The sequence below is a fragment of the Melozone crissalis genome, unplaced genomic scaffold, assembly GCF_028551555.1.
Source record: "Melozone crissalis strain CALT ecotype California unplaced genomic scaffold, PUWL_Pcris_2 ptg000088l_1, whole genome shotgun sequence".
Taxonomy (NCBI): Eukaryota; Metazoa; Chordata; class Aves; order Passeriformes; family Passerellidae; genus Melozone; species Melozone crissalis.
The window spans coordinates 1,821,410-1,882,357 of NW_026535865.1; the positions used below are offsets into that span (position 1 = coordinate 1,821,410).

The 60,948-nt window shown below is 55.0% G+C and overlaps 1 protein-coding gene across 1 annotated transcript; it reads left to right on the plus strand.

Annotated features, from left to right (window-relative positions):
* The first annotated feature begins 30,457 nt into the window (after nt 1-30,457).
* On the plus strand, nt 30,458-60,171 carry ONECUT3 (one cut homeobox 3). The gene is made up of 2 exons (XM_054290928.1): nt 30,458-31,487; nt 59,879-60,171. The coding sequence occupies exons 1-2, from the start codon at nt 30,458-30,460 to the stop codon at nt 60,169-60,171; spliced, it is 1,323 nt and encodes a 440-aa protein (XP_054146903.1).
* Nucleotides 60,172-60,948: the final 777 nt, after the last annotated feature.

A 60,948-nucleotide genomic window follows, 5' to 3' on the forward strand; every position in this document is an offset into this window, starting at 1 on the left:
GAGCTCTGGGCAGCTCAGCCGGAGGCTGAGACCTGGTGAGACCTGGGAGGTGATGGGGAGAGAGGCTGGAGCTGGGATGGATGGATGGATGGATGGATGGATGGATGGATGGATGGATGGATGGAGCTGAGGGAAGGATGGAGCTGAGGGATGGATTGAGCTCTGGGCTGGATGCAGCTCTGGGCTGGACAGTGTCTCAGCAGATGGGAATGGAAGAAGAGGTTGAGGAAAGGCTCCAGAGCAGCTCCTGTGCTTGGGGTTTTCCAGCCCTGCCCAAATCCCAGGGGCTGTCCCAGCTCCAGCCCAGCTGTTGCCCAGTGAGTGCCTGACTCTCTCCCATCTCCCCCTGAGTGCTCTGCTCCAGCTCCAGCCGAGCTTCCAGCTCCTGCAAGAGCTCTGCAGGGCTGCAGAAAGTGTGCAGTTTCCTCAGCAGAGCTCAGCTCTTCCCTGGGTTTTCCTTGGCATCTGCAGCTCCCTGTCAGGGCAGGGACATCCTGGCTTGGCAGACAATGCTCCCAGCATGACAATCCCCCTGGCAGCTCCCATGGGAAATGCCACTCTCCAGCAGAGAACTTTCCCAGGGACGTTGCAGAGCCAGCCCAGCCTGTCCAGGTGGCTCTGGGTCACATTTTGGGGCCAGGGAGATGGGAAATGGCAGGGAAAGGGATCAGCAGGGAGCAGGGAGGTCATGGGAGCAGGGTGAGAGCCTCGGGGGCTGAGTCCCTTTTATCATGCACCTTTTCTTCTCAGGGTCCTTCAGGAACCCACCAGCTCTGCCTGGGAGGTGCCACATCTCACTCTGAGTTTCAGGGCTATTCCTTCTGGGATGGAGAGTGGCTCAGCAGATGAAAATTGGAGAGGAGGTTGAGGAAAGGCTCCAGAAAAGCTCATGTACTCTGGGTTTTTGTTTGTTTGGGGTTTTTTTGTTTGTTTTCTTTTTTTAATTATTTTTGTTGGTGTTGGGATTGAAGGTACTTGAGATGATAATTTGTGTTTAAACTTAGGTGTTTGTTGTTTTTTATTAGTGTTACAGTTCTGTACTTGTGAGTCTTGTAATCTTTTATTAGTAAGGTACAAAAGAGTTAACTATCTATAAGGTCTTTTAAGGCTAAAGTATCTAATTAAGAAATGATACTTAAATTATTTTCTCTTTTAACTCAATAACTGATCACTTGAAGCTCACAATGTGGACTTTTTTTTTGGCCTAATTACAAAATACTACTTAAACTCACAAAGGAGAAGGAAGAAGAAGGTAAAGAAGAACAATTTGTCTCTGCTTTAAAACCTTTATCTTGTTTCATATTTATTACTGTATTTTAAAACTCCAAACTCTAAGTTTTCTACCTTCTGATATTATTCACTTCTAATAACTACACACTCATAATCTCAGTGCTATTAATCAATTTTGGAAATCTTCTCCACAGCTTCAGGTCAAATGTATTGCTCTCTTGTGAGTCTGTGCCCCTTAGCACAGAAAGCCCAAAATTCTCAGCACCCAGGGTTCCAACACTTCCCAAAGGCTCTGTGTGAGCAGAGATGGAGTTTGTGTCACCACCTCACCCTGAGAGCTGCCTCAGGCCTAATGTCAGCACCTCCCAATGAAAAGTTTTCCCCAAATCCTTCTAAATAAGGGGTGCAAATAGGAATTGCCTTTGTGGAGCTCTGGGCAGCATCTCTGGGTCCTGCCCAGAGGAAAGGGAGCAGCAGCCCCCACTGCTCACTCCTGCCAGGGGCACTCAGGCACACCTTGTACTTCCAAGTGTGTAATCGTTATTTAAAGTGAAAATTACCACTGAGATCTATTAGACTTTAAAATAAAAATGAGAGGTTTTTAGAATGGATTTTCCCTAACGAGGAGCGGGACGGATGGGCCCTTTGGAGAGCGTGTGAGCCAAGTGCTGCAGGGTGAAATGAAATGGCATCAGTGGCATCCCCCCCTGCTCCCCTCCCTCAAAAATCCATAGCAGCCCCATCCTGCCAGAGTGGCACTGGGACAGGGGCCAGACACGTCCTTCCCTCCAGTTAAAGTGAGCAAAGACATTTCCTTCCTCTCCAGAGACAGACATTTCCCTTCCTCCTAAATCAAAGACAGCCAATGGCCCATCTCTTTCCCCCCCAAATGCATTTGCAGCCTGGAATTTCTCCCATTCCCTTCGACATTCACTCCAAAACGCCCTCAATTTGGGAGCAGAATTCAGCTTAGATGGCAAATTTCTATCACAAATTTATCAGGTTTGAAATGTGGGGGTTTTTTTCTCCCCTAGGTGACCAAAAGCTGAACCCCTCAGCTGTGTGAGAATGAAAATGGTCAAATCTGGGGGTGTGGGACAAGGTTTTGTGTTTGGTTCCTGCTGCTTTTCTGGCTCAAAGCTCATTTTGCAGATGTGGAGCTTTCATATCTGTTCCAAAGCCGAAGCGTTTTCACAGGGAACATGGAAATGAGGTCTCTGCAATTCCAACCAAACACAATTGATGTTTTCCCAGCTTCATTAAATGTGCTATTTTTACCTCACAAGGTGTAATGTCCCTCCGTGCTCGGTAGCAAAGGGGCTGGGACAGCTTTAAAGCAGCAGCTCTTCACATGAAGTTCTGTTCAATTTCTGTGTTATCTTTCCCAGCACCTTATCAGCCTCTCGGGGCTATCTGCCTTCCCCATCCCTCCCCTCGTGGCTGTCAGCGAGCTGGGGATGCTCAATGTGAAAATCCTTTTCCATCAGAGCCTGGGGGGCTGCGGGCAGACCTGAGCCAGGAGCGCATCCCGTGGGCTCCTCCTGGGAGCTGCAGCCCAGGAAAACCAGCCAGGGTCCAGAAGGTCCTTCAGAGGCTTCTCCTGCCTGGCCATGGAGCAGGGGGTGTGTCTGTGATCATCCCACATTTTCCATCCAAGCACTGCTGGGAGGTTTGAGCTGTTGGAGGGGTCCCCCCTCTCACCTGGGTTCAGCCCGAAGCTGTGGATGGTTCTTGGAGAATCCCAGGAGGGTTCGGGGCATAAGGGACCTCAAAGCCCATCCAGTGCCACCCCTGCCATGGCAGGGACACCTCCCACTGTCCCAGGCTGCTCCCAGCCCTGCCCAGCCTGGCCTTGGGCACTGCCAGGGATCCAGGGGCAGCCACAGCTGCTCTGGAAAATCCATTCCAGGGATGGATTCCACAATTCCTGATTCCCAATCTCCCACCCAGCCCTGCCCTGTGGCAGTGGGAGCCATTCCCTGTGTCCTGTCCCTGCAGGCCTTGTCCCCAGTCCCTCTGCAGCTCTCCTGGAGCCCCTTCAGGCCCCAAAAGGGGCTCTGAGGTGTCCCTGGAGCCTTCTCCTGTCCAGGTGAGCAGGCCCAGCTGTGCCAGGCTGGCTCCAGAGCAGAGGGGCTCCAGCCCTGGCAGCATCTCCGTGGCTCCTCTGGCCTGGCTGCAGCAGCCCCACGTCCTCCTGCTGCTGTTGCCCAGGGCTGGGGCAGCTCTGCAGGTGGGGTCTGACCTGAGCCCAGGGGCAGAGGGGCAGAATCTCCTTTCTCATGCTCTGGTCAAGGTCAGCCTTCGGTGGTTCTTCTCTTCTTCCCACCATCAGAACGACCCCAGCTCCTCCATCCCCATTCCTGGGAATCTCACAGCTTGGATGCCCCTGTCTCAGCGTGCCTGAGCCCCATGAATAAGGTGATCCCCAAGACCCTGCCATGAAGCCATTGTTCAGAAATGTCCCTGGGAGCTGCTCACTGTCCCCTCTCCTCCAGCTCCAAGTGCCACCAGCACCTCGAGCCTGCAAGGTCTCAGCTTCCTCCTGGGAGCTGTCCCCAACGGGACAGGAGCTGGCAGAGGGTGGCCCAGCCAGGCCTGGGGTGGCAGTGCCAGGGGAGGAGAGGCAGCTCGGGGCTCTGGTTAGCCCTGAATCCGCAAAACTCAGCGTCCCCTGAGCAGTGCTCAATACTCCTATTGATCAGTGCTGTGCCTTGATCAGTTTGCTGTGCTGCTGCCGCAGTGCTGCTCTGGGCAGGGAGGGAGGGAGGGATGGAGGGAGGGATGGAGGGAGGGAGGGAGCGGCCCTGGAGGGGGCAGGGAGCCCAGAACGCGCCTGCGCCGCCGGTGCTCCAACTTCCCAAGGCCAACTTTGCCTGGTCCTGCTGGGCTCGGGGCCTGCCCGCCCTTCTGAGGTAGCCAGGCTGGGCTCTGGCCTGGGGACTTGGCTCAGGGGGTGGTTTTGAGGCAGGAGGGTGGAGGAGAAGTCCAGAAATCCAAAAATCTCCTCGCTCCTGCCCAGCTGCCTTCTTGCAAAAGCCTCCTCAGACACCTACAGCTGGATGTCCAAGAGCAGAAGCCAAGAGCCAAAGGAGGGAGAGGGAGATGGGATCTGTCCTTGCTGGGAGCACCCAAAGGAGGGTGGGAAGCTGTGGGGGATGCTAACCTGCTGTGTTTCTCTGCAGGGGAGTGGCTGTGTCAGAGCAGAGGTGGGCTTGGGGTGTCCCAAGGGCCTGTGCACAGCCAGGGTGGCCAAGAAGGCCAATGACACCTGGCTTGTACCAAAACCAGCAGGGACACAGGGATTGTCCCTCAAAACCAGCAGGGACACAGGGATTGTCCCTCTGTTCTGGGCACTGCTGAGGACAAACCTGGAGCAAGTGTCCAGTACTGACTCCTCACTGCAGGACAGACACCAAGGCTGGAGCGTGTCCAGAGCAGGGAACAGAGCTGGGGGAAGGTCTGGAGCACCAGGAGAGGCTGAGGGAGCTGGGAAGGGGCTCAGCCTGGAGAAAAGGAAGCTCAGGGAGGACCTTGTGGCTCTGCACAGCTCCTGACAGGAGGGGACAGGCCAGGGATCAGGCTGTGCTCCAGGGAACAGGGACAGGAGGAGATGGAACGGCCTCAGGCTGGGCCAGGGAAAGTTCAAGTTGAACATCAGCAGGAATTTCTCCATAGAAAGGATGGTCAGGCCTTGGAGCTGCCCAGGGAGGTTTGGAGGCCCCCATCCCTGGAGGTGCCCAAGGAATTCCTGGATGTGGCTCTCTGTGCTCTGGGCTGGGGACAGGGTGGGGATGGTACACAGGATGGACTCAATGACCTCAGAGAGCTTTTCCAAGCAGGTGACTCTGTGGTTCTGTGTGAGCAGAGGCCCTGAGGAAGGTGTGGTGGGATGGACCAGAGCAGGACAGGTGGATCCATAATCTTGACCTGGTTTGGGCTCAGGCTGGCAGTGCATGAGGTGGGTGTGAACACCAGGATGACTCTGGATGTCCCCATAGCCTTGGCTGGCTGTGTCCTGCACTGTCCCCATTATCTCAACACCCTCAGCAGCTTTGCGGACATCAGCCAGGGGCTTGCTCATGGGAGCAGCCCCATTTCTGCTGAGAGAGCTGGGAACATGTGCTGGGCTCAGGAGTGGAGGGAGGCAGGGAGCCCAAACCCCACCCCCAAAGGTCACAGAGTTAATTCCAGCTCGTGCTCCCCTCTCACACCTCACTGATTAATAATTGAAGAAAATGTATTTCTTTTTCAGCTTGGCATAAATCAAAAACAAACACAGCATCCATATTCTGCCCCAGGGAGGAGCAGGAGCGTGGGCTGGGAGCTGCCTTGGAGCAGGGGGAGGCTGGGATGGCAGCAGGGGCTCTTTGGCAGAGGCTGATGTTGGCTTCGAGCTTCTCCCATTGAAACCAGCACTAAAAGGCTCCTTGAGAGACCTGAAAGGAGCTGGGGGAGCTGGGCTGTCAATCTGCTGCCACCAGGAGAGCCTGAAGGGATTTTGGGCATTTCCCAGTGCCCAGGTCCTCCATTCTTCCTCATCTCAGGTTCTCAATTTCTCCTGCTCCCAGGTCCCCCATCCATCCTGCTCCTTGGTTTTCCTTTCACCCTTCTTGCTCTCAAGTCCTGCATCTCCTCCTGCTCCCAGCCATGGCTCACCTGAGCTGCTGGCAGCCTCTGGAGACACAGTTTTGGATTGCTGGAATGCTGTTGGAGGAATTCACCAGCCTGGCACCCACACAGTTCAGGGAAGCCTGGAAAAGGAGGAGGAATGGCAAGGACATGTCCATGCCTCACCCAGGGGCGGGTCTGGAGCACCAACCATCCCTCTGTGCCACTGGCTGGGGAACCCAGAACATCCCTCCAGCTGTCCAGGATGGCCAGGACCCTGCCAGGGGGCTCAGAGACCCTGGCACAGAGCCCAAAACATCCGTGGGTTTGATTATGACCCATGGAACAAGTTACCAACCTTATATGAAGATCATCAAGCCACAACAGTTTAGGTAGAACAATAGTGAAGTTATTACAGAGTGGAAAAGTAGATTTTAGGGGTTTTGGTATGGGGGTTCAGGGGGCAAGATGGAGGGAACTGGGCATGTCCAACCTTTCTCCTTCTCCTTCTTGGCCTCCATCTTCTGCTGTGATGTTGGCACAAGTTGGGAATGGCAAATATCAATAATGGCCAGAGCAACAAGCTCCAGTGATGTCAGAATTCAGGACATCCCTCTGGCTGTCCTGGACTGCCCAAACCCCTGCCAGGGGGCTCAGAGACCCTGGCACAGAGCCCAAAACACCTGTGGGTTTGATTATGACCCATGGAGCAAATTACCAACCTTACATAAGATCTGCAAACCACAACAGTTTAGGTAGAATAATAGTGAAGTTATCACAGGGTGGAAAAGTAGATTTTGGGGTTTTTGGTATGGGGGTTCAGGAGGCAAGATGGAGGGAACTGGGCATGTCCAACCTTTCTCTTTCTTCTTCTTCTTGGCCTCCATCTTCTGCTGTGATAGTGGCACTTACAGATTGGTTTAGAGTAGAAGCTCAGTGTCTAACATAGGTGATAGGTATTGGAAAGTTATGGTAAATATTGTACATGTAGTTTTTAGTATAAAGACATAACACTGCCCCAGGGACAGGCAGAGTGCCTGGAACTGTCCTGTTGGACGGACCTCAGCAGGGCAGGAGAAAATTTTTTATAGATAAGATACAATAAACAACTCTGAGACCGAGAAATTAAGAGCTCCGACTCATTCTTCAAGTGCTCAGGCTGGGAAAAGAGACTTCTAACATTCTTGGGGTCAAAGCAACCCAAAAGACCCCGAGAACTGGCTCCTTCTCCCACCTCTCAGGATCCTCATCCAGGAGGGTTTGCCCATCCTGTCCTCTCCCTCCTGGCTCCCAGGGGTGACCCCATGCTCAGCTGCTCCTCTCCTGCTCTGTCTCGCTGCTTCCAGCCCCCCAGGCAGCCGGCAGGAGCTGAATCCAGCGCTCCTGCCATCGATTTGCATTGATGGATCCTCCAGGAACGCCCATGGAAGGCGCAGGCATCCCTAACTGGGCCCGGCTCCTCCATATTCATCTCGCAGCTGTCGGGGCTGTGCGTGTCGTCTGTAACCTCACACCTGGCCCCTGGTGTGAATAACTCCCTCACGAGTTATTCTGCAGGTCCAAGGAATTCCTGGATGTGGCTCTCAGTGCTCTGGGCTGGGGACAAGGTGGGGATGGGGCACAGTTTGACCTTGATGGCCTCAGAGGGCTTTTCCAAGGAGGTGCCTCTGTGATTCTGTGTGAGCAGAGGCACTGAGGAAGGTGTGGTGGGATGGAGCAGAGCAGGACAGGTGGATCCTGCCAAGGTGGAGCTGCATTTTGCCCCTCTGGCCGCTGCTGGAGCCCTTTGTTGGGGACATGGAGCTGGACAGGTACAGCCAGGAAGGGCTGGGAGAGACCTGGAGGTGGCAGGTGCTGCTACCAACACCTCTCCTCAGGGCTGTGGGGGCACCCACATCCCACAAAACACCCAGAGAACTTCTGGGAGCTTGGAGGGATCCAGCAGACCCCAGGCTGCTCCCATTTCTGGCAGCTGCCTGCTCCTCCCTCCCCTCTCGGTTAAATAAAGCTTTGGGCTGTGATGAAGCCCATTAAAGTCAGAGGCGAAGGTGTGGGATTGAAATGTAGGACAGCAGCCGCTGCAGAATGTGGTTGCATGGGATCAATGGGAAATCGATACCCGGCTCTGCTCCGCGGGCTCCCGCCGGGCCCTGCTGCTGCTGCTGCGCTCCCCGGGCGCTTCCCAACTTCTGCACCCTCTGGAAGGCCCTGGACAAACCCCAAAAGTCGGAAAGGAGGAATTTTGGCATGCAGACAAAGGTCTGCAGCTGTGGAGGGCTCGGGGTTTTGCAGAGGGCTCAGATGAGGCTGGATCCCCGTGGGGTGGGAGGGATGGAGCTGAGCCTCGGGCGCTGCACCTCTCCAGCTGCTTGTGGATGGTGCTGGGGAAGCAGTCACGACCCACACGGGGTCAGAATTGGAGGCAGTACCACTCCTGATCCCTGCAGAGGGAGCATCCTTCGGGAAGTGGGGCTGCTCCGGGTGGGGATCACCAAGCAGCAGAGCCCCGGAGCGGGGAGCAGAACACCAGCGGGGCATCCCTGTGCTCCCCCTGTGCCTCTGCACCTCTGCAGGAAAACACAGGTGATGCCTGGGGCTCATCCAGCCCGAGCTCCCAACCTGAGAGGGGCTCTTCATCCCTCCATGCCACGACCAGGACAGGGGAGCATCCCCACGGCCACTGCCACCACGGCCAGTGTCACCACAGCCCAGGGCGGCACAAAGGGATCTCTCAGGAACCATGGTTTAACCGGGCCAAGGTGAGCACGGCACTGTTTAACCCCCTCTGAGCATTGATGGATTGATCCAAGCCTGTTACTCTGGGTTTGTGCCAGCAAATGGGGCTGGGCAGGGCCCGGCAGGGCTGGGAGCTGTTCTGGGGGTGCCGAGCTGGGCAAGGAGCTCCCCACACCTCCCTGTGTGCCTGTGGCACCCTGGTGACTCCTCTGGCAGTGGTGCCCTCCGCTGGGGCAGTGTGCCCAGCCCAGCCAGGCCCAGCTCAGCTAGGCCCAGCTCAGCCCGGCCTGGCCTGGCCCAGGAGTGTGCTCAGCCCAGCCCAGCTCAGCCAAACCCAGCCCAGCCCCTCTGGGCTGCCCTCTTTCTGAGTGTCTCTTTGGGTCCCTTGGTGTCCCCTCAGTCCCTCTTGCCGGGGAGGGGACACCCTGGGGCCTGGGAAGGGGAAGGGATGTGCAAAGGCACCATTAAACAGTCGGGTTTATCATCCCGGCTCACGTGAGCACGGCGGAACCATGACACGATCCATCAGGGATGAACATTAATTATGATTGCACCTTGGGATCTTGATTGCCATCGATTTATCGATTCCTCGGCCCCTGGCAGCGGCCCGGCTCTGCAGGAATTGCACGGCAGGGAGGCGCCTGGGCCGGCCCTGGCTGGGATTTGGGGCTGGGGTCTCCAGGGATGCTTGAGAGAAGAGAGGATGATGCTTTGTGGGGGAAGAGAAAAGAGAGATAACGCTGCAGCACCGTGCCACCTCCTCCATGGCACAGAGGGGACGTGGCAGCAGCTGGGGACACAGAGGAGAGGCTGGGAGCAGATCCTGGAGCAGATCCCACAGAGCTACGGGCTGGGAACAGATCCCACAGAGCCACGGGCTGAGGGAGCTTCAGAGCAGATCCCACAGAGGCACAGGCTGAGGGAGCCTAGGGGCAGATCCCACAGAGCCATGGGCTGAGAGAGCAGATCCCACAGGCTGAGGGAGGCCTGGAGCAGATCCCACAGTGCCACAGGCCGAGGGAGCTGGTCCCAAAGCAGATCCCACAGAGCCACAGGCTGAGAGAACAGATCCCAGAGCAGATCCCACAGAGCCAGGGGCTGAGGGAGGAGATCCCACAGAGCCATGGGCTGGGAGCAGCAGCAGATCCCACAGAGCCACAGGAGCCTCTTTGAGGCGGGGTCTGTCCCCCCCCCCCCCGAGCCTCCCCGCTGCTGATCCCATCGAGCGGCGATCGGATCAATGCTGGCCGTACCAAGCCCCTCTCGGGCGGGGAGGAGGGACGGGCTGCAGCTCTTCCGAGGGGGTTTTCCACCCTCAAGCTCCTGGAGAAGGCGCCTCTGGGCTGCTCGGGCTTGGTACATCCAGCAGCGAGGGTGGGAGAACAAAGCCCGTGATGCCCCGATGTGTCCAGGCTGGGAATGCCGAGGTGCAGGACCTTATTCCCGAGGTTTTGTTTGCAGGGATGTGTCCAAGCTGGGAATTCTGGGGTGCAGGACCTCCTTCCAGTGGTTTTATTTGCAGGGATATGTCCAGGCTGGGAATGCTTGGGTGCAGGACCTTATTCCAGGGGTTTGGTTTGCAGGGATGGGAATGCCGAGGTGCAGGACCTCTCTCCAGTGGTTTTGTTTGCAGAGATGTGTCCAAGCTGGGAATGCTGGGCTGCAGCACTTCACTCCAGTGGTTTTGTTTGCAGGGATGGGAATGCCGGGGTGCAGGACCTCTCTCCAGCTGTGCTGGCTGCAGGGTTGGGGTCCAGCGTCCTCCTCAGCTTTAGAGGCATCCTCCCCTCTCAGCATCTCATCAAACCACCCAAACGAGCTGTTCACCATCAAAGCTGCTCCAGGCTGGCGCTCAGCAGGCTCCAGGCTGCTCCCAAAGCTGGAGCAGCCCTGGATAACCATGGACAGAGGCAGGAGCAGCAGGAATGCTTGCTGAGTGACCCAGCTGCCCTCACTGACCCCTTCCATCAAACCCAGCCGTGCCCATGGAGGTGCCAACCACAGAGCCGAGCCCATCACATCTCAAGCAGGGAGAAAATAAATTATTTCGAATAATTTGCCTGTAACAGGATATTGATAACCAGACCAGGGCAGCATCGAGGGGAAACAACCCAGGAAAAACCTTCCTGGTGTATCTCCAGGGAAAATTTTTTGCAAAGGTTAAAAAGAAAGAAAAAGAACGTCAAAAAAAAAAGCCCTGCTGTACAATTAATTCCTTCTGATGGTCATTTCTCTGGCTGCCATTTAAGGCAGGCACTTGGGAAGTGCTGGGATATCGATGGAGAGGAGGAGGAGGAGGTGGCAGGACCTCATCCCCTGCCCCTCTGCACAGGCTGTAAGTGCAGGGCCTGTGATTTATTCAGTATCCATGAATACTGAGTGAAATCAGAATAATGGGGCACTTAGCCAAGTTACTGAGAAATCGCTATTGTGATGCAATTTACTTCAATTAATTAAGGCTTTTTTGTTACCATTATTCCTTGTTTTACATTTTGTTTTAAATTTCAAACGAATGGGTGCATTGTGGTGGGAAGCTGATAGCGCTGGTTGGAGCCTGCACTCAGAGCCATAAATACCCCATAAATACCCCGGGCTGCTCGTGCCAGCCCCTCCCAGCCCCTGGGCCTGCTGCCTTCCCCAAAACTCAGTGAAGACCACAGAGCTCCCCTGCAGCTCCCCTGCAGCATCCAGTTTGGTGCTCAGAGGGATTTAATGTGGTTTTTAATACAGCTCCTGAGGATGCTCGAAATTTGACCTGTGAAGGGAAAGCCTGAGCTGCGAGTGCAATGAGTGGAAAGGAGGGTTTTTCTCACTGTGTGGAAAAGGAAATAAACTCAAAGAACCACAGAACTGGGTTGGAAAAGAGCTTGAAGCTCATCCAGTGCCAGCCCTGCCATGGCAGGGACACCTTCCACCATCCCAGGCTGCTCCAAGCCCTGTCCATCCTGGCCTTGGGCACTGCCAGGGATCCTCTGGGCACCCTGTGCCAGGGCCTGCCCACCCTCACAGGGAACAATTCCTGCCCAAGATACCACCCAGCCCTGCATGGGGAGATGCTCCGCCCAGGGGAGGAGCCAAGCATTCCTACCTGGGCACAATCTGAGCCTGGCACAGCACAGCAGCCTCTGCCCCCTGCATTGCCAGAGGAGCAGCTTTCTGCTGCCCTGCATTGCCAGAGGGAGCCCAGGCCCATCTGCAGCAGCCCTGGAGCTGCAGAGGAAAACTCCCCCCTTGTGCAGGATCCCTGCTGCAGCAGAGCCACAGCTGGCACTGCAGGAGGGCTGAGCCCCCGTGGGATGGGGCTGGGACACCACCCTGGCACACAGGGGGCAGGGCATGGTCTCACTCTGGCAGTGGTTTGTTTCCTTTTTTGTACTATTGCATTTGTATTTTTAATTTTCCTAGTAAAGAACTGTTATTCCTACTCCCATATCTTTGCCTGAGAGCCTTTTTATTTCAAAATTATAATAATTCATGGGGGGCATAATAATTCATTTTCCATTTCAGGGAGGCTCCTGCCTTCCTCAGCACACACCTGTCTGTTCAAACCCAGAAACCAGGTCCCAGGGCTGCAGAGCACAGGTGCACACACAGGGCGTCAGGTCTATTCTGACTCTCTCAGTAGGTTGTTTTGTTTGTACTATTGCATTTGTATTTTCAGTTTTCCTAGTAAAGAACTGTTATTCCTTCTCCCATATCTTTGCCTGAGAGCCCCTTAATTTCAAAAATATAATAATTCAGAGGCAGGGGCTTTACATTTTCCATTTCAGGGAGGCTTCTGCCTTCCTTAGCACACACCTGTCTGGTCAAACCCAGACACCAGGTCACTGTTCCAACTCCTGCAGTGGCACATGAGGGGTTCCTGTGTGGGGCTGGGGTCACCCCTTTAATGGAGGGGAGAGAAAATATTGGTGCCTTGGACCCCCAGGGAATAAATTCATACTGCAGGATTGATTCGATCTTTTCCCTCCTTCTGCCTGATTCCTGGAGCCTCCTGGGTAACAAAGATTAAGCTTCAAGCCCTTCTGATATTACTTTGAAATGCAGAAACCTTCAGAAAAAGACACTAAATCTTGCCTCATCCTGGAAAATAGCAAATATCTCTGGGGATGGGCGAGTGCTTGGCTATTTGCTCCTTCTCCCATGCTGGAGTGAGGGAGCCCCAGGGCTCACAAACCCCCCAGGGGCACCACACACCCCTGTCCCTGCCCAGAGCTCCCCTTGCTCCCTCTCAGAGCTCAGAATTCAGTCTCACTCCTTTAGCTGTGGCCGGGAGCACGGGCAGCAGCCACCTTCATATCAGATCAATTAATTATCAGCCCTGTTAGGATGAAGCTGCTGAAATGTGGGCTGGAGAGCTCAGGAGTGCAAGCACAGAGCTCTCATTTCCCCAGTCCCATAATGGCTGGAGACAGCCCTGCCTGTGATCCCAGTATGCAGTGGTTTTGGTTTGTTAATTTGAGATTTTGTTGATTTTGAGATTTTTTTTAAGCTAATGTATTAAAGAGTGTGGTTTGGTGTTGGTTAATTACTAATGTATTTGCTTTTTGTTGTGAGATAGGATTAGGAGGAAGGTAAAGTAGTGGGGGTACAGAATAAGAGAAAAATGCTCTTAATTAACTCAATGGAATAATAAAACAACAATGAAAATAACATAATATTTTCATTTACAATGAAAATAGCAACATGATAATTTTACTGTAGAAACTAAAAAGGGTGTAAAAAGCACATCATGGTTTTTTGGGGGGTAGAGGATTTTACATTAAAACCATGACACAATTACACCAGGAGAAAGCTGGAGCAGCTCCAGGTGTTTAATTGGTGTTACCTGGGCATGGGCAGGTGGAGCAGCATCCATCCCTTGGGGTGGGATCCTGGTCCTCCCTGAGGCAGCAGGGGCTGGAGGCTTCACTGTGCATGGAGATGGAGCTGGAAATTTAGGATATTTAAGGAAATTTAGGAGAAAACTGCTAAAGCTGATGCACAGGGAGCAGGAGATGGAGAGTCCTGGGGGCTCCTCACTGCAGGGAGGGGAAGGAAAAGGGGATGGAGATGCTGCAGGAGGAGGCACAGTGTTGGAATAAATCCATTTTTGATTTAGAGATGGGGTAACTGAGAGGTGTTTTAAAAACTTTTATTCTATTTTCAGTCTCATGAGAAGGGTGAGACAATGTTCACATTATTATCTGTATTATCTGTGATAATTCACACCATCACAATCAGAAGATAATTGTGATAGAAGATTGTGTCTAATCTCTCCCCTGCTCAAGAGAGAGAGGGAAATGTAGGAAATGGATTTGTAGGGAATTCTCAGAGCCTGACAGAAAGCTCACACAGTGTGCATCTGTATGAAAACTTCCTATCAAACTTTAAAAATTCTCTACAAATCCATTTCCTACAGCACGGGAGCAATGGAGTGGAGAGGAGACAAGGACAGGGACAAGGACAGGGCAGGGACAAATACAGGGACAGGGCAGCAGGTTTGATGTGCCCATGGGTTGTTTGTTCCCCAGGCTCTTGGGCTGCAAAGGGCTGGGCACTGCAGCCCCTGAGTAGAGATCAGCTGGAAAAGCCCAAGCAATTGAGGGGTTTTGTGAAATTGAGACACTTTTCCCGGTGTCTGGGAGCTGCCAAGTCAAGTTTTTGTCACTTGAGTTATTTTGGGTTTTTCCTTGGTCTCAGCCACACATTTCCTTTACAGTCAGGTCCTTCAAGCTCTGTGATGTCCCTCAAAATTCCCCACTCCATCCTGGGCTCCTTTCTTTGACCTCAGAGTCCTCAACCAGCCCAGACTGGCTCCACTCCCAGACTGGGCATCTCCCTTCAGCAAACAAAGCCTCTCACAGCCAAGGCCAACTTTGCTGCTTCCTTTTCCTGAGTATCCCACAGCTCTGGGATCCTTCCAGCTCTTTGCCAGCTGTGCTGCCTGCCCTGCCATCTCCCAAGGGGTCATTTCCCTGCTCCCAGCCCCTTCCCCAAGGCTGGCCTGGGTTACATCTCCCTGCCGGGTTTAACCTCCCCTTTCCTCCCCTGGAGATCTGCAGGAGATTCCACCTGAAGTCCAAACTCCTGGATGTGCTCACTGCCTCAAATGGGAAGCTCTGCACATGAGGCTGTCCCTGGAAAAACTCCAAGTTTTCCATCATGACTTCCATGCCCCATCCCTGGAAATGTCCAAGGCCAGGCTGGATGGGGCCTGGAGCCCCCTGGTCTAGTGGAAGGTGTCCATGGCACAGGGATGGAACTGGATGAGCTCTGGTGTCCCTCCCAACCCAAACCAGCCTGAGATTCCATAAAAATTCCCTTTGAAAGACTTTGCCATTGACTTTTGGCCATGCCCAGGGAAGCCCAGGGGAGCTGGGAGCCACATTCACCATGTGTGTCCACAGGTCACTGCTCTCCAAAGCCAACCTGGAATTTCAAGGCAGGGACTTTTTCCCCCTCCAAACCCTCCCAGGCTGAGAAGGAAGTGATATTCTGACTCTATTTTTCTATCAATAAAGTTTATTGTCCTTTTCTCGCAAACCCTTCAGCAATTAAAAAAAAAAAAAAAAAGAAGAAGAGGAGGAAGAAGAAGACAAAGGGAGTTGATGTTTGACTGCTGGGCTATCACTTAAGTCCTTGTTCCTGTTTACTCAGGACTTATTAGAGCTCATTCAATGCCTATAGCATGGCTGGATCAATACCTGCTGGGAGCAAGAGAGATTCCGCTTGGCCACTGTAGCCCATGTTGCAGAATTGATCTGCTTGGCTGCTGCAATCTGAAAATCCATCTTTTTGCGCTCCCTGCCTCTCTCTGCCGCGGGTTGCTAAGCAACAGGGGCTCCTTGGGATGGCCATTGGCCAGCACCGTGGTCCTCCCTGGTCACTTGGCCACTTTGGGCTGCGAGTCCTCCTCCAAGGCTGGCTCTGGGTGCTGGGGAGGTGGGGAAAGGGCAGGGAGGAAGGGAAGGGGCTGGGGGGTGGCGAGAGGAGGGACGAGGAGAAAAGGGAAATCGATATCACCTCACATTTAACCTTTCTTTAAAAAAAAAAATCTTTGAGAAAACTCTATTGACCCATTCCTTATCACTTCTCGCCACCGCAGCCTCTGCACCAGCTCTGCCGCCTCTTTTTGGGGCTCAGCACACTCCTGTCCTCCTTTCTCCCCGTGTCCCTCACCTTGGCTGGACACAAAGTTGTGCCAGGTTAGCTAAAGGTGTCTTTTTAAACTGATTTCATTAAACTGGGGCAAAACCTTTGTGCGGATGTACTGGGATCAATGTAAACCCCATTTGCATCGATTTCGCTTCGCTTTGGTAAAGGAATCGAATTATACAAACCAATACCAACCTGCTTTAAAATGATTTAAGAGTGTCTACACAAGACCAATTTTGGCTTGCAATTTTGTGTGTAGACAAGGTCCATCCCTCCTCCCAAAGAGCCCTTCATTAGGCAAATCCTAATGGCCACGGGAGGCTCGGAGCTCTGGCTCCCATGGCCTCCCCAACAGCCAAGCCTTTGCAGCTCATCCTCAAAGCTGTGCCCAGCTTTGCTGCTCCTCCATCAGATGCAGATCAGGGCTGGGGAGGTGCTTTCCCAGGTGCTGCAGAATGTTTGCTGTGCAGGTATTGATGCTGCTCTGGCTCCACCTGCTCTGGATGGAGGCACCTCCTGTGTGTCTGGTACTGCAGTCCCTGCAAGAAATCACATTTAGAGCCCAAACTGCTCCTACCAGGGCTTACAACCCTTGTTTTGTGGTTATCTCACGTGGACAGAGGACAGAGGGGTCAGTACTGGACCACAGGTGTTCCCAAATGGATGTTTCCCCTTGGGAGGCACCCATGGGAAGTGGCTTCATTTCCACCAGTGCAGGTGGGCTCCCACAAGAGCTGGGAAAAGCCACATTTCTGTGGGCTTATCCAACCCAACCCTTTGCTCAGCTCCCACAGGAGGTAACTCACACCCATGGATGCTCCCCAGCTGGAAAATGAGCTCAGAGCTGGCTTGGGGGGTTCTGACCCCAACCCTCAGCCTTGGCACAACTCCAGTAAAGCCCAGGGTCCCCCAGTGGCACACCCACACTGTCACTGGGCCAGCTGCTCCCTGGGTCACCCCTTTGATTAATTTTGGGGCTCCATACTCAACTCTGGGGCTCTGCATCACAACAGTTCCTGGTCAAACTGCGGGAAGAAGCTTTTTCCTTTTTCCACAATGGCCTGCCTCGCATCTGGGTGGGCTCTGGCTCTCAATGGAAACAAGAAACCCACCTGAGGGGCTTTGATCTGAACCCCTCAACACTGTGGGCAGCTCTATGGACCCTCCTCTGACCTTCAGCCCAGAGAAGAAGCAGCAGAGGACATGAGTGTTATTATCCCATCTTAAAGATAGATTATTCTCCTATTTTAAAGATATATTGTTGTACTGAAAGATAAATTATTTTCTTAATGTAATTAAAAATTCCAGCAGTTTTTCATCCTGAAGAGCTGAGCATAACTCAGGCCAAGGCAGTTACTCAGATTTTACACCCAGGCATCCAGGGAGGGTTGAATTCCCCACTCTGGGTGGCCAAAGGAAGCAAATCCTTTGTTGTGAGGAGTCCTCCTGACTCTGCTGCTGCAATTTTCTCCTCCTCTGCAGTTCCCTTTTGGAATTTTCTTGTCCTACACTAATTTTTTCACACAGAGGAAGGGCAGGACATAAGCCTTGGAGGACAAGTTGAGAGCCCTATTGATGCAGAGCTGTGTCCCTGGGTGCCTCTGAAGCCTTTCCACACCAAGCAGAGGTCAGGGATACTCCAAAAGTTTGGAAAATCAGAAAAAATGTCACTTTATCAAAAGAAATCCTTCTTCCAAAAGAGCCGCTGCTTTCTGAAATCTCCCTTTTCAAACATTTCATTTTGAAAGGAGTCATCAGATTATTCCACTTGAGCGTTTCCAAAGGAATCATTCTCCTCTTCCAGCCCTGTGTGATTTTATTTTTGTTTTAAAATCATGATTAATTTACACTAAAAGGAAATTTGAAAAACCGCCCAAACTTAAATTTAGCTGCTACTCTAAAGCCTGTCAGAACTCCCTGCCTTGATTGACAGTGTCTGTTACAGCTGAGATTTCTTTATTCCATTTCTTGGGGTTTTTTCTGATTGACAAAGTCTGTAATGGCTGGGATTTCTTTATTCCATTTCTTGGGGCTTTTCCTACGTGAGGACATTCAAATTCCCATAAATCCTCACAGAAGAAGGATCTGACAGATCCCAAACCCCTTCTCCAAATTCCCAGGGGGCTGAAGCAGGTACTTAGAGGCTCTCATGAATAGCAGCCCTTCCTCCAATGTGAGCAGTGATTTCCCTCTTCCCACTGGGATTTTTGGGATATTTTGTTTTATACACACGGTAATGGCTGCTGAATGATCACTGGGAAAAATGCATATTTTATGGTTCACAAATATCAAAATGAATACTAAATGTGTTGTGTTAGAAAGTGATGCTGTATTAATTCTCTTAAGTAGAGGGTTAAATATAGTTTTAGGTTATAACAAAATGTTAAAATAGAAACGATGCCATGTAAGACACCTTTTTTTTAAAGAGAGGACTTGCAGCGAGATAGCAGCCACAGGACAGTTAAATCTTTCAGAGAAAGAGAATTTATTGTTCCATTGTCAGAAGAAACGAACTTCTTCCTGCCTTGCTCAGCCCTGAAGACACTGTTAGGATTCAGAGGAAGAAGTTGACACTGACCAGACAGAATCCTGTGCTTGAATGGAATTTATGCATAATGTATGAGGTGTATGAATATGCAACAGGTTAGTGTTTTAAGGGTTAATCGTTTGTTAACTGTGTCCTTTTCCGGGCTCGTGCTGCCCAGAAAAAGCTACCTGGACTGTCCATAATTCTTTGTTTGTATTGTCTCATATTGTCCTTATCCAAATTGTTCAAAATCATTATTACTCTAATTAAATTACTGTTTTTATAACCATTTTATTACTATTAAACTTCTAAAATTTTAAAAACAAGCAGTTGGCATTTTTCACACTTCCCTCTTGCACTTCTCCCTTCCCTTCCTTTCCCTTCCCTTCCCTTCCCTTCCCTTCCCTTCCCTTCCCTTCCCTTCCCTTCCCTTCCCTTCCCTTCCCTCATTGAGATTTTGGTTCCTCAGCCCAGGGAGCAGCTCTCATGCAGCTGAGCTGGATCCTGCATTTGTTTTGCACTGTATATTTTTCTATATGTACTTTTCTTACAGGTTAGAAATTTGTTATTGATCCTAGCAGGTGATCTTTAGGTTTTAAAATGGTACCAAAGGCAGCCAGGCTGATCCCCTGCAGCAGAGGAGATGCTGGAACAATGGCAGAAGATAAAGGAGCCAACTCTTAGCAGGAGTTAATCCAAAATTTATTTCAGGAGCTCCAGGGAGCCCCACAAACCTCAGGGGGCTCCTGCTGAGAGGTGCCAGGGTTACATGGAAAGGGAGGTGGAAACCCAAAGTAGAAAACATTTACTGACCAATAAGTGACCCTAAGGGATGGAGACTGGGGATGGACATTTAGGACAGGATATGGGATCACTTGGGGGGTGACCCCTGGCCTCTGGCTGATCACCTGGATGGAAAGTTCTGGATGGAGGGGATGGGATGGTGAGTGAGTGACAGAGAGCCAGGGTGGGGATTTGGGGATGATCTCAGCAAAGGAAAGGGATTGCAAAGGTAGAGGGAGGGGACACAATCAGAGGAAAATAAGGGGATACAAAGACAAAACCATTATAAAGCATAAAAACTCACTACAACACACTTCACTAATCAGCCCCTTCACAAATCACCCGCCCTGGGCTCTGTGAGGACTCCCCATGCCCAGAGCAGGGCTGGACAAGACCATTAACTGATTTTTGCTTTCACTTAGAGCTGCAGCATTGACGGCCCTGCTCGATATCTGACAGGCTCTGAGCTGGCCCCGAGAGCTGAGCAGCATCTCAGGAAAACATTCCTGGTCCTCCCTGCCACTGAAACCCCCAGGGCTGCTCCTCAGAATCCTCCAGGCAGGGTGGGTGCTGCCCTGGGCTCCCAACCAGCTTCTCCCAGATCTCTGGGTCTGAACAGCCCCAGCAGTTGCTGGATTCAGGTGGATCCAGGGGTCTGGGGCTGGGTTTGGTTCCTGCCTCGAGCCCCTTGTGGTGTTCCCACTGCGGCCATCCCTGCCCCAGCCTCCCCCTGCTTGCCATGGGCACCAGGCCTGGTTTCATCAAGGGGTGGTGAAGGTGTCCATGGGCTCAGGAATTGCTGCTGGGTTTGAGCTTGGGATGTGGATTTTGTAGGAATAGAGAGAGGGAGATGACATCTGGGGATAGAATTTTCCCAGTCCCCTCCAGTGAGACCAACCAAGGGCTTGGCTTAACAACTGGGGGTGCTCACCTGGACAGGAGAAGGCTCCAGGGACACCTCAGAGCCCCTTTTGGGGCCTGAAGGGGCTCCAGGAGAGCTGCAGAGGGACTGGGGACAAGGCCTGCAGGGACAGGACACAGGGAATGGCTCCCACTGCCACAGGGCAGGGCTGGATGGGAGATTGGGAATCAGGAATTGTTCCCTGTGAGGGTGGGCAGACCCTGGCACAGGGTGCCCAGAGCAGCTGTGGCTGCCCCTGGATCCCTGGAAGTGCCCAAGGCCAGGCTGGGCAGGGCTGGGAGCAGCCTGGGACAGTGGGAGGTGTCCCTGCCATAGCGGGGGTGGCACTGGATGGGCTTTAACATCCCCTCCAACCCAAACCATTCTGTGATTCTCTGAGGACATCAAGGAGAGGGAGGATGATGAGAACTGCAAGTGGGAAGGAGGGAGAGACCCTTGACTATGTGAGATTATTGGTTTTGCAGAAAAGAAAATAATTTTGCATTTTTAGGAGCAACATTGAAGATTTTATTCTTCAGGCCCTGTTTTACAAGTTCCTATTACCTTGCAAAGCTCTTGAACATCTGAGAGGCTCCTTTCAAGTTCACTTGGAAGGTTAGGGGAGGAAACAGAAGCTTCACCTTCCCAAGGAGATGATTTTGTTGTGGATTAACATGAGACAAGTGCTGGGAAGCTGAGCCCACAGGCAGAGATCCCCCTGGCAGGGTGGGCAGTGATGGATGCAGGGAGTGGCACTGCTGGCCCTTCATGGGCTCAGTTCAGCTGGAAAAGCTCCCCAAGATCTTCAAGTCCAACCATTCACCAGGCTCAGCTCTAAACCATGGCCCTGAGCACATCTGATCAGGGTTTTGGAGCACTTTCAGAGATGGTGGCTCCACCATTTCCCTGGGCTCCCCACATCACAGCTGAGCCACCTGATGCCTCAGGATTGAGCTTTTCTATTTTTCAGATTCTGTGCTGCTTTAGTGTGTGGGTCTGGATTTTGTATAATGGGATGGTGAGCTCTGTCACAGAGCAGGGAAACAGAACAATTCCTGCCCAGACCCACCCACTAAAGCAGCACAGAATCTGAAAATATAAAAGCTCAATCCTGAGGCATCAGTGGAGGATGTCCCTGTGCCTACTGTGTGTCCCACCTGGGGCTGAGGGCTTGCCTGGGGGGTGTCCACAGCCCGTGTGGGAGCAGAGGTTGACACTGTGCTCCAGAGCTCCATGAGCTTTGCAGATCTCCAGGAGAATCCCCACATCCCTCATCCCCAGGGAAGATCAGGTCATTGCAGAGCTGGGAGCCAAGCCATGCCCTGGTGGAGGTGCCCCTATGCTCCCTTTGGTGCCTCAGGTTTGAGCTTTTCTATTTTTCAGGTTCTGCGCTGCTTTAGGGTATGGGTCTGAGCTTCACATGAGGGGATGGTGAGCTCTGTGCACAGAGCAGGGAGACAAAACAATTCCTGCTCCAGCTGGGCACCAAGGACAAATGATCCAAATCTCAGCCCAAGAGCACAAACACCGTGGGCTGGAGAGAGAAAAACAAGCAGGATGGGACTGCATGGGCTGGAGCTGGAATTGGACAATTAACTCCAATGTGCAAATAGAGCAGAGCTGATCAAAGTGACAGAACCCATGCATTTTGTGACCATTTTGGTTCATCTTGGGTGCAGCCCTGGCTGGGCTCTTGTGCTGCCCAAGGTGGATCCATTGAGGCCTTTTAATAAATCCCTGCTTTATTCTTTAGCTCTGTCTGGTCTCTGTTCTAGCTCAGCCCTCACAAAGCATCACACCCACATGGGGATCAAGGGACCCTGTGACAGCATCTCCTCAGCAGCTGCCTCTGCCCCAGTGGGTCAAACCTCCAGTGCTGGGGGCTCTGGGGGCTCTGAGGGGTTCCACAGAAGATCTCCAGGATGGCTGGAGCTGGAACTTTTCTCTCTCAGCTCAGCTCCCTGTGAATATCAGAGCTCTTCCTCCAGGTCTGTGGTGCTGTTCCAGCTTGTCTTTCCTCTCCATTCTCCTGCAGGTTTTTCGCAGCCCTCCCCACATGATTTAACTCCCATCCCCGGGGGGTTTTCAGCCAGCACCGCCCTTTGCACTGCCCCCGAGCCCTCCCTGAGGTGCCCCATGCAGGGTGCAGTGCCCAGGGGGAGGCAGAGCTGTGGCACAGCCCGGACAGCCGGGTGGCCCCGGCTCTGTTTGCACTGGATTATTCAGCCAGGAGCCTCCGTGTCCAGAGCACACGTGTGAGCACAGCCCTTTACAAATGAAGAGCAGGAAACAAAAACTTCATCCATTAACATAATGACAGGTATTTCCCTGTTCTTAAGCCAGGCCTGGCCGAGCAAAACACTTAAGTACATGATTAATTTGAAGTCTAAGAGACTTAAGCACATGCTTAAGTGTTCTGCAGCCCCGGACCTAACGACAGAGGTTTCCACAGAGCAATCCGTGCTCCCGACTTGTTCCAGTGGTGCTCAGATGTATGGATTAAGGGTGCCATAAACAGTTGAGATATTCTGTTTAAACAATCATTTGTTGACAAGACTATTCTAAGCCCATCGAATCCCTAAGTGATAGATGTATGTTGTCTCTCTGAGTCTCATGCTGTATCAGCCATTGATTTTTTCCTGCCTGGATGCTAAGGTAACCTTTACCTGAGAGCTTAGGCAGAAAGCCCTGGGTGTGTGCTCACCACGCCGGCTGTTTGCACGCCTGGGCTCAGCTTTGCGCTTAGGCTCGGCTTTGAGCCCGTGCTGGTGGCACAAAGTGCCCTGGGGGATGGAGGAGCAGCCCTGGTGCTGCACCGAGCCTGGGAATGGCTCTGAGATGTTCCCCTCTCTCCCAAAGCTTTTTCCAGGCTCTCCCTCCAGCCCAAATCATGGCTCGGGGTGGTTCCTCATCCTCCAGGGAGCTGTGATCTTGTCCTACCATCCATGACCTCTCTCAGCAGCCACTTCTGGAGATGTTTCCCTCCAGAGCTCGCAGGTGCCTCGCTGGTTCCATCCCCGTGCGCCGGGACACCCTTCTTGGAGATCTGTTTTAATCACATTTATACACTTTAACCAAGGGAAGGAATCTATTGACAGTCTGTCTTCACATTTCTGTCAATTCTTCCGGAGACATCATTAAATCCAAGAGTGGATCTTAATTTAACGTGTTAGCTAACGGGTTATTTAATTAGTTTTCAATAACCCCCAAAAAAGTGGGGGGTGGGGAAACGGGCTAAGTATTAAGGGGAGGAAAAAAAAACCAGCAAAGCAGAGAGCAGGATGATGAACACATCCAGGTTTCCCGGATCTGCAGAGAAATTGTCTCCTCAGCCCCTTCGCCCCTTCTCTCTCTCAAGAAAGAGCCATGTTGCGTTTTCCCCCTCTCCCCACTGTGTTCAATAATAAATGAAAATGGTAAAAAGCAATTCATACACAGGCTAAGCGTCTGGATTTATTATCAAGACAATTACACCGAGGAGAATTCCCGGAAAATTACTCTTCGAAGTCTTTCTCTGGCACCCCCTCCCAGTTTGGATAAATACAGCAGCAATTATTGCTGCGGGGGAGAGCAGCTCAGGGCCGAGGGGTGCCAGCTCCGAGTGCCCCAGCCTGGCTGGCTCTTGGGTGGCACCTGCCCCCGGGGGTGGCTTTGTCACCGGGGGGGTGGCAGGGCTCGGTGGGATGGGGTGGGTTTGGGGCATTTCCCTGGGGCGGGTCCGTGCCTGGGGTCGGCTCTGGCTGCTCCGGGTGTGGGGTGTGAGCACTGGGGACTGTTCTGGTGACCAGCGATGGCAAGCCCGGGTGGGCGAGGGGCATCCCAACCTGCAGGGACCCCCTGTCTGTCCCCCGGGGCAGCTGCTTGCTCTGCCTGGGGGTGGCAGCTCCCCGCCTTGTCCCTGCTGATTGCTGCTTTCCCTCATCCCCATCCCTGCCTTGTCATCCCCCTGCATCATTTCCCGTTTTCCTTATCCCGTCCCTGCCGTGTCCCCTTTCATCCTCGCCTTATCCCTTCCCTGTCTCCTTTTCCATTTTCCCTCAGCAGTGCCCGTCTCTGTCCCTGCCTGTCCATCCCGGCTTCACTTCCCATTTTCCCTCATCAGTGCCTGGCTCTGTCCCTGCCTGTCCACCCCAGCTTCGTTTCCCATTTTCCTTATCCTGTCCCCTTCCATCCTTGCCTTGTCCCTTCCTTGTCTCCTTTCCCATTTTCCCTCACTCTCACCGGTGCCTGGCTCTGTCCCTGCCTATCTATCCCAGCTTCATTTCCCATTTTCCTTATCCCGTCCCCTTCCATCCTTGCCTTGTCCCTTCCCTGTCTCCTTTCCCATTTTCCCTCACTCTCATCAGAGCCTTTCTCTGTCCCTGCCTGTCCATCCCGGCTTCATTTCCCATTTTCCCCCAGCCCAGCCCTTCCTGCCCCCAGCGCTGCCTCCCTCGGCTCCTCCCGCAGGCCGGGCCGGTCCCCGCAGCCCGGGGAGGGGTTCCCCGGTACCCCCGTACCCCCGTTCCCCGGTACCCGGTACCTGTTGCGGGGCTGAGCCCCCGGACCGGACCGGGGCTCGCCCAAGGCCCTCCCTGCCTTCCCTCTGCCCCCGGCAGCGGGGAGAGAAGAGTCCAAAGCCGAGGTCTTGGCGAAAAAGCAGAGACGGCTTCTCCCGAGGCAGGTGAAGAGACAGGAAAATATCTGCCGAAAACACAGAAGCACAAGGGGAAATTAAAAAAAATATTGTATGTACTTTAAAAAAATCGCATTTATATAAAATAAATCCTCTCGCTTTCTATGTATATTTTGTATAGGATATAGATTGTCTGTATTGTGAATAAAATTACTGCATCAGGCTCGCGTGCTGGCGGTGCACGGGGGATGCAGCACGGCGGAAAACTCCCGGTTCCTCCCGTTCCCTCAATGTTTCACCGGCCCCGGTTTCTGCCTCCGACTCCCCGAGCCCCCGAGAGCTTTTGGGGCGCTCAGAGACGCGGGTTTGAAGGGCTCCAAAATGCAGAAGGAGCAAAAAGCGGCAGAAGGCAGAGTAGAGGGAACAAGGAGATCCCGGAGCTCTGGGGGACACCCGCGGTCCCGTCCCGTAGATCACGGGCGAGCTCGTTCCGTGTCCCCCCTTTGGGGACACAGGCACCCCAACCCGGCCCGGGAACAGCCGGGCCTGAGCGGGGAAAGGCAGAGCGACAACGGGAGGGAGGGCAAAAATTAAGGAAAAAAAAATAAAATAAAAATTCGATTTTATAATTATTATACCTCGCAGCTGGGCGAAATCCCAGAGATTTTTCCACGCTTTCCCCCCGAAAGCTCCGAAAGGGTCGAGCCCTCTCCGTGCCGCTCCAGGGTGTAAAGTTCCGCGGTGCCCTGCGGGGAATTTTAGAAAACAAATCGCGGCTCAAAGAGGCTCCCGGAGACTCCGGGGGGTGTTGGAGGTGCGGGGGCAGCGGGGGGGACCCGGACCCCGCTCCCCGGCCCGGGTGGGAGCGGAGCCCCGGGGGCGCCCGGCCCGGCCCAGGATGCGCGGCAGCTCCGCGGGGCCGCTCCGTCCTGGGAAATCCTGCGGGGCTCACATCGAAAAGTGACACGGCCCGTCCTCAAACTGCCCCCCCGGCCCGAAATCGAACGGGAACCCCTCCGTCCCCGCTCCCCGCCGCCACCGCCGCCCCACCGCTGCTTCCCGCGGAGTTTCGAGGCCGCCCAAAGTTTCTGGCTAAACGAGAAAAGTCTCCGGAAAAGCCGTGGAGGGGTCGGGTCGCCCCCCAGCTCTCCCTCCCGATCCCCCCGCCTCGCTGCCCCCCGGTGCTGCCGCTTTCCCCGCTCCCAGCCCGACCCACCGGCACCGGGGCCCGGCGGGCGGCGGAGCCGGGCGGGGCACGGGGCAGGTCCCGGCCGGACCCCGCTCCGCTCCTGGCCCTAAAAACCCCCCGGGCCGGATCTGTAGAGAGAATGAAAAATTTCACCCTGGTAGAGCATTAAAAAATTCTATTCTATCCCGCCAAAGGGAAAGGGAAAGGAAAAGAAGTTGGGAGGGGTGGGGAAAGGGCCTGATCTTGCAGCTAAAACTGCCTTAAAAATTAAAAATAAAATTTTAAAAAAAGCCTGCGAGGGCGCAGATCTCGATGACTGGCCGAGGGGGGCCGGGATTTTAAGCAGAGGAAGCGCTCGGTGGGGAAAGGGCCGGAGTTTTTTCTCGGCTGGATTCCTTCCCGGGGCGCAGCAAACCACAGTGCAACGCGCCTGGGCGCCGCCGACAGCGTGGGGAAGGGAAAATCGCACCCGAACGGGCGGGACGGGGAGGGAAAGGAGCAGAAATCGCGGGGCTGGGCCGGCCCGGGGGGAGCTGAGCCCGCGGAGGGGGCGCGGAGGGGACAGCGGGGTCTGGGGGTGCGGTCCCCCCGCTGCCACCCCGAGCGGCTTCCTCCATATCCCGCTGTAATGACCCCAAATCCAGGCGGAACTTTTCCGGCGTGGCTGGTTTTTTTCCTGCTTTGTTTTGTTTTGGAAGCGAAAGCGTTTGAATCCCCTTCAAGAACCGGTATCAAAGAGTCTTTTTTTAAAAGCTATTGATTGCAAAAGTCTTATTTAAACCAACACATTTTAGTTTCTCACATTTTAAAACATCATCTGGGGCCCATTGTATGGAAAATCGATTAGCAGGAATTGCCACGCTCTTTGCCTCCCGCTTGATTGTTGGAAAATCGAGACATCCATAGGCAAAGGCTGGGCTGGGGAAGGTTTGGAACCGAAATGAAAGGGTTTGCGAGGGATCTATAGGCACTAAATAATTCACCTGCCAGGCGATGGTGCTGTTATTTTGAAGCCTTAAAGAACTTTAGGGAACTTTTTGACTCCCGGCGGGGCGCGTGGAGCCGCTTTCCGGCTCCTTTTCTTCCCTTGCCCGGTAATACCGGAGGTTTGGCCGGTGCCCGGTGCCTGCTCGGCGGCAGCACCGCCCGAGGTGCGGCCCCTCCGCTGGGGCTGGTCCTGGCCGGGGCGTTTGTGCCTTCGCCCTGCTCCTAAGTGCAATGAGAAAAAAAAAAAAAAAAAAGAAAAACAAACCAGATTTGAGCTCAAACCAGCCCTGGAGCGGCGGGCACGGTGCAGGCAGGGCACCGACAGCAAAGCTCGATACCTCCCCAAGAGCCCGCACGGCCCGGGGGCAGCGGGGCAGGGACGGGGACACCGAGAGCAGCTCTGGAAGCTGAGGGGGTTGGGGAAGGCGCTGCGGGGTCGCTGCGGGGATGTGGCGGGGCTGGGGAGGGTGTGGGGGCTGCCCCGACCCCCGCGCCCCCTCCCCGCACTCACCGCTCCGCGCCCCCCGTGCCCGCAGTGCCCGCGGTGCCCGCGGTGCCCGCAGTGCCAGCGGTGCCCGGCCCCGCTCGGAGCGCTGCGGACGAGCAGAGGGAAGGGAATTAAATAGGGAGAGGGAGCTCGGCAAGAAAGAGGTGGCGAGGGAAGGGATCAATAGCATCCAGCTGGCGAATGGAGCCGGGTCTCTCCCCCGCGCCGCGTCCCGGCCCACGGCCGGAGCCTCTGGGCGCTCCCGGGGCTTCCCCCGGTTCGGAGCCGCGGCTCGGGCAGCGAACCCCGCGGAGCCCGGGCCGGACCCCGCTCGGCAGCCCGGGCAGCTCCCGCCGCCTCCCCGCGGCCCGGCCCCCGTGTCTCGGTGCCTCTCGCCCTAATGATATTGCATCGATCGGGGAAGGGCCGGGGGGGGGCGGGAGGAGGGCGCGGGGCTACCGCATTACTCAATTATGTCGCACTAATTACTAAAAAGTCTCTCTCTTTTTTGCCGTTTGCTCGGTGCGGGGCTCGGCGGAGGGCAGAGTCCGGCGCCCGTCCCGGGGGGCTCCCGGTGCTGCGGGCCCGGCGGGGCCGGGGCTGGAGGGGGCGTGGGGAGCCCGGCCCGAGGCCGCGGTGCGGGACGGCAGCTGCAGGGATAGATCTATCGATGGGCGGTCGATGCGCTATCGCCATTATTACACTCAATGAAACCCTTCCAGACGCGGATGCTTCATCCCTGGTTTGTTCCCCACCTCCTCCTCCTCGCCGCTCACCTCGACACCTCGGCACTGCCCGGCTCCAGGTCCCCTGCCCATCCCTGCACAGCTCCGAGCCTTCCCTTGCGCAGCTCCGAGCCTCCCCTTGCCCATCCCTGCACAGCTCCGAGCTTTCCTCTGCCCAGCTCGGAGCCCTCCCTTCCCACCCCTGCCCAGCTCCGAGCCTCCCCTTGCCCATCCTTGCACAGCTCCGAGCTTTCCTCTGCCCAGCTCCGAGCCTTTTTCTGTTCACCCCCTGCCCAGCTCCGAGCCTTCTCTGCCCAGCTCTGAGCCTCTCCTACCCATCCCTTGCCCAGCTCCGAGATTTCCCTTGCCCATCCTTGCCCAGCTCCGAGCCTTCCCCTGTCCAGCTCCGAGCTTTCCTCTGCCCAGCTCGGAGCCCTCCCTTCCCATCCCTGCCCAGCTCCGAGCCTTCCCCTGCCCATTCCTACCCGGTTCCAGGCTCCCCTGCCCATCTCTGCCCCCCTGTCCAATTCCTGCCCATCCCTGTCCGGCTCTGGGGCTCCCTGCCCACCCCTGGCACCTCAACTTCGCCTCTCCCCCCAATCTCTGCTGCACTCCAGACCGCCCTGCCCCTCCCTGCCCGGCTCCGGTCCCGTTACCTGCCCGTAATCCCCCCCTGCCCTGCTGGTTCCCTCTCGGGGGTCCTGCTCACAGCCCCCGGCCCTCCAGGCAGGCACAAACCGAGGGAGAGGCCGAGGGGGGCCCGGAGCCCTTCCACACCCCGGCTCCGGGGCTGCATCGTGGTGTGAGGGGCAGAAAAGGGGCAGAGGGAAAGACCTCCCCTCCCCTCCGATCATCGCCTACCCTCGCTCTCACGTCCCGGGAATTTGCGGGGCTTTATTTTAATGAACTGGGCGCTTAATTGACTTCCCGGTGAAGGTGCCAGATGGGATAGAAAACTATGGGATGGATGGGATGTGATGCGATGGATGGAACGGATGGGTTGAGATGGGGTGAGGAGGCTTGAGATGGTTTGTGTTAAAAGCACTGGATTTGGACGGGATTTGGCTGAGTTACTCCCTGAGCTGGGGAGTGCGGGGTGGGTCACCACGAACACCCCCAGAGGGGGCGGGCCCTGCTGTCCCGCCGCTCCCAGCTCCTCCAGGCCGCCCCCGGGCTGTGGAAGCGCCTGGAGCCCGGCGGGGCCGGGAGCGGAGCAGCCCGAGCGGGGCTGGAGGGCCCCACCCGCAGGAGGCGATGGATTTTGTTTTTATTTTTTTCGGGCTGTTCAATAAAGCTTGGGAAAGCGGCATGTGCCGGCCTGGGGGAGCGGGAAAGGCCAGGATAGCCCCGGGAGCCCAGCTCGGGATAACGGGGCCGGGGCCAGCTCAAAACCGTTCTAGAAGCACAGCGAGCACCAGCCCCTCCGGTGGCCTCAAACCGGCTCACGTTAGCCCTTCATCCAGTCTTCCTCACCGCCTTTCCTTTACCTTCCCATTTCCCTTTCTCTTTCAATTTTCTCTTTCCATTCTCCATTTTCCCACTTCATTTTCCATTTTCCCTTCGCGTTTTCCATTTTCCATTTCGATTCATTCTTTCCCTTTCCCTTTCCTTCCTTCTTTATTCTTTCCTCCTCCAGCACCGCTGCTCGGGGCCCTGCAGCAGCACCGTGTGTCTCTCCAAGCGTGTCCCTGTCACCTCCCCTCGCCGTGCCAAGGCCACCGAGGCAGCGCCCGCAGAGGGACAGGGGACATGTGTGGGGACGGGGGGACACGCGTGGGGAACCCCGGCGGTGCGGGACAGGATATTTGGGGTAGAAAGGGACAGCCAGGCCCTTGGGAGGGGCACGGGGCAGGCAGCGGGGGATAGGAGGGTGCTGGGCACGCTGGGACGGGCGCATCCAGGGGTGGCTGGCACAGCCAGATGTGTGCACAGGGAGCGGCCTGGGGCCAGCCAGATGTGCGGGGGCGCAGGTGGGCGCTCGGCACCTGCTGGGCACGGGGTGCGGCGGCGCGGGGAGGGTCGGGCCGGTGGCGGCGGGGTCACGGCGGGTTGGCTGTGTCGCCGCGGGCCGGGCCGGGGCGGGGGAAGGTGACCCCGGCGGCTCCGGGTGCGGGCGCTCCCCGCGGCACCGGGAGAGGGGCGGGGGGGCGGCTCGGTGCGCCGGGGGGGCGGGGCGGGGCGGCGCTGACGTCACGCCGCGGGCCAGAGCGAGGCTGCCGGGAGCCGGCGGCCGAGGCTCCGCAGCCGCCCCGCACCGAGCCCCGCGCCCCGCGCACTGCCCGCGCCGAGCCCCGCGCCCCCAGCCCCGCGCACGGCAGGGCGGGCGGCGGGCGCACCATGCCGGCCTGACCGCGGGGCGCGGACATCGATCCCCGGGCGCGGAGTCTGAATTAATCCGGGCAGCCGGCGCGGGGAGGGGGGGCGGCGGTGGAGGAGGAGGAGGAGGAGGAGGCGGCGGCGGCGGCGGCGGGGGGGTGGGGGAGGAAGGCAGCGAGCGAGCGGGCGAGGCAGCGGCAGAGCCCGGCGGCCACCATGGAACTGGCGATGGAGAACCTGGGCAGCCTGCACGGAGTCCCGCACTCGCAGCCCGCCGAGCTGCTGAGCCCCGCGCACGGGCGGCAGAGCTCGCACCGCAACCTGGTGCCGCACGGCCGGCCCGCCATGGTCTCGGGCATGGCCTCCATCCTGGAGGGGGGCGACTACCGCGGCGAGCACAGCCTGGGAGCCCCGCTGCACCCCGCCATGAGCATGTCCTGCGAGTCGCCCTCCGGCATGAGCCTGAGCAGCACCTACACCACGCTGACTCCCCTGCAGCACCTGCCGCCCATCTCCACCGTGTCGGAGAAGTTCCACCACCCTCACCATCACCACCACCACCACCACCCGCACCAGCGCCTGGCCGGCAACGTCAGCGGCAGCTTCACCCTCATGCGCGACGAGCGGAGCTTGGCCTCCATGGGCAACCTCTACAGCCACTACCCCAAGGACATGCCGGCCATGGGGCAGCCCCTGTCCCCTCTACCCAACGGGCTGGGCAGCCTCCACAACGCCCAGCAGCCGCTGGCTCCCTACGGCCCCGCCGGCCACTTGCCCAACGAGAAGATGCTCTCGCCCAACGGCTTCGACTCGCACGCCGCGATGCTGTCCCGGGGCGAGGAGCACCTGGCGCGGGGGCTGGCGGCGCCCAGCTCGGCCATGATGCCGCCGCTCAACGGGATGCACCCGCACGGGCACCCGCACGGGCAGCCCGGAGCGTCGCTGCTGGGCGAGCGGGAGCGCCCCGCGCCCGGCCCCGGCTCCCAGCCCGGCGGCTCCGGCCAGGTGGAGGAGATCAACACCAAGGAGGTGGCCCAGAGGATCACGGCCGAGCTGAAGCGGTACAGCATCCCGCAGGCCATCTTCGCGCAGAGGATCTTGTGCCGCTCCCAGGGGACCCTGTCGGACCTGCTGCGGAACCCCAAGCCCTGGAGTAAGCTCAAGTCCGGCCGGGAGACTTTCCGCAGGATGTGGAAATGGTTGCAGGAGCCGGAATTTCAGAGGATGTCGGCGCTCAGACTGGCAGGTAGGACACGGCACGGCTCAGCACGGCTCGGCTCGGCTCCTCCGGCCGGGTGGGTCAGGGGGTGCTGCGAACACGAGTGGGAACCCTCGAGGGTTCCGGGGTTGCCATCACGAAATGGGGCCGGGCCCGGGCGGTGTTACCGACCCGGTTTGTGACCGTAAGACCAAAGGGAATGAATTGATGTTTAAGGTGAGTTATACCTAAGGCGACCTCCCGCTCCCCGGGCCTGCCGCTGCCCGCGAGAGATGCGGGATCGCGGCTGGAGGGAGCCCAGAGCTGCCCCTTGGCCGCCGCCCGTTCTCCTGCCGCGGGGATTTCCTTCTCGGTGCCGCCGAACCGGCCCCGTGGCCGTGGCAAACCCTGGAACTGCTCCGCGCCGCTTCGGCCGCCGCCTCTCGGTGCCGGGGCCGCGCTCGGGGGAATCTCCGGGCCGGGGCTGCCCCCGGCAGAAGCGCCGAGCCCCGTGTCTCAATCCCGGCTGATCGAGGTCTCTCAGCGCCGTTCCCGCGGTCCCGGGCCGGCTCTGGGCCGAGGCTGTGCTGGAGGAACGCGCGATCTGAGCCGGGGGTGGTGGGGAAGGGACAGGAGGGTGCGACAGAGGGGACAGCGGGGCTGTGCCCGGTGCTCCCCGCCAGCCCCGGCCCAGCGCCGCTCCCCCGGAAACACAACCGGAGCTCTTGGCTCCGCGGGGCCGAGCCGTGGCGGACAAAACACACGTTAGTGATTTTTTAATTTATTTTTTAAGAAATCCGAGCTCCCCGTGGGGACGGGCAAAGGCAGCGACGAGGACCCGCCGTTATTTATGGGGAAGAGCAGCGTTCATATGTATTTAGTGTAATTCAGTTGCTCTTTAATTAGGGCAGGGTAGTGGCATCTTTTAGTTCCAGTCGATGCCCTATTGAAAAGCAGTTAATAGAATGCAAATTGTTCCTGGCTTTACAAGGTTCTGGTAAATAAAGATTTAAACACTGCCGCGATCGGCCGTTTAATGCCCCCGTTGTTGGGGCTAATTGAGCAGCGGGCTCGGGCTTCTGCCTCGCCAGAATTGGAAATAATAATGAATAATTCAAAAATAATAGGAGTAATAATAATTTAACATATCCGTGATGGTGATGATGAAAAGGCGGCCGCAGCTGGGGGAAGCTCGGGGGGAACCCTTTTCTCGGCCCGCCTGGAATGCTCCTTGTCCCTGGCCCGGGTCAGGGATCCCTGTCCCCAACCGGCTCGTAGGGTCCCTGTCCCTGCTGTCACCTCTTTGCGCTGCCGTGGGAGGTTTATTCTCCCCAAAATTAATTTTCTTCCCTAGCGCCGTTTCCCCCGCCGCCAGAGCCGCCATGTCCCCATTATTTACAGCAATCAACCCCCCAGATTTCCGGGGAACGGGGTTTGTTCATTTGCTGTCCGTGAAAACAGGAAAAAACCCACCAAGCACCAGCCCAACCTCCCGTCCTGAACCTGCCCGTGCCGCTCCGAGCTCCCCACGCGGGACCGGGTCCGCTCCTGGAGGGGCTCTGCCGAGCCGCCCCCCCGGTTCTGCCGCTTTGTTCCGGCCCCGGGCCCCGCTCGGTCCCGCTTTCGTTTCGCTCTTTCCACCCTCTCGCCCGCCCGGGCCCGGCCCTGGTTCCGCCCCAGCCCCGAGCGGCGGCTCCGGGGGAAGGGGCAGCGCTGGGGGGGCCGAGCCCGAGCCCCCCGATCGGTGCCGGTGAATCCCCAGCCCGAGGCCTTGGGGTGAGCGCGCCCGTCCTTTCCCGTTCCTTTCCAGGCTGGGGGCCTGGAGGGCTCCCGATGGTTGCCACTTTCGGCAAGCAGGGATGGGACCTGGGCGGCGAGAGGAATTTTTCCTTCCCGGTATAAGGCAAAAAACAAAAAAAAAAGTGTTTGACTTTTGTGCTCGTGTGGCACGGCCGGGACACGGACTGGTACTGGTTCTGATCCTATTCCTGGTTCTATCCCTATTTCTCTTTCTGGTCCTATTCCTCATTCTGCTCCTGGTTCTATTCCTGTTCCAATTCCTATTCCTCGTTCTGCTCCTGGTTCTATTCCTATTCCAATTCCTATTCCTCGTCCTACTCCTGGTTCTATTCCTATTTAAATTCCTATTCCTATTCCTCGTGCTGCTCCTGGTTCTATTCCTATTCCTGGTCCTGGTCCTGGTCCTGTTCCTGTTCCTGGACCCGATCCTATTCTTATTCCTCTTCTCTCTTTTTTTTTTTTTTTTTTTTGTTCCTATTTTTGATCCCAGCCCTGGTCCCGGTCCCGGTCCGGGCCCGCAGGAGTCCATCTGATGGATTAGTCCGAGTCACTGAGCCGCGGATCGATGACCACGCCGGGCCCTTAGAAATGGCACCCGCCGCTTTTCTCCTCTTTCCAGCCCAGTTCCCCCCGTCCCGCCGCCCCTCCGCAGATGAACCATTAATTAATTATTCAGCCGGGAGATGAGGGGGCCGCAGCTCCTGCCGCCCCCCGCTCCCTCCGGCCCCGCTGGCCCCAAGGGGCTCCGCACAAGAGGAGGGGTCCCACGGAGAAACATCTGGGCAGCAGCTGGCCGTGCCCAGCCCGTCCCCTCGGGCCGTTCATCTCCCGCTCCGCATTAATCCCCACCAGCTCCGCCAGGGCCCGTGGGGGACGCGGAGCTCCCACGGTGCCACTTTTGGGGGTCCCTGCAGAGATGTGACCCGCACCCGCTAAACCCCGGTGCTCTGGGGGCGGAAAGGCCCCGGCCCCGTCCCCGAGGGGCGATGGGGGAGCTGGGAGCGTTCCTGCGCCCCCATCCCCGCGTGTCCTCCCCACCCTGCGCGTCCCTCGCGTGGCTCTGGGTGCGCCCCCATCGCTGCCCCCTCCGTTGGGAGCCCCCTCCCCGATTTATTCCGACGCTCAGCACCAGGAAATTCGCTCGTGGTTATTTCTTGGGAGGGCGGCGAGGCCGTGGTGCCCCTTTGGGGCGCTCGGGGATCTCTCCTGTCGGGTTTTCCCCGGCTGTGCGTGGAATTCACCCCACGCGTGGGGTGCGGCTGGTCCCGAGGGGCCCGGCAGCTCCTGCTGCTTTTACATTCGCTTCTCCTTTCCCTCTCCAACCTTTCGTTTTGTTTTTCCATTAACACTTCAACCTCCCACTCCCGTTTTTTCGTTCTTCATTTTAATTTTTTTTTGTTTGTTTTAACTTGTTTTTGTTCGTTTTCTTTCTTTCTTTCTTTCTTTCTTTCTTTCTTTCTTTCTTTCTTTCTTTCTTCCTTTCTTCCTTCTTTCTTTCTCTCTTTCTCTCTCTCTTGCCTTCTTGCCTTCTGACCTTCTTTCTTGCCTTCCTTCTTTCTTTCATTTTTCTTCCTTTCTTCCTTTTTTCCCCATTCTTTCCCATTCTTTTCCTTTCTTTTCCTTTCTTTCCCTTTCTTTTCCATTCTTTTTCTTCCTTTCCATTTCTTTCTTTTCCTTTCTTTTTTAATTCTCCCTTTCCCATGAATCCCTTCCCCGAACACGTCTCCACCGCAGCACAAAGCGTCGTTTTTCAACACAAACCCCAAAACCACCCCGGAACTGCGAGCACAACCGCGGGGCTGGGCCGAGGCAAATGCCCGAGAGTTTTGCCAACACCAATAATTAATATCACTAATTAATACCGCGAATTAATACACAGACGGGCTAGAAAAAACGACAAGATGGCGCTGAATAAAACCTCGGGAAATATATATTTTTTTAAATTTTTTTTTCACGAGTTTTGTTTTAATTTCAGCCTCTTTCAAACGACTTTGGCCCAACGACGGCTCCTCCCGGCCCGCGGTCCCCGAGCACCGGGCGGCCCCGGTCCTGGCCCGGTCCTGGCCCGGGAGAGCGGCAGAAAACCGCGCACGGTTTCGATGCTTTCGATCCGCGCATGGCCGCAGGCGACGGGAAAAAGGCGCCGCAGCCGTGGAGAGCTTTGGAGGACCGGGAGCGAATGGGTTTTGTCGCCGTAAAATAGGCGAAAACGAGATTTTGGGGCTCCTGGTTCGCAGCGGCTCCTCCCGGCCCGGGAGAGCTGCCCAGGCTGGAAATCGGAGAAAGATTCGGGAAAGGAAGGAGGGAAAGCTTTGTCCCAGCTGGGAAACAAAAACCACCAAACCAAACCTTTAAAAGTGTGGGTTTTTTTTGTTTTGGTTTGGATTATATATATATATATATTTTAAACTTGAATTTCTTAATTTTTTTTCTTAAATTCTTATTTTATTTTGCTAAATTTTTTTTAGCTCGTAAATACAGTTGGAACGAGATGAGCTTTAAAGCCCCTTTTGAAGCAAGTTTTGGGATTTCGTGAATTAGAGGCGACTTTCTCCGCCGATCTGGAGCCGCTCGCTCGGAGCAGCCACCGCCGGCGTCCCCGGCTGCGCGGGTGCGGCCGCTGCGCGCTGCGCTGCTCGCCCTGCGCCGTGTCCCGCAGCTCCTGATGGTCCTCACTGCCTGAACCCCGTGTCCCCCAGCTCCTGATATCCCTCATTCCTGAACCCCGCACTCCTGATGGTCCTCATTGCCTGAATCCCGCAGCTCCTCGTGTCCCTCATTGCCCGAATCCCGCAGCTCCTCGTGTCCCTCATTCCTGCACCCCGCAGCTCCCGGTGTCCCTCATTCCCGCACCCCGTGTCCCGCAGCTCCTGGTGTCTTTTATTCCTGAACCCCGCAGCTCTCGGTGTCCCTCATTGCCTGAATCCCGCAGCTCCTGGTGTCCCCCCCTGCCCGGCCCCGTAGCTCCTGGTGTCCCTCATTGCTGAACCCCTCAGCTCCTTGTGTCCCTCATTTCCTGTGTCCCGCAGCTCCTGGTGTCCCTCACTCTTGAACTCCGCAGCTCCCGATGTCCCTCATTTCCCGTGTCCCTCAGGTCCTGGTGTCCCTTATTCCCAAATCCCACATCCCGCAGCTCCTGGTGTCCCTCACTGCCTGCACCCCGTGTCCCGCAGCTCCTGATATCCCTCATTCCTGAACCCCGCAGCTCCTGGTGGTCCTCATTGTCTGAACACCGTGTCCCGCAGTTCCTGGTGTCCCCCATTTCCCGTGTCCCGCAGCTCCTGGTGTCCCTCATTGCCGAACCGCAGTTCCTGGTGTCCCCCATTTCCCGTGTCCCTCAGATCCTGGTGTCCCCTCATTCCCGAACCCCGTGTCCCGCAGTTCCTGGTGTCCCTCATTTCTGAACCCCGCAGCTCCTGGCGTCTCTCATTGCCCACATCCCGATGCTCCTGGTGTCCCTCATTCCCGAACCGCAGTTCCTGGTGTCTCCCATTGCCCGTGTCCCGCAGCTCCTGGTGTCCCTCACTGCCCGAACCCCGCAGCTCCCGATGTCCCTCATTGCCCGTGTCCAGCAGCTCCTGGTGTCCCTCATTCCTGAATCCCGCAGCTCCTCGTGTCCCTCATTGCCTGAATCCCGTGTCCCTCAGCTCTTGGTGTCCCTCATTCCCGAACCGCAGTTCCTGGCGTCCCTCACTGCCCGTGTCCCGCAGCTCCTGGTGTCCCTCATTCCTGAACCCCATTTCCCACAGCTCTCGGTGTCCCTCATTCCTGCACCCCGTGTCCCGCAGCTCCTGGTGTCCCTCATTCCCGCACCCCGTGTCCCACCGCTCTCGGTGTCCCTCATTCCCGAACCCCGCAGCTCCTGGTGTCCCTTATTTCCCGTGTCCCTCAGGTCCTGGTGTCCCCCATTTCCCGTGTCCCGCAGCTCCTGATGTCCCTCATTGCCTGAACCCCATTTCCCACAGCTCCCGGTGTCCCTCATTCCCGAACCCCGCAGTTCCTGCTGTCCCTCATTCCTGCACCCCGTGTCCCGCAGTTCCTGGTGTCCCCCATTTCCCGTGTCCCGCAGCTCCCGGTGTCCCCCATTTCCCGTGTCCCTCAGTTCCCGGTGTCCCCCATTTCCTGTGTCCCGCATCTCCCGGTGTCCCCCATTTCCCGTGTCCTGCAGCTCCCGGTGTCCCCCATTTCCCGTGTCCCTCAGTTCCCGGTGTCCCCCATTTCCTGTGTCCCGCATCTCCCGGTGTCCCCCATTTCCCGTGTCCTGCAGCTCCCGGTGTCCCCCATTTCCCGTGTCCCTCAGTTCCCGGTGTCCCCCATTTCCCGTGTCCCGCAGCTCCCCGCACCCTCCGCGCCTCCTCCTTATCAGCGCGGCGGGGCCGCCTCGCTCCGCCCGCGGCTGTTTTTCTGTTTGCTCCTAATCTGCGCCTCGGAAGGGGCCAATAAACCTCGCGCAGGTTAAACATTAAATGGGGTTCCTTCCCCACACCCCCAGGAAACGCGCTCCCCTCTGCCCCCCACCCGCGCCCGCGGGGCTCTGCTCCCCCAAACGCTGCTCCCCAAATCCCCCGCGGGCTCTGAGCATCGTCCCAGCCCCGGGGGCCACGCCTGGAGCTTTTCTTACCGCCTCCTTTTAATTTGGGTTCGCGTTTTGGGTGGGTTTTTGTCGGGTTTATCTTTTTCTGGGTGTACAACACGGGGGTGATAATTTTTTTTCCTTGTCCTGTCAATCGCCACTGAAACCATAAGGGAGAGATAACAGAGAAGAGAAAACTCTCGGAGTGACCTTTGAATCAATTTGAAAAACCTCATTTAACTGATAAGTCTTGAAAGGCCCAGAACTAATTTGAAAATACATCTATTAAAATCTCATTGCCGCTGCCTGGGAGCTGCTGGGAAGGGTGTGCGAGGCGACTTGCCGGGGTCGGGGGAGCCGGGAGAGCAGGTTTGAGCCCTGGTCAACAAAGAGATTGCAGAGCTGACTGCAAAATGATGGGGCTTAGACCAGGAGAAAAATAAGAATATTAAAAGAAAATGGGTTTTTCTCTCCCAGCTGGTGGGGAAAGGGGAGATTTACAGCGTTTTCCTGCCATAACCAGGCACGGAGTCTGGGATCGCAGACAGAATATTGGATTTTATTTTTTTTTATTTTTTTTTATTTTTTTTCCCCTTCACGAAACAAATCCAATATTTTCTCATTCTGCTCAGAGGCAGCTGCAGGGCTGGGGAGCCTGTGGTTCTTTGGGGGCAGCTGTGCCCCTCTGAGGGGTGAGGAGGAAGCTCTGTGCTCCCATCTCTGCGTTTTCTGCCCGGCTCCCTTGGTGCCAAAAAAGCAGAGGAAGAGGAGGGATGGTGAAGGAGGAAAAGAGCAGAGGCAGGGCCCAGGCTCGTGTTTTCTTGCCTCGGCAATGTCCTGCCTTGCCCTGGGCATCACCTGGGTGTAAAGGAAACAAAAATCCCTGCAGGAAGCTCCTGGCACAGAGAGCTCATGGTGTGAGGCTGTTGTGGCTTGGGAGCAGGGCGCTGATGGCTGACTGGAAACACAAAAATAAGATTTGAAATGAAATAAACTCCATCAGAGGCTGGTTTGAAGGAACTGAGCCATGGCAGCTCGGTCAGGGTGTGGAAATGCTCCTCCTGCTCCGGACCTTGGGTGCAATTTGGGGTGCTGGGAGAGAATCCCAGCAGGACAGGCCGTGTTCCCTGTGGGAATTGCTGCTTCCCTGGCTGGGACAGAACTGGAGCAGTCACCTTCCCCAGGACAGGAGCAGTCTCGGAGGTTCCCTGAGGTTTTTGGAGTCTCCTGAGGTTCCCTGAGGTTTTTGGAAAGGTTCCAGCAGAGGGAGGCCAGGCCTAAGCAGGAGTGGAGGCGTTGGGCAGCTTTGATCTGCCCTCACCCCATATCCACCTTCACGGCTTCTTCTTTGGATTTGAGCTGAGATGCCCAAATTCCTGGAGTTTGGCAAGAAGTTGAGGCTTAAAGGAGCACAGGATGAGTCCCATGAACCCAGGACAGTCCCATTAACCCAGGACAGGTCCCATGAACCCAGGACAGCCCCATTAACCCAGGATGAGTCCCATGAACCTAGGACAGGTCCCAGCAGGGCCCTGCTCCTGCACAGCCCCAAGCGCAGCACAGAGAGGTCGGGGCAGCCCCTGGTGTTGGAAACGGGCCCAAAAGGGAAGGTGGAGTCCAAAATGTTCCCCTCCATCCTCATCCAGAAGCCATGCAGGGAGATGCCGGCCAGCAGCAGCTTTTGGCAGTGTTTGGAATGTGTTTAATCCTGGCTCCATGCAGGACTGAGGCCGCTGAGCGGCAAAATTTGCTGATTTAATGGAAATTCAAAAATCTCGTTAATACCTCAGATGATACAGGGAGATCTCTGTATCCAGCAAGATGTAAAGCAAGTCTGGCTGGGATGGGAGAAATGGATTTTTAAAACCATTTGGTGCTGTTAAAAAATAGCAAAGCAAAGAGGCAACGTGGATTCTCTGGTGCTGGAAAGAGGGACCAGAGTATTTAAAAAATAAGGACCCAATATTAAAATTGAAAGATGTTTGTATGGACATGGGTAGGATTTTAAGAATGACCCTAATAACTTAGAAAATTTATTTTTTCATATACATACATACATACATATATATATATATACACATATATATATTATATATATATGTGTGTATATATTTGCTAAGTTGTTTTTATACATATATATATAAATTTGCTAAGTTATTGCTTATGCTATTTATTATAAATATATAATATATATTTATATTATTTAAATATTACATTCATAATTATTTTATTTAAATTTTTATTAATTATAAATATAAAATTATATATAATTTTGTTACGTTATTAGGATCATTCATGGATTATATAGAATTATATAGATTGGATTATATAGAATTCCAAGAATTATATATATTCTTGGAATATATATAATGGAATATTTATTTATATATATATGTATATATTCTATCAGGGATCTGCATCAATGCTCTAAACACTGGTGGCTTTTGCAGTGCAAGGAGAGGAGGTTCAGAAATTATTTTAAAGCCATTTCACGGGTGTTTTATGGCTGGAGGAATTGGGTTTAAGACGTTTCACAGGTGCTGAAGTCAAGCCTTGCCCACATGGGGGGGATGCAGGGATGCTGGGCTGAGATGGGCAGGGTCGTTCGTATTGCTTGGATTCACTTTGGGATTTGGGAAACCTCGTCAGCCCTGGCAGGCTGAGGGTGGCTCAGCTCTGCCCAGCCTGGGAGAGGGAAATGGAAAATCTCTTTATGGAGCAGGAGGGGAAAGCAGGGAAGGCTGGGACTGGCTGTATCCTCCGTGCTTGCAGAGGAGGGAGGAAAATCCCAATGTCTTGACCAAAAAAAAACCCCAAAGCAACAACAAACAAACAAACAAACAAAAAAAAAAAAAAAAACAAAACCAAAAAAACCTCCCAAAAAAGAAAAGAAAAAATAAAAAGGAAGAGCAAATTGCAGCTTTTCCTGCTGCTGCCAACCCCCCTCTGCTGAGCTCAGGTTCAGCAGGAGGAGGCACCAAGGGGAGCTGCAGGTCTCCCATCCCATCAGGCTGGAGGAGAGCTGAGCTCCTGCTGCAGGAATGACTCCAGAGATCCCTGAATATTCTGGCCTGGGGGTTTGGGTGCGCCGAGGGGGGTCGGTGTGTGGCACAGCGCTGAGGGCTCTGTGAGAACCCAAAGTGTCAGGTTTGGCTGTTGGAGACCCTACAGAACCCCCAAAAGGACCAAGAGCAGGGCAAACACCTCGGGCCCCAAGGAGTCCCCACAGTGAGAGCAGGGCACGGTCTGGGGCAGCCAAGGGCCATGGCAAGGGTGGCTTTGACCCCTGGGAAACGTCCCAAAGCCACCATTGGAGAGACACGAGCCATGACATGGCCATGGATGAGCTCCCCCCTCATGCCTCAGTTTCCCTGGGCGGCAGAGAGGATGAGCAGCACAGGGCAGAGCTCTGGCAGCACCAGGTTATGAAATCTGAGGAAGGGAGGCATTGGAAAATGACCGAGAAAATATGGAACCAACTATCTGAAAGAGATCTCAAGTCCTTGATTCATATCCTGACTCATTCCAGGATCAACTATCGTCTTTCATAAACATTTATCTAACCTACTGCTACAGAAATGTCTCCTGATAGTGAACTGAAACTTCCCTGAACTCTGTTATCAGTTTCTTTTTAGCATTTACCCCAAATCTGTAATTTCAGGCTTGGTAGATTTTCAGAGAATATCCTAGGGAGGGGTCAGTCCATCTTATTTCCCTTCATAGAGTCTTTCCCAAGCAGTTTCTATGGCCTAGTGGTAAATGCAGAAGGAATGGTAAAGTTGGTAAAAGACGGTAAAGAATTTGGTAAAGATGGTAAAGAATTTTTACGTGGACCTTTGGACCAAGTAACAATTCTCGGGTGCCCGGAGCCTTTCGAGGTCCCTTTGTGGCCGATAAGGAGCCGGTAACGAGCGAAGCTTCTCCACGAGGGATAAAATTGCAAATGCAGCGGGATGTGCTGACGGGCGATAGCATCAGGGGCTGACAGAGATCTCAGCGCTCCGGGATCTGCTCCCACCGCTGCCATTTTCACACTGATCTGACCCTATTCCGTGTTTTCCCCCCATTTTCTGAGGGTCTCTTGTTTGTCCCGGCGCGGAACCCCCCGATAATCCCAGCCCGGGGTGGGGGCGGATCTCGCTGCGGTTCCTGTGGGGATGGAGCCGCAGCTGGGCTGGGATGGGATGCTCGGTGCTCGATGCCAAAGGGGTTTGGGCTCCCAGAGCCTCCCCAAAATGGGGGGACCCTTCCCCATCCGCCCCCCAACTCCAGGGAACGGGGGCAAATAGGACAGGGAATGGGGATTGGGAATGGGGGGAAATGGGGCAGGAAATAGGGGAAGGGAATGGGAGAAGCGAATAGGGCAGGAAATAGGGGCAAATAGGACAGGGAATGGGGCAGGGAATGGAACAGGGAATAGAGGAAGGGAATAGGGGCAGGGAATGGGGGAAGGATTAAGGCATGGAATGGGGCAAGGAATGGGGACAGGGAATAGGGGCAAATGGGGGCAGGGAATAGAGGAAGGGAATAGGGGCAGGAAATGTGACGGAATAGAGACAGGGAATGGGGGCAAATAGGGCTGGGAATGGGGCAGGGATTAGGGCAGGGAATATGGGCAGGGAATAGGGGCAGAGGATGGGGACAGGGAATGAGGGCAAATGGGACAGGGAATAGGGGAAGGGAATGGGGGCAAATGGGGCAGGGAATGGGGGAAGGGAATAGGGGAAGGGAATAAGGCAGGGAATGGAGGCAAATAGGGCTGGGAATGGGGCAGGGAATAGAGGAAGGGAATAGGGGCAAATAGGACAAGGAATGAGGCAGGGAATAGAACAGGGAATAGAGGCAGGGAATGGGGCAGGGAATGGGACAGGGATTAAGGCAAGGAATGGGGCAGGGAATGGGGATAGGGAATGGGGGCAGATAGGGCAGGGAATAGAGGAAGGGAATGGAGCAGGAAATAGGTGAAGGGAATAGGGCAGGGAATGGGGCAGGGAATAGGGGAAGGGAATAGGGGAAGGGAATGGGTGCAAATAGGGATGGGAATGGGGCAGGGAATGGGGCTGGGAATAGGAGCAAATAGGGCAGGGAATAGGGCTGGGAATGGGGCAGGAAAAAGGGGAAAATAGGACATGGAATGGGGCAGAGAATAGAGCAGGGAATGGAGTAGGGAATAGGACATGGAATGGGGCAGGGAATAGAGCAGGGAATGGAGTAGGGAATAGGACATGGAATGGGGCAGGGAATAGGGCAGGGAATGGGGTAGGGTATGGGGCAGGGAGAGGGTGGGATGGTGACACTGCCCTGCCAGGCTTCAGAGTCCCCCCAAGGCCTCTGGAAATGGATGCTTGGATCAATGCCTGATGTTAATCCTCTTTTTGGGGCCAAGCTGTGGGATTTTGGTGACATTTCTCAAGTGCAATCAGGGAATCCCTGTCCTGGTGTTTCCCTGGGAACTCCTCTGCTGGACTGCCCAAAGCCACTGGCTCACTGGCCTGCACACACAGGCAGCCAGAAAACAGAAATTGAGAACAAATCATCAAAATCAGGGCATTTATTCGAGGAAAGATGATTCCAAACTAGCTGGCTTTTCCTGGAAAAATTCTAAAAGCATCTCCTCAATACCCCAACAGCCTTTTTCACCCCAAAATACTGATTCCTTTACCTTCACCACCCCCAAGAAAAAAAACCCCAGATGATTTCTTTGCTCTGGTTTCTGTCACCATGGTGAGGTGGTGGTGGCCCTGCTGTTGTTACCTGGGGGTGAGCCAGGTTCTTCATCCTTGGGAAAAGGGACCCTGGGGGACATTTAGGGCACTGGGGCAAGCCAGGTTCTTCACCTGGTAGCATCCTGGTAGTGTCAGTGTCCCCTGGCAGTGCCCCCCAGCAGTGTCACTGTCACCTGGCAGTGCCTGGCAGTGTCTCCTGCTTTGCAAGAACAGGAGAAAAGAGGCAGGAATGGAAAGGGGAAACAAAGGGGCTGCTGGGCATTTCCCTGGGCACAACTGTGCCACCCAAGGGTCCCCTCGTTCCCTCCTATCCCCCCTTTGCTCTTCCTCCTCTTTGTTTTCTTTCCCCTTTTTCTTTTCTTCTTTTACGTTTTCTTTTTCTCCTTTTTTCCTCCCTTAATTTGTTTTTCTTTTTTTTTTCCTTTTTCTCTCCCCTTTTCTTTCCCCCTTTTCCTAATTTTTTCTTTTCCTTTTATTTCTCTTTTTCTTTTATCTTTTTTTTCTTATTTATTTTTCTTTCCCTTTTTCTCTCTTCTTCTGCATCTCCTCCTTTCCCCCTTCTCCCTTTTCTCTCTCTTCCTTCACTTTACTCCCTTTCCTTTTCACTCATTTCTCTCTGCTTTCTTTTCCCCTTTCCCTCCTTCACTCTCTCATTTCCTTCTCAACCCATTTTACCCCCAAACCCCTTTCCAAGAGAAACCATTCCCTGGAACCATCCCAAGCCCCTTCCCCAGCTCTGCTGTCCCATTCCATGGGCAGGGAATGGGGACAAGGAATGAGGACGGTAATGGAGTAAGGAATAGAGCAGGGAATGGGGCAGGGAATAGGGACAGAAAATAGGGATAGGGAATAGGATAAAGAATAGGGCAGGGAAGTGGGCAGGAAATGGGGCAGGAAATGCACGGGGAATGAGGCTGGGAATAGGGGCAGGGAATGGGTAAAGATTAGGGCAGGGAATGGGGCAAGGGAATGGGGCAGGGGAATGGGGTAAGGAATAGGGACAGGGAATGGGGTAAAGAATAGGATAAGGAATAGGGCAGGGAATGGGGCTGGGAATGGGGACAGGATATAGGGGCAGAGAATGGGGCAAGGCAATAGGGGCAGGGAGGAAGCAGGGCAGGGAATAGGAATGGAACAGGGAATGGAGGTAGGGAATGGGGTAAGGAATAGGGACAGGGAACAGGGGAAGGGAGTAGGGCTGGAACAGAGGCAGGGAATGGGGCAGGAATTAGGGCAGAGAATGGGGCAAGGAATGCACAGGGAATAGGGACAGGGAATGGGGCAGGGATTAGGGGAAGGGAGCAAGCAGGGCAGGCAATGGGGCAGGGAGTAGAGGCATGGAATAAAGGCAAGGAATGGGGCAGGGAAAGGGGTAAGGGAGAGGGGTATGGAATAGGGGCAGGGAATAGGGCAGGAATGGGGTAAGGAATAGAGCAGGGAATGGGGCAGGGAATGGGGACAGGGATTAGGGCAGGAAATGGGGCAGGGAGCAAGCAGGGATTGGGGCAGGGAATGAAGCAGGAATTAAGGTAGGGAATGGGGTAGGGAATTAAGGTAGGGAATGGGGCAGGGGTTGGGGCAGGGAATGCACAGGGAATGGGGCAGGAATTAGGGCAGGGAATAGGGTAAGGACTAGGATAAGGAATAGAGGCATGGATTGGGGCAGGGAATGGGACAGGGAATGGGGTAAGGAGTGCACAGGGAATTGGGGGAAGGAATGGGGCAGGAATGGGGCAGCTCCTGCGGGATGGATCCCCCTTCCCGCAGCCCTCCCCTCAAACCTGCCCGCGAGCTCCCGCCGGTCACGTCGCCATCAAAGTGATGTGCCAGCAATATCCAACACGCAGTTAAAGCCACTCGTGGGAGTTTCAATAAAATCGACCGGGCAGGATCAATGGGCTGCGCTGGCCCCATCCCCGCACGGAATGGGGCGGGGGAGCCGGGAAAAACACCCAGGGCTGCGAAATGGGGGCGGTGGGAGGGGGGGAGCTGATTACAAATCCATCCCATCCTCGCCGTGATTAATTGCTGCGTTACCAGAAGGAACAGCGCGGGGTGGGGGTCATATTTAAAGGTAACGTCGAGGAGGGAGTTTCTGTGCTGCCTTTGGAGGGGAGGAGGTGACAGGAGCCCTTTTCCCGTGGGTTTCCCTCCAGGCAGGATGGAGCTGGGACTGTGATCGTTCACCCCAGCCCAGCAGCAATTTGGGATTTGGGAAGAGCCTTCCCCAGCCATGCAGGAGGAGCTGAACCCCATTCCCACCCAGCTGGGATCACTGGACACGGCTGTCCAGCTTGATGGACCACCAGTGTGCAGGTTCCACCCTGAACCAGCTCTGACCAGCCCCTTCACCGCACACTGGGGCTCTGAAAGGGCTCAGGGGGTCTCAGGCCTGCCCTGCCCTCCCCGGAGATGCCCAGCTCAAATTAAAACATCATCCATCGTTGCGGTGGCAGCGCATAATCCCTGGCAGATCAGCGCAATTACTGCGGGAAATGCCTGGGGAGCTGAACTAATAACGCTGGCCGGTGGATTAAGAGTCACTGGCTTAGTGCCGGCCGTGCCACCGCGCCCGGGGACACCCGGGGACACCCCGGGGACAGCGGGGTCCCGGTGGGGCTGGGGGCGGTGGGTGTGGGGCTGGGCGGGGGTTTGGGGTGGTTTTACTGCCCCGTATGTGTGGGGCAATAGTGAGGCGGGGATGGGGCAGTGATCGCCAGGGATGGGGGCAGAGATGGACAGGGATGAGCAGGGATGGGCAGGGATGGGGAATGATGGGCAGGGATGGGGCAACAATGGGGGCAGGAATGGCCAGCGATGGGGCAGGGATGTGATGGGGCAGGGATGTGATGGGGCAGGGAGGGGCAGGTATGGGGCAGTGATGAGGGCAGTGATAGGGGCAGGGATGGGGAATGATGGGGGCAGTGATGGGCAGCAATGGGACAGGGATGTGATGGGGCAGGGATGGGGGCAGTGATGGAGGTAGGGATGGGCAGTCATGAGCAGTGATGGGCAGGGATGGAGCCGTGATGGGCAGCGATGTGATGGGGCAACGATTGACCAGTGATGGGCAGCGATGGGGGCAGTGATGGGGCAATAATGGGGGCAGTGATGGCGGCAGTGATGGGCAGTAATGGGCAGGGATGGGGAGCAATGTGATGGAGACATGATGGGCAGTGATGGGGCAGTGTGATGGGGCAGTGATGTCATGGGGCAGTGATTGGGCAGGGATGGAGCAGTGATGGGGCAGCGATGGGCAGTAATGTGGCAGTGACGGGGGCAGTGATGGGGCAGGGATGGAGAGCGATGGGCAGCAATGGGCAGGGATGAGCAGCAATGGGGCAGTGATGGAGGCAGCGATGGGCAGCGATGGGGCAATGATTGACCCGTGATGGGCAGGGATGAGCAGCAATGGGGCACACGGAGCTTCCCTGCCCCGCACCCGGGCCAGGCAGTGCCATTCCCGCGGCTCCCGGTACCTATTCCGCCCGTCCCCCCCCCGGGGTGCGGGTGGACCGCTCCATCCCATGTGCGCAGAGCGGCCGGACCGGCCCAATGAGCTGAGGAAGGGGGGGAGCAAGGGCCGGTCCATCGGGCAGCTGGGGGGGGGATGTGCGGGCTGTACCACTGCGCAGCCCCGGGGGGGAGCGCGCGCGGCCATCCGCAGGGGGGCGCCAGAGCGGCGGGGACGGCCCAGAGAGGTGCGGAACGAACCATTGTCAGTACGGGGGGAGCGGGCGGGACCAGCGCTGCGGAATGGCGGGGGGGGGGGGGGGGGGGGGGAGCCGGTCTGGGACCCCTCCTCACCCTCAGCCCGGGAGGGGCCGGAGTCGCCCTGGGCCAGAGGGGCGAGGGGGACACACCTGAGGGGCCACACTGAGCGACACAATGGGGCTGTGTCCCTGCCGGTGTCACAGAATTGCAGAGCGGTTCGGGCTGTGAGGGACCTCAGAGCCCATCCAGTGCCATCCCTGCCATGGCAGAGACCGCCTTCATTGTCCCAGGCTGCTCCCAGCCCTGTCCAGCCTGGCCTTGGGCACTGTCAGGGATCCAGGGGCAGCCCCAGCTGCTCTGGGAAATCCATTCCAGGGATGGATTCCACAATTCCTGATTCCCAATCTCCCACCCAGCCCTGCCCTGTGGCAGTGGGAGCCATTCCCTGTGTCCTGTCCCTGCAGGCCTTGTCCCCAGTCCCTCTGCAGCTCTCCTGGAGCCCCTTCAGGCCCCAAAAGGGGCTCTGAGGTGTCCCTGGAGCCTTCTCCTGTCCAGGTGAGCAGGCCCAGCTGTGCCAGGCTGGCTCCAGAGCAGAGGGGCTCCAGCCCTGGCAGCATCTCCGTGGCTCCTCTGGCCTGGCTGCAGCAGCCCCACGTCCTCCTGCTGCTGTTGCCCAGGGCTGGGGCAGCTCTGCAGGTGGGGTCTGACCTGAGCCCAGGGGCAGAGGGGCAGAATCCCCCCCTGCCCTGCTGCCCACGCTGGGGCTCAGCCCAGCACAGGGGGGGTTTCTGGGGCAGCCTGAGCCTCTCACCCACCAACACCCCAAGTCCTTCCCTCAGGTCTGAGCTCATCCCCAGGCTGTGCTCAGGGCTGGGATTGCCCTGACCCTGCTGGGTTCAGCCTGGCCCTTGTGCGGGCTCTGTGCCAGGTGGGAACAGCTGGGATTTGGGGTCACACTGGAGCCGAATTTGGGGTCACACTGGAGCTGGGATTTGGGCTGTGAATGCCCAGGGCTCCCCTGGAGTGGGGTCTCACACTGTGAGGGGCTCCAGGCTGGATCTCCCTCCTGTCCTATGCTGCTGGATCTCAGGGGTACCCAGAGCAGCTGATGGCCCTGTGCACATCATCCTGCCCACCCTCAGAGGGTCCTGGACACCCCACCCTGAGGATTACAGACTGTCCTGGCTGTCCCTGCACCAGGGGCAGAAATCCAGCAGCCCACTGAGAACTGACTTGGCCAAGACCCAAGGGACTGAGGGAGCTGGGGGTGCTCAGCCTGGAGAAAAGGAGACTCAGGGGTGCCCCCATCGCTCTCTGCAGCTCCTGAAAGGTGCCTGTGCTCAGCTGGGGCTGGGCTCTGTCTCCAGGCAGCGCTCACAGAACCAGAGCACACAGCCTCAAGCTGCGCCAAGGGAAATTCAGGTTGGATACCATGAAAAAGTTTTTTACACAAAGGGTGATAAAGTTCTGCAATGGCTGCCCGGGGAGGTGGTGCAGTCCCTATCCCTGGGTGTGTTTAACAAAGCCTGGATGTGGCACTGGGTGCTAGGGTTGAGGTGTTGGGGCTGGGTTGGACTCGATGAAGTTGTGTGTGTGTTAATGGGTCTAGGATGTTAAGAGGATTATATTCTTTGACTCTTCCAGTTTGATCTAGAAATGATGCCATGGAGGTCCCTTGGAGGTCTCTTCCAACCCAGTGATTCTGTGAATTCTGTGATTCTGTGACCTTCCCATCTCACACCCCATAAACCCACCCAGGACCAGATTTCATCAGGACATGCAGGAAACTCTTGGGTTTTCCCCCTCCACTGCTCTTTCCCTGTCTCCAGCCCATGTTTTGTGGCTGATGATGGCTCTGGGCCCTCTCTGGGCACCAGCTCAGGGCCAGCACACCCTGATGAAGGATGTGCCATTGCCACTGAACCTGCTCATTGTCCCTGCTCAGAGTTCCATGAGCAGCTGGAGGCAGGAACAGGCTGCTGGGAATCCCAAAGGGAATCCCAAAGGGAGATCCTTGCTGCTCCTCTCCTGTGTGAAGGAGTGAGGACAGAATGGAATGCACAGCCCCTCCCAGCCACAAATGTCTTCTCTTTCACACAGTTTGCATTTATCTGAAATTCAGAGTGTGTGGACCAAATGCTGACATGTAGATCTGTGAATCCCCTGTGTTTAATTAACGCTTTAATTTATTAATTTACAACTTATTGGCCTATTCAGTAAATATTATTTACACATTCTGGAACAACTCAAGCTGCAGGAGTGGTCCTTCAGAAGCAAACTTGGAAGTGGATCCTTCAGCTGACAGAGCTCATCCTGCAGCGCAGCACGAATCAGTGTGAATGAAAATCCATGGGCTAACAAGTTCAGTGTCACAGGGATGCCACCCTGGATTCCCATCACAGGCTCCTTGTCCAGCATTACCTCATTGTCACAGAATGGAAAATCCTGAGTGTAGGAGTGTTGGGGGTAGGATGGTGGGGATGGATGGAGATGAGAGATCTCTGCAGCCAGGTCAGGAATTTGGGGTTTATTGCAAAGGGCCTGGGTGCAGGGCCCTGCTGGGAGCTGCCAGCCACAGCTCAGAGCAGGCCCCAAAGAGGGAGAGAGATAAGAGAGTGGTAAAGAGAGAAGGAGAGAGTAAAAGAGAGGATCAGAGGGTGAGGTTCCCGTTACAATACAATAAATCTTCTTTTGGTCTTGGAACTTGAGGTTTATTGCAAAGGGCCTGGGTGCAGGGCCCTGCTGGGAGCTGCAGCCACAGCTCAGAGCAGGCCTGAGAGGAGAGAGGGGTAAAGAGAGAGAAGGCAAGAGCGTGGTAAAGAGATGAGAGAGTGAGGAAGAGCAAAGAGGGTAGAGTAAAAGAGGATGGGGTTCCTGTTACAATATGGTAAATCTTCTGGTCGTGGAACTTGGGGTTTATTGCAAAGGGCCTGGGTGCAGGGCCCTGCTGGGAGCTGCAGCCACAGCTCAGAGCAGGCCTGAGAGAAGAGAGGGGGGGAGAGGATGAGAGGGTGAGAGAGTAAAAAGGGTAAGAGAGTAAGAGAGGTAAGAGCTAAGAGGGCGAAGTTCCCATTACAATACCATAAATCTTCTTCTGTGTTGAATATTCTAATTCTCACTAAGCAATCTAGTACAAGATACAAATCCTACAGCATTTCCATACTGCCTATAAGAATCACTACATTACCATACTGTGTTACATTTTAAACCCTAAAAACTCCTCTTTGGGCCCCTTCTGCCAAGCTGGCAGGGTCTGCTCTGACCCTTGGGCCTGTCTGCAAGCAGAGGGTGTTGTTCCATCAAAAGGGGATTACCTTCAGCCAGCCACATCATTGTTTTCCCATTGTTCAGTAACTGAGGGATCTCAAAGCTTGCTTTCATTTCAATCTCACTCATAGTTTCCATATTCTCAAAATCTTTTGCCAGACAATCATATTTATAAGGCTTTCCTGTTTCACCTTCCCAACACCTGAGCTGGAAGGGACCCTCAGGGATCATCAGTCCAGCCCTGCACAGCCACCCCAACAATCCCACCCTGAGCATCCCTGGCAGCCTTGGGGCCGGGAGGATTTCCTGGTTCTTCCCTTGGAGGGAAGAACCTTTCCCTAAAATCTGACCCAACACCAGCCTCCCCTGCATCCATGGCACAAATCATCCTCCAAACTCCCCCTTTTCCTCCCAGAATCTGTAGCAGGGGCTCTTGCACCAGCGCTGAGCACAAGCTGGCTCCGAGGAGAACTCATTGCAGGGGATGGAGCATTTCCAGCCTCATCCCCTCCGCGCTGCCGTCCCTCCGGGCGCTGCCGCCTCACTCCGGCACTTCATTAGCACCAATTTGCTCTCGTCTCGCTAAGTGCTGCTGACTCGGGAGAGGAGCGAGCAGATCCGAGCAGCGCTCGGGGCTCCTGCCCAGCCCTGCCTGGCCACGGCAGCGCTCCAGTCCCGGCAGCTGCTCCCCATAGCCGTGGAACAATAAAAGCAGCTGATTCTGGTCCAAAAACAGGCCTGGAAAGGGAGGAAATAGGACAAATGGGGGAAATGTTCGCAGCAGAGCTGATCCCCATTCCCCTGGGTGATGGGGAGAGCAGAGCAGGGCACCAGGGCTGCCTTCACAAAGGAGGCTGGAAAAGCGAGTGGGAAATGAAACCCGTGCAGAAAGAAAATGCTTTTAACAACAAACTCAGCTTTTTAAGTCATGTGAAGCTGTTTTGGTGTCCCTGAGGGGGTTTGGTGGCTGCCCCCAGGGCCAGACCAGCTCACCTGGGGACGACAAGGGTAAAACCAGTGGAGGGATGGAGCCGAGCAGAGCTGCAGCAGCCACAGCTCCTTTGGATCGCTTCAGCCGCCCTCAAACCACACCAACTCCTCTGCTTCAGTGCTGGGAAAGCTGAAAATGCCACCCTTGGAAGGGCAGGCCAGGCTTGAGAAGTGCAGGAGAGGAAATGAGCTGTCCTGGGGGCTGAGCCCAAATCGGGACCCCCATCTCGGGAAGGACCTTTGTCACCCAAGCAGGGGACAGAGGGCTCGAGCTTCCCTTTCCAGCCCCTTCCCTCCAGGTGCCAACCCCTGGGGCTCTGGGGGAAATGTGGGGTGGTCGGTGTGGGTGGCTGGCACAGCCAGATCCATTGCATTGTTTCTAGATCAAACTAAAAAAGTCAAAGAATATAATATCTGAACATCCTAGCTCCATTAACACACAGACAGAACATTAATTTGCTAACTTCATGGGCAAATTTCAGCTGCAAACTCTCTAACCAAGAATTTACCACCTATCACCCTTTTTAAAACCTAAAGATCACCTGCAAGGGTCAATAACGAATTTCTAACCTGTAAGAAAAGTGCATATAGAAAAATATACAGTGCAAATTAAATGCAGGATCCAGCTCAGCTGGAACAGAGCTGCTCCCTGGGCTGAGGCACCAGGGAAGGGAAGGGAAGGGAAGGGAAGGGAAGGGAAGGGAAGGGAAGGGAAGGGAAGGGAAATGCAAGAGGGAAGTGCAGGAGGGAAGGGGAGTGTGAAAAACGCCAATCAGTTGTTTTTAAAATTTTAAAAGTTTAATAGTAATAAAATGGTTATAAAAATAGCAATATAATTAGAGTACTAATAATTTTGGTGAATTTGGACTAGGATAATATGAGACAATAGAAACAAAGAATTATGGACATCTAGGTACCTTTTTCTGGGCAACATAAGCTGGAAAAAGGACACAGTTAACAGAGGATTAACCCTTAAAAACCAATAACCTGTTGCATATTCATACATCTCATACATGATGCATAAATTCCATTCAAACACAGGATTCTGTCTGGTCAGTGTCAACTTCTTCCTCGTAATCCTAATGGTGCCTTCATGACTGAGCAAGGTGGGAAGAAGTTCGTTTCTTCTGATAATGGGGCAATAAATTCTCTTTCTCTGAAAGATTCAGGTGTCCTGTGACTGCTATCTCAGTGTGAGTCCTTTCTTTATGAAAAAATTATCCTACATAGCATCGTTTCTATTTTAACATTTTGTCATAACCTAAAACTATATTTATTTACCACTCTACTTAAGAAAATTAATACAGCATCACTTTCTAACAAAACACAACACATATAATATTCATTTTAATATTTGCGAAAAGCCAACCATAAAATACGCATTTTTCACAGGGAGGGAAAGGCAGGGAAATGTAGGAGGGCAGGGAAGCACAGGCAGCAGCGCTTTGTCTCATCTCATCTCCTCTCATCTCCTCATGGGCAGCGCTCAGAGGAAGATTTAATTTGCTGGGCTCTGGGAGCGGCTTCCCCTGCAGCGCTGGCTGCTCACCAATGCCCAGGGGCTCTCCCTGTCCCAGAGCTGCCAGGGACACCAGGGACACCAGAGGGAAAGCCTGGCCCCACCAGGGGACATGTGGTGGCACAGGGACACGTGTGGGGCTGGCCCGTGTCAGTCCTGCCGGGATTTTCTGGGATGCTCTGCAGCTCCTCACTGCATATCCCACACTCTGAGTGACCTCTGATGGGGTTTTTATCACTACAGAGTGGCTCTGATGCTGTCGGACCACAGCACCCAAAATTCCCCACAAGTCTGAGGTGATTTTGTGATTGTGTGCAGCTGAAGGCTGGGGATGCCATGAATGGGCACTTCAGGGAAGGCTCTGCAGGTCATTCCATGGTTGGCACTGTGAGAAGTGATCCTCACTTCCAAAAAAATGATTCTCTCTTCCAAAAATTTAAAAAGTTTATTAAAACCTTAACAAAAACACAACAGCAGACTGAACAGAGAAAATATTACAGCTCCTGGAGCAGAGGATTTTTCGCACCATGTGCTCACCCACACAATGGAGGTTTTACCTTTTAACCCTTTGGTTCCTCCCAAAGTTCTGTCCATTGGCTCCTTTGCTGTCCAGTTTGGAATTCACTTCCTTAAATCGTGATTGGAGCTCAGGTGCTGCCACAGTAACAATCCCACCCTCCCAAATGTCCCAAACCCAGAGCCCCCCTGATAACAGCACAAAAGGGGTAAAACACAACTATAAATCTATAAAACTTCTCTTAACAAATGTACAGGATATTTGCCTTCTAATTGTGAGAGCCAACCATTGCATTACTCGTCTGTCACACCACTTCCCCTATGCCTGTTTGTGTTTGGAACCAAATGGGGTTTCAGGAAAAGAAAAAAGGCAAAAAGAAAGTTGAGGTTTGATTTTTTTAAACACTTTTCCTTTGTTCTGTACTGTCAGCATTGTGTTCTCCCAGCTGGAGAAGATCTGAATTTCTGCTGGAGACCCCAATTTGTGACAAATCTCTTTTTTCCTGCAGTACAAAGAGAAAATCAAACCAAGCTCTCAGAGCTGCCCCAGCACCCAGCCAGCCCCACTGAACCAGAGGATTTCTGGTTTGGAAACAAATCTCCCTAGTCTCTGCTCCAGCCTGGGGGAGCAGACACCACGAGGTTCATTCATGAGATTCATCCTGAGCTCATCCCTCTTTGCTCGGAGCTGCAGCTCCCAAAACCTCCCAGAGCAGGTGGGGGCTGAACCAGCAACACCCAGCCCCTCCTCTGGGAATGGAGGGACATCACAGAGTCATGGAATTAAGGCTGGAAAGAGCTCTTGGATCAAACACAACCACCAACCCAGCACCACTGCCATGTCCCCTGCTAAACCATGTCCCCAGGTGCCACATCCACACAGTTTTGGAACACTTCCAGGGATGGTGACTCCACCATTTCCCTGGGCAACCTTTCCCATGAAGAAATTTTCCCTAATATCCAATCTAAACCTCCCCTGGTGCAGCTGGAGGTCATTTCCTTCTGTCATTGGTTACTTGGGAGAAGAGACTGACCCTCACCTGGCTCCAGCCTTCTTTCAGACCTCTCTGCCCCTTCAAGGAGAGGGGGAAACTGAGGCACTCCAGGGGCTGGGCCCATCTTGAAGGCACAGAGAGCAGCCAGCTTTGCTCAGGGCCATTTCCCACCAGTGGAATCAGCCTGTTGGATTAGACCCTTTTCTGACCCAGAGATGGGGTAACTGAGAGGTGTTTTAAAAGCTTTTATTCCAATTTCAGTCTCATGAGAAGGGTGAGACAATACAGATGGTATAATTCACCATCAGAAGTTAACTATTTCCTAATTACAATTTATTATAAACATTTCTTGGCCTATCGGCTTTAGCCACACTATGCTGTAAATGCCTTAAAGCCAATAATCTAAAATTACTGCTCGTGGGTCCTACTACAATGCATCTTTCATAGTTCTATTTCTCTAAAGTATCCAGTCTTATTTGCAAGGCCACCCTTTGAAACTTTCTAGTTCCATTTCTCTCTCAGCAATGTCTGTCTTATTCCATGGCATTTCTAAGTCAGCATTTCTTATCTCCAGGTTTGCATACAGGTGCACACTGGGTGAGCCTTCTGCCAGGCTTGGAGAATTTTCTGTAAATTCATTTCCCACATCAGCCCATTGCACCCTTGCACCAAGGCAACCTGTCCCCACCTGGCCAACCACACCCAGGTTCCCCCTCTCCATCCCTTCCTCCACCTCCCTCTGAGACCATAAATGCTCCTCAGTCCTCTTCCACCCCTGGGAGATGATTTGACAGGGAGAAAAAGAGAGAAACCGGTGGGTTTTGTGCAGAATTCCCCCCCCCCCCCCAACCTTGCTTACAGCCGGCTTGCTTGCTCTGAAAGCCCCTGGCTGTCTTTTGTGATTTCAACAAATCACCAGCACTTAAGCAAAGTGGGCAGAAAATTACAGGTTGTATTGCAAGTGAATGGAGAGGGAAGAGCACGCTGGGGCCGAAAAGCAGAGGTTTGCTGGTATAATAGAGCAAGCAGGGTCTGACAGGCTGTGGGAGCCTGCAAAGCCATCAGGTATTAGTTTAATGCTCGGCGGGGTTCACGCTGCGAGGCATAATCGCAGTTCCTGAGCAGCAGCCATTTGATTGTCTCCATTATGTCCCCTCTGAAATGATTTGGGAGATGTTTTGCTCGGAGCTGTCAAGGTGAAGTCAAGGAAAACGCGATGCCTCTGACATGAGGCTCCGGGAGGCAGAAACCCTGGGCAGAACCTCTGGGGAGGAGGAGAGGATGTTTCTGCCTTTTGGAGCTCTTTCCTCCTGCTTTCCCTGCCCGAGGTTCCTCCTTGTCTTTGCTCCCTGTTGTTTTTTCTGCAGCTGGGTCAGAGCTGCCTTAGGGATGGGATGTTTGGATGGTGTGCCCGGCGTGTGGAGGGATCTGTGCCGTCACCAACCCCGTCCCACTGCACCGGCCAACCCCCTTTGTCACTTCTGGGCTCCTTGGTTGGGTTTGGAGGGTGGGAAATGAGCTGGGGAGGGGTCAACAGAGGAGAAAACCCCAGTGTGGGTGAGCCCAACCCTTTATTGGCCAACAGAGCCATGGGAGACTGGAATATCCTGAGCTGGAAGGGACTCACAGGGATCATCAGCCCAAACCTTGTCCCTGCACAGCCACCCCAATAACCCCACCCTGAGCACCTCTGAGAGCTCCTGGAGCTCTGGCAGCCTTGAGGCTGGGATGATCCTGGTTCTGCCAGGGCCCTCTGTGCCCCAGGAGGAGCAGGACAAGCCCAGGAATAAATAAACCCTGTCCTCTGGGGGCACATGCAGAGGCAGGGGTGCAAATGTCCCCATCCCCACAGCTAAGCCCAGAGAATCAGGAAGGACCTGATGGAAAAGCAACATTAACCCAAGGCTGGGCTGTTTGGATCTTAGAACTTGGAGGAAAAAGGGATTTTGGACTTCAGCCACATCTGGTGTGGATGGGAGGCAGAGCTGTGCCCCTGGCTGTTGTATTCACAGGGAATGCCTGATGAAGGCAGGAATGATGAATCTGACTCCATGTTCTTCTCAGAAGGCTCATTTATTACTTGATAATCCTATATTATATTAAAGAATACTATATTAAAGAATACAGAAAGGATTCTTACTGAATGCTAAAAGGATAATAATGAAAATTTGTGACTCTTTCCAGAGTCTGGACACAGCTTGGCCCTGATTGGCCAAAGAGTGAAAACAACTCACAGCAGAATCCAATGAAACAATCACCTGTGGGTAAACAATGTCCAAACACATTCCACATGTGAGCAAAACAGAGGAGAAGCAAATGAGATAAGAATTGTTTTCCTTTTCTCTGAGGCTTCTCAGGAGAAAAATCCTGGGTGAAGGGAATTTTTCCCGAGAATGTGAATGCCACACCTGGCTGCCCCTCATCCCTGGCTGCCTGTGGGGACGTGGGGACAGCCAGCAGCAGGCTGCCTGGGAAAGCAGCACCCAGGGGATGGGGAATGGGAAAAAGATCCTCCGTGGAGGGGTTGATGGCTGCCGTAAATAGATCTGAGCAGCGCCGGCATCGATCGCTGCTGCGCGGAGCTGTAATTAGATTGAGCTGGGGAGAGGGAGTGGGGCTGTGTCAGCAGAAAGGGAAATTAATAAATAAACAAACCAGCACAGGAAATGGGGGATGTGGCAGCGCAGGCCAAAAATAACCCAAACTGGAAAAAATAACCCAAACTAGCAAAAATAAATAACCCAAACTAGCAAAAATAACCCAAACTAGCAGGGGTGAGGAGCAGGATGTCACCTGTGCCTGGACAATGGCACTGCTGCCACTGCAGGAGCACAGTTGTACCCTAGTGTTTTGTGTTTGCCTCGGAGCTCAGAGTTATTGATGGGAGACTGGGGTGTAATAATCACTGCTAAAAAAGGAATGGGAGGGTGGAAAGCTGAGAGGTTGGACCCTGGGCTGAGTGTGCAGCATGGTGTGGGAGTGGGTGGCAGCAGAAAGAGAGCAAGGGGACAGACTGGATTGCCAGGGTGACGGCTGGGTCACATCTCCCATCCACATGGAGACATTCCCAGGGCCATCCTGCAGGGCAGAACCCCCATGGGTGGAGAGTGAGGAGCCCACCCTGGACACAGGAAGAGCTGAGCATGCCAGGGGTGCTGGGAGGGCTCGGGGAGGGTGGGCTTGGGGCACAGGTGTGGGGGGAGTGTTTCTGTTTGTTGTTTGGCTTGGGGGGACGTTTGGGGTGGGTTCTTTTTAAAAATTCATGTCTGGGGGGAAAAAAAGTCAAACTTTCTATAAAGGCTTTTTTTTGTTTGTTCTTTTTGCAAGCATCTGATGGTCGTAGGGTAGGTTTCCACATTCTCTGCTGGCTGTTTGAGTAAGGTACCCCTGGGACAGGGTCCCCTGGCATCACTCAGTGTCCCTTTGTCCCTAAGGATGGTGGTGTGTAGCCAAACCTGCCTGGGGAGGGGGGGAAGGGGAGGGGAAGGTTCTCCACTGGCTTTACCAATGGAAGATTCTCCACTGGCTTTACCATTGGAAGGTTCTCCACTGGCTTTACCATTGGAAAGTTCTCCACTGGCTTTACCAGGGGAGGATTCTCCACTGGCTTTACCAGGGCTGGCTGTTTTGGACAGGGTGGTTGGTGGTGCCTCCCATGCCCTGCCCAGCGGGAGCAGAGCTGGTGGCTCCCAGCACAGCGTGGGGACAGGGCCAGCAGTGACCCCAGCAGCTGGGACACAGAGCTCAATCTGCTGCATAAATTGTGTCCCTCAGTGAGCCCCAGATTTCCCCAGCTCTGGGTGGAAGGGGTGGATCTCATCCCTCTCTCACAGTTCAAGGTGATGGGAAGAGGGCTGGTAGTTGAGGCAGCTGAGCAACTACAGGAGGAGGAGTTTGTTTATCTTCCAGTGAGGAAGAAATTACTCCAAACAGCCTCCCGCTACTCCTGAGTTACACATTGCCTCCCCTGTGGCTGTGGAGGTGTGTTTGGAGAGCAGGGAGGGGTTCAGCCCATGGGAAATACCTGTCCTGTGCCCCTGCAGCATCTTGGCCCCTCCGAGCTCTGTGCTTGGAGCTGGGAACTGCTTTGAGCCCTCCAGGCCAAAGAGGCTCCTGCAAGTGCCAAGCTGAAATCTGCCACGCAGACAGCAAATGTCTCAAGGGACCCTGCAAAATCCTTCAGAGAATCTGAACCAAGAAACCCCAAAGGTGAAAACTGCTGCTGCCCTGGGCAAAAGTGGGACTGCCTTTGGGAAGTCTTCAGCCCACAGTTTGCTCTCTCTTTTCTCAGCTTCCCAGGAGGAAATGCTTTGTCCCCAGCCCTGTAGGGTCAGGTCCATGCCCTGCCTTGCCCATGGCATCTCAGGTTCCTGCAGTTCTGTGTCTGGCTGAGTCCCTGAGCACCCAGATCAAACCTGAAAGCTTCAGGGTCAGCTTTGCTTAGAGCAGAGACTGGATCAGCCACCTCCACCATTTTACAATTTTCTATGAAAATATCACAGCAAAGGCCCCTTGTCCCATCCCTTCCACCAACACTGTGCTTGATATCCCCACAGTTGAAATTCATATATTTATTTATTTTACTCACTTCTCTCTCTGCCCTCCTGCAGCGTGCTGGGGTCAGGGGGGCTTTCCTGGCTTCCCCCCGTGGCAGCCTCTCTGTGCTGACCTTTGCCTCCTGCCAAACCTGTAGGGAAAGCTTTTAATTCAATGCTGACAGATGTGCCAGAGGATCTGGTAGCAAAGGCACACAGGGGAGACAGAATTTCCTGGAGCCTCCAGTGACTCTGACAGGAAAACCCTTCCCAGAGCAGGTGGATCCATGATGGGTCTGTCCAAGCTGATGCTGTGGGATTAAGGCTGCAGAGGGACCTTTCCATAATGTCCCTGTCCCCTGCATTTCTGAGCTGTCTGCTGGATGTGGTGGCCAGGAGCCAATGGTTCCCTGAGTCCTCCAGGGAGATCCATAGGGGTGATGAGGAGTTAGACCATGCTGAGCGAGGCCGAAGGATAACCCCCAGAATTCAGGGCTGAATCCCAATAGCCAGTCTGTGGGAACAGAGCAGTCCAGGGCTCTCCTCAGTCTCTAGCCCAGGGTCATCTGGAGATGCTGAGACTTTCCCTGGCCTTCCCCCAGGCTTTTGTCACCCTGGTGCCACAAGAGGCCATTGTCCCTTCTCAGCAGGCTCAGGGAGGAAGAGGAGGGAGCGGTGGGACACAAACCAGCAAATTCCTGGCGGGAAGGGCCTGGATTTTGGGAGGCAGCCTGGATTTTGCGAGCAGGCCAGGGTGGGGGAGCCCACATTAACATCCCTGTTCTCTCTTTTGAACGTACCCAGCCTGCAAACGCAAGGAGCAGGAGCAGCAGAAGGACCGGAGCCTGCAGCCCAAGAAGCAGCGCTTGGTCTTCACGGACCTGCAGCGCCGCACCCTGATCGCCATCTTCAAGGAGAACAAGCGCCCGTCCAAGGAGATGCAGATGACCATCTCCCAGCAGCTGGGGCTGGAGCTCAACACCGTCAGCAACTTCTTCATGAACGCCCGCCGGCGCTGCATGAACCGCTGGCAGGAGGAGCCTGGCGCCAACCCCGGCGTCCCCTCATCATCTACAAGCACTTTCTCCAAAGCATGATGTCCCCCAGCCCTCCCTGCCCCTTCCTGGGTGTCCCCCTCATGACAAAGCCAACCCCAGACTCACACGCATGGCCTGAGCGGGGTGGGTGCTTCTGGGGCGGGTTTGGGAGCCTGCAGACCCTCAGCTGGGTGTCAGCCATGGACGTGGGCCCGGGGCCACCTCCTGCTGCCACCTCCTGCTGCCACCTCCTGCCAGCTTGTGGAGCAGGGACAGGGTTTGTGACTAGGTCAGTTCCATCCCCAGGAGGGCTCAGAGGAAACCTATGGGATGGAGGGAGGAGCAGGCCTCCGTTTGGAAGGAAGCATCCCTGGTCCTTGGGGATCACAGAGCCTCATCCCCCCCTGCCCATGAAGGTTTCTGGGGAGAGGGACCCGTCCTGACCTGTTCACCAGCCTTGGTCTCTGTCACAGCCATCCTTGTGGCTCCCACAGAGGACCGGTAGAGGTGGGAGTGACACAAGAAGTGGTGTCACAGGCTGGGCTCTGGCACAGCCCCACTGCACCAGGGCCAGAGCTGAGGGCTGAGCAGGGGAAGCTCTCCTGGCGTGTCTGGAGGGCTCCTTGGCACTGCCAGCTCTCTTATTGCTGGAGGATTTCCCCTGCTCAGGTGCAGTGTGTTCCCCAAGGCAGCCAGACCCTCTGTGCCATCACAATGTGGCACTTCTATCCCTTGAGGGTTTTGGAAACCTGGCTGAGGACACCCCTGTACCCCCCATTCCCTCTACGGGCATCCTCCTCTGATCCCCCTGGGCACCCCCAGGAGCACCCACACCCC

Coding starts and splice junctions, on each gene's coding strand:
- ONECUT3 (XM_054290928.1), top strand. CDS start 30,458: ATGGAACTGGCGATGGAGAACCTGGGCAGCCTGCACGGAGTCCCGCAC. Junction 31,488..59,878: donor GTCGGCGCTCAGACTGGCAG/GTAGGACACGGC, acceptor GAACGTACCCAG/CCTGCAAACGCAAGGAGCAG.